The sequence below is a fragment of the Bidens hawaiensis genome, unplaced genomic scaffold (assembly GCF_021521415.1).
Source record: "Bidens hawaiensis isolate Kalapana, Puna unplaced genomic scaffold, B.hawaiensis_p1.1 tig00030520_1, whole genome shotgun sequence".
Classification (NCBI taxonomy): Eukaryota; Viridiplantae; Streptophyta; class Magnoliopsida; order Asterales; family Asteraceae; genus Bidens; species Bidens hawaiensis.
In genome coordinates this window covers 20,484-92,572 of record NW_027495089.1, presented here as the reverse complement: position 1 = coordinate 92,572, position 72,089 = coordinate 20,484, and the positions used below count along the sequence as shown (strand labels likewise).

General features: G+C 35.3%; 2 protein-coding genes and 4 pseudogenes across 3 annotated transcripts; 3 read left to right on the top strand and 3 right to left on the bottom strand.

Annotated features, from left to right (window-relative positions):
* The first annotated feature begins 19,532 nt into the window (after positions 1 to 19,532).
* Positions 19,533 to 24,070, top strand: LOC143580540 (hydroxyproline O-arabinosyltransferase 1-like). The gene is made up of 8 exons (XM_077063532.1): positions 19,533 to 20,043; positions 21,554 to 21,621; positions 21,716 to 21,917; positions 22,473 to 22,570; positions 22,659 to 22,728; positions 22,813 to 22,884; positions 23,640 to 23,753; positions 23,831 to 24,070. Exons 1-8 carry the CDS (start codon positions 19,642 to 19,644, stop codon positions 23,888 to 23,890), a joined length of 1,086 nt encoding a protein of 361 aa, XP_076919647.1. The 5' UTR covers positions 19,533 to 19,641; the 3' UTR covers positions 23,891 to 24,070.
* Positions 24,071 to 25,968: 1,898 nt separating this feature from the next.
* LOC143580543 (flotillin-like protein 4) lies at positions 25,969 to 28,467 on the top strand (annotated as a pseudogene).
* Positions 28,468 to 33,538: 5,071 nt separating this feature from the next.
* LOC143580536 (uncharacterized) lies at positions 33,539 to 34,066 on the top strand. Its single transcript, XM_077063531.1, has one exon. The coding sequence runs from the start codon at positions 33,539 to 33,541 to the stop codon at positions 34,064 to 34,066; it is 528 nt and encodes a 175-aa protein (XP_076919646.1).
* A 1,515-nt stretch (positions 34,067 to 35,581) lies between these two features.
* LOC143580538 (flotillin-like protein 4) lies at positions 35,582 to 37,393 on the bottom strand (annotated as a pseudogene).
* A 16,720-nt stretch (positions 37,394 to 54,113) lies between these two features.
* LOC143580542 (flotillin-like protein 4 pseudogene) lies at positions 54,114 to 55,839 on the bottom strand (annotated as a pseudogene).
* A 1,911-nt stretch (positions 55,840 to 57,750) lies between these two features.
* Positions 57,751 to 59,897, bottom strand: LOC143580537 (flotillin-like protein 4; annotated as a pseudogene). Its single transcript, XR_013143675.1, has 3 exons — positions 59,332 to 59,897; positions 58,518 to 58,886; positions 57,751 to 58,440 (listed from the first exon to the last, which is right to left on the bottom strand). The product of XR_013143675.1 is annotated as a flotillin-like protein 4 (transcript).
* Between the last annotated feature and the right edge of the window lie 12,192 nt (positions 59,898 to 72,089).

The window sequence follows — 72,089 nt, the reverse complement described above, 5'->3', positions numbered from 1 at the left end:
AATCTTTTCTTCACTTATCAACTCACTTGCCTCATATCCATTGATGATACTTTGCTTCCTAAAACACTCACTTTCCAGCTTGCCTACTTTTGTTTTCAATTCATTGATTATTTCATTCAAATCAATAGTAGGAGCAGAGTGTACCTGAGATGATGATTCAGCTCCTTTCTCAATCAATGCCATAAATGCCACATTTGCCTTCTTAATGTCATCTGCAATGTCTTCTTCATGATTGCTCCAATTAAATCTACCCTCATGTTGTGTGGTGACAGCCACATTCCCATGATTTCTGGGTTGATTTTGATTAGTTGGGACTGAGTTGTTTGGAATAATTTGAAGGTGTTGATTGTTGTTTCTTTGAAATCTTTGATTCTGAGGCACAACTTGATAATTATTATTCATTTGAGGCTGTTGAAAGTTGTTGAAGTTGGAATTGTAGTTATTGAAGTTGTTGGGGTTGTTGTTTCTCTGCTGATTCTGTTGATATTGGTGCTGCTGATTTCTTGACTGGTTTTGATACTGGTTCATCTGAAAATTTCTTGGCATGTTACATTCTCTGGCAAAATGACCAGGTTGTTGACAGTTATAGCAAATGGCTTTTGACTTATCAAAGCCAATTCTTTCATTTGGCCCTGATAGAAGTGATCTACCAGTCCTGTTGTATAACCTTTTGCTTCTAAGAGCCAACATGGCTGCTTGCCATTTCAAATCAGATTTTTTTTCAACGAAAGCATTGTATGATTCTGTAAACATGGAGAGCAAAGCATGTGTTTCACTTCCTTGGCTACTTCCTCCACCAGTGTAAGGTACATGTCCACTTGCCATTGAGGCAGAATCAGTGTCATCCATCAGTTGGACATTGAACCTTTGTTGGTTTCCATGGTGACTTTTACTACCACCAACAAGAGATTTAGGTGTATCAACACCATGCTCAACTGGTTCTTCAATGATAGGAATCTGTTGTTGATTTTTGGTTGACAAGTTTCCCATTGGTGCAATGAGAGCATTAGTGACCTGGAAACATGGCTTCTCTTCTTTTATCATTTCATTCTCAATCATTTCTATTTTTGCAGCCTGAAGGAAGCACACTATATCATCCACCTTCAAATAATTGAAATTTGGCTTTTGGAGAATGAATTTGCAAGCAGTGTACCATTCCTTGGGCATTGAGTTAAGCATCTTGGTATTCAAGTCAAAATCAGTCATGACATAGTCAGTGATTCTTAGCTCATTCACAATTGCTAAGAATCTTTCTAGGATTGATTTCAGTCTCTCTTCATCCTTATATTTGAACCTCTCTAGCTGTTGTTTGAGCCTTTGTTTTTTGATGTTCTTCAGTTCAGTGTTTCCCTCAAACATTTCAATGATTGCATCATACATAGCCTTAGCTGTAGTGTGATGTGCAACCTTGGTCAATATTTCCCATGACAGACCTAGCTTTATCATGGCTAAGGCCCTGTCATCCACTTTCCTCATTCTGTCTCTTATAGAAGCAGTTGCATTAGCACCATAATTAGTGTTTTGAGGACCATTCTTGATTGAATTCCACATATCCACATCATTATAGCAAACAGCTGCTTCAAATAAGACCTCCCATTTTGTGAAGTTTTCTTGTCCATAGAGTCTAGGAATCTTATTAGTAAATACCTCTTGTTCTTCGTAACCAGACATTTTGAAAATCAAAATCAGTTGATTTGTAAAAGACAAGTTTTAAAACAATAAGATCTGAAAACCGGTTGTTCAGATCTGATGAATCTGGTGCGAATAGAACAAGAATCAGAGGTAAAGATTTAAACTTTAATTGAAATAAGGAAGAGAAAACACCGGAAAGATGTAGATCTGGACAGAAATGACGAACAGAGCAGCTGATGTCACTCTTTAATGGAACAGTGTTCTGCTTACGTCATTGTTCTTCAAGTCTTCAATTAGCAACAATTTCTTACTAAAATAGCAGTGTTCTGCTTAATGAAACTTTTGAGATTTTTGGTGCCGTTGACTGTTTGACCAAGCTGTTCTCTACGGAAGATATATACCCAGGAGTATTTTGGTAATTTTTCTCCAATCATCAACAAGCTTATGGAATTCAAACCTCATCCAGTTTCACGACTTCATCAAAAGCTTTACAAGAACAAGTGTTGACCAAGCTTAAGGATTTAATCACTTTTAGTGTCAACCAACATATTAATATGTTTATTTTCAGATTTTTACAATCTTGATAAGGATGGTCAAGATTGCATCACCCACACTTGATTTGAAGACACATTCATTAAAGACAATTGCAACAAAATGGGGGGAGTAAAAATCTTTGAATTTCATTGCAAATGGCAAGCTTCAAATTAAGTAAATGACTCAAGTTAAGGAAAAGTTGATCAATAATCCAAGATTTTTCAAAGATGTTTCATCGTTTGTCAGCTTTCAGATTTCCTAGTACGGATGAGAAAATAGAGTCACCTCGAGCGACAATGTTGAAAGGATGATCAGTAGAGTTCAACCTTCTATGAAATAGTCACTTGAACAATCAAGAACGGATATGGTTGACTTGAATGCTATCTTAATTAAGGGAATGATTTGAAGATGATTTGAAGGGGAAGAGACAAATTTGAAGAATTGAAGATTATTTGATAATCACAATGAGTTTATTTCTTTTTGTGATAACCTTGTTACTTGAAGTTGATCTTTGAAGTTCAAAGCCTCGTTCATATGCCCATACAAATATATCCAAAAGTGATATAAGAGGGATGATTCGAAATGAACAACAAGAGAAGCCTAACATGAGGGGGAGAATTTCAACGAAAAGACAACAAGTTTTTGAGGTGATCATGGAAGAAATTCGATGGCATCGGTCTAAGGGGGAGATTGTTGGGACTTATGTTTTAGACCGATGCATAAAATTAATTTGCGGGTGAAAAATATATTTTGGTCTCAACCAAGGGTGGATGGCTTGAAGACCAAGTCATGCTAGACTAGTATAAATAGATGTTTTTATTCATTTGTCTAGTATGAGTGTTTGTATTGTATATGTGTGAGATCTAGGGCTTTATCCCTTTGAGAGAGTCTCCGCCTCCAGGATGAGCTCTCCTGGTGGCGGCTGATATTTCTTAATCGATTGTATGTATGAATGTATGTATGAGTGTTTCATCTTAATGAGAATCATTCGGCTAATATTTCATACTACCATTTCTATCTTTTGTGTTTTGATTACAATTGTTCATCCTATTATTGATTGTTAATCAAATTAGGCTCTCTCCCAATACACCTCATCCGTCCAAACATCTTTCAAAAGTGAATCTGAGTGAGTCGATCCTAACCCTCGACCCGAGCTCCACACCGTTAATACCGATTATTCACGCTTCTGCACCGGGGCTCGGTTCTTTCACATTAAGTGATCAAAAACGCGTCCAAATCATACCTTAATTCATGCATTTTGCTCATTGTAATCAGTATTGCAGAAACCCTAACAATAATTAAGCAATAACATATCGGATTAACGGATTGAATGTTTAGGGTTCTTATGAAATTTTGGGGTTTAGGGCTGATCTATTTATAAATATTTATTCAAACACTTTTACGAAATACCAACCTAGACCAGTTGGCTGCTGAGGTGCGTTTAACTTCTTAAGCCACCCTCTGGCGCGGGTTCGAGTCCCGGCCAGCCCCCTTTTTGGAAACTATTTTTCTTTTAATTGTTTTATTGATTTTAGAAGGTTTATAAATCATTATGGTTAGTAGTAAATTTCAAATAAAACTTATTTTGTTAAACCAACATATAAACCGATCTTTTCTTTCGAACTTCGGCTAAAAGCCATCAATATATTTATGTATGTATGTACATTTTCAATAGATTATTTAAGGTTTTAATATTCGAAAAGGGCTTTAAGTTAATATGTACATTTAAAAAGAAGTTGCAAACTAAAATACATATTTAATGAAATCTCGTTAATCAGCAAGTACTTTATAAAAGTTCATATTTTATATCGGTATTATTATTTATTATCAATTATTCGCAATGTTAATCTTAAAATGAAATCTTTATTAATCATAAGTATATATATAAACATCAAATGTATGTTTAGCTTAAAATAATTATTTAAAACAAATCTCTTTATATGATTTATCCAAAGCGTTATAAATATTTACTTTTTGTGATTTTGTATAATTAAAAAATGTTATTTATGATAAACCGTCGTTAAATAAAAGTAATAAAAATTTATAATATTTAAATCGTGTTTAATTTCCAAAAGAACTCTTCCGATCATAAATCCCGAACCTCTATCTAGTTTAGGATCATGATTGAATTCATATTTGACTTCCGTAATTATTGCTTTATTAGGATATATTATCAGTAATTTCTCGGAGAGCTTGATCTTTCTTTTGTGTCTTGACGTGTCATTTTCTCTTGCTTATTTACTAAGGGGAGTTTACATATCCCCCTTTTCATCTTTTATATTTTGGGGGTGACATGTATACCTATTTACATTACTCGTTTTTAATTCCACATCTATTTCAAACACAATTCAATATATGTTTATGTGTGATCATTGCATGTTCTATGATAATGCTCTATATGCTTAATTGTTTATATTATGTTTGGTGGTTGGTATTTCATCCTCATCTAGTATGATCATAAATTTACCCAAGTACTTTGATTTCGTATCAATAAGAACGGGTCCACATCTATTTAGTTGTTTGCGTTTTCATAAGAATTGTAATACTCATCATTTACATATGAATTGTGATTTATCTATATATATATATATATATTTATAAAACTAAAACATATGTATCCTCACCAACGTTCGTGTTGACAAACTTTATTTTTATACATGTTACATGTACAAGTAGTTGATATTATTCAAGATTGAAGATAATAGTTTGACCTTAGGATATCTATTCAAACAATAAATATGATGTAATTGTTTTGATTATTATAATTTTGTACTTGTTTTAATTTTAATGAATTAAATAATTATTATCACTTTAATTAGTGTCTTCTGAGCTACTGTCCAATCAATACGTTACGCCCCGACGTGTTCCGCCTTTGGTCGGGGTGTGACAGCAAAAGCATAAAGATCAAATTATGATTGTTTGGGATACCAAAGACCTAACTTCGTTTGTCCCTTCAGATATCTTAAAGTACGTTTAACAGCAATTAAATGAGATAGTTTAGGATTAGCCTGGAAAAGAGCACATTGGCATACTGCAAACATGATGTCAGGACGACTGGCTGTGAGGTACATCAGAGACCCGATCATCGATCGATAATATGTATGATCTACGGGATCTCTTCAGGATCAGATGACAGTAGTGGCCTTTCTGACATGGGAGTGTTGGCACTCTTGGAATTTTGAAGTTCAAACTTTGCAAACATATCCTCAACATACTTCCCTTGATGCAGTAGGATTCCTGCCGAACTTTGGCGAACCTGTAACCCAAGAAATGTTGTCATTTCACCCAATGAGCTCATTTCAAATCTTTTCTTCATTACACATTCAAATTCTTTGCACAACTTAGCGCTGGTGGATCCAAAAATAATGTTATCTACATAGATCTGGACTATATCAAATCTTTTCCGACAGTTTTTCGAAACAAGGTTTGATCAATGGTTCTCCGCTTGTATCCACGATCTAGAAGATGTGCAGTCAGAGTCGCATATCACGCCCTAGGAGCCTTATGTAACCCATAAAGTGCCTTGTCTAGCTTGTAAACATGATTTGGTTTCTTAGAATCAACAAAACCTGGTGGCTGATCCACATAAATCTCTTCTTTGACTTCACCATACAGAAAGGCGGTTTTGACATCCATCTGATACACTGTGAATCCCATGACTGAAGCGTACCCCAGAAAGATTATAATGGCCTCAAGTCTAGCCACTGGGGCATAAACTTCAGTGTAATCTAGTCCCTCAACCTGACGAAAACAACGAACTACCAACCGTGCCTTGTTGCGAACAATAACCCCGGTGTCGTCTTGCTCGTTTCGGAAAACCCATCTTGTATCAAGTGCTTTCTTTCCTTTAGGTAACTTAACCAATCTCCAAACCTTCAACTTATCAAACTGATTCAACTCTTCGTGCATAGCATCAACCTAACTGGGTTCTTGAAGTGCCATTTCTACCATCTTTGGCGCAATTTGAGAAATGAAACAGGAAAACAGACAGCTATTTATATGTCCAGTCTGACTTCTGGTGGACACGCCCATTTCAAGAGGACCTATGACGTTTTCAACTGGATGATTTTTCTGAATTCTTGATGGAGTTAAATGATCAGAAACATCACCGGTAGATAGTAAGTTAGACAAGTTCTCATTAGCATCAACTAGAGGATTCTTCCATCCAGATGTTGCTATACTGTGAGAGTACGAGGTGCTGACAACATATTCATTTGGAATGACATCGGGAAACAGTTGTCACACCCCAACCTACGACGGAAATGTCGGGGCGCGAACTGATTGTCACAGCTCTCAAGGTTACTATCATTCACAATATAAGTTTCAATATCTATTTAATAATTTCAGATAATTCAAGTACAAAATACAACTTATTAAACAAACAACAATTATAAATTAAATTCTTGATCTTATCATTTCTAACTTAAATTCTTCACTAACTCTTCACCAACCTGCATTAAATTTCTACGATAACCTGCATACGCGTTTAAAATAGAATTTTGTCAACAACACATGTTGAGTGAGCAACACACCAGCTTAGTTGTACATATAGTATATATAACAAAATACGTAGCTGCAACAGGTCATATGAGAATAAAAATTAACCAAATGAGCAAGTATAATTGAGATGTCGAGAAGCACAAATGCTATAACGATTGGCGTATGATCATACTATTATGAGATTATGTTTTACCTCTCCGAATGCGGTTCACGTAAAGCATGTAAGCACATAAACAAGTAAGGTATAAGTTGTTAACACATAAGACAATAGTTGCAGTTTTGAGTATAAGTATATATGAGAAATATAAGTTTTACACATATGTCCCAAAACAGTATGAAAACGTGTAAAAAGAGGGGAATGTGGTACTCACCTTAGCAGACGAACAAGTGAATAGATAACAATAAGAATGACGAAAGCGGATCACGCGCGTTGACGATAAGGCCTAATAAGGAAAATAGAACGTAGATACGCTAAGTTAATGAACTAGATCGGATAAGCGAGTTCGATAATTATAAAGCTATTAAGTCATATTATATTCTTTTCATATATAATTAATATAATATTTAATTTTGAAGATATTATATGAAAAATTATTAGTTGTTAAATTACAAATAAAGTAGATTATAATACTTTATTATATAAAAATATTGTATAAGTAAAACCCATCTTTAAAAATATCATTAGTTTATTAACCCGTTTAAAAGTATACATTTAGTATAATATATAAAAAATATTATATGAATAAAATACATCTTTAAGAATTATAAATTTGTCAAAGTATATATATATATATATATATATATATATATATATGTATGTATGTATATATATATAATTACCCATATTTGTACATACATGAACGAAAAGATGCGGGACATAGTCGGTTTTTATTAAAAATAATTTTTACTAGTTATTATTATATTTGTTATTTATTAAAATGGGTTTAAAAGTGAAATACAAAAAATAAACATTAAACGGGGTGGCAGGGACTCGAACCCGCGACCTGCCACTCCGTAACCAAGGTATTAACCAGTTGGGCTTACCAGCACAAGCGTTAAGACACTGGAACTCTTAAATAAAAATAAACAGAAGCAGATCTATGAACATCCATTAACCATAAAAAATCCAATTCGATCAATCTGTTAATGCTAATCCATTTTTGAGTTAGGGTTTATGTTAACAGGTTAAGCGCGATATCTAAACATAGTTTAATTACCTCGAATAATGATCTGATATGGATTAATAGCGATGAACACGAGCCAGCCATAACGGGTGATGAATGAACAGATGAACGACCAGATTAATCCAATTAAATAAGGGGTTTAGGTCGGCGATGGTTTGGTGATTATGTCTGCGTGTTTAATTGAATTTATATGAACGTTTTTATGTATAATCAGTTTGTTATAGAGTCGGCTAGGTTAAAAGGAGAAACGAATCAATTTTTGATCTAATTCCCGTAATTAGAATGTTGTTTCAGCTCGTTATAATAATAATAAGAATATGCTTGATTCGATTCCTAAGATTGAGACAAAAATTGTGGTCCAAGTTAAACAATTGGGAAAACGGGTTCAATAAAATGAGTCACGGGTTTGGGTTGGATAATGGGTATCCAGATTTGTTTGATGGGTTAGAATATAAATTTGCATTTTAGACCCTGGGGTATTAAGGATGGGTACAAAAAAGGGTAAAAGGTTTTAGTTTGGGTTAAAAGTGCCAAACTTTGAAAGTTATGATTATATATTAAATAATTAACTATAATATTATAATAATGAATTATACTTTATAAACATGATCAAATTTTTCGAGCATCGAAATGGGTTGGGTTTTTAATAATAATAAAAAATATAGATAACGAAACGTCCGAGTTGTTACAACAGTGTGCTCCCAAAGATCTGACAGATGGAACTCTCCCCCTCAACTGTAGCATCATCTTCAGACAAATTCAGCGAGCCTTCGGCTTCTGGAGTTTCTTTCATCTGAGCGTTGGGTGCGGGTGGGTCATTATTCAGTTCAGTGACATCATCATCCAGAAATGGAGAGATGTGAGATACTGCTTGAGGGTCATCTTTTGCAGTTTCCACGATAGGACCACCTAAAGGTTCTGTGTTTAGGACTGGAAACACATTAAATGGTTTAAAGAGTTCATTATAATCAAATAACCAGTCCGGATCGACACGAGCATCAGTCTCATTTTCTTCCAGCCAGCGAACCTCATAGGACTCTAGAATCTGCTTGGTTGACTTGTTGTAGACCCTGTAAGCTGTATTGCCCGCATAGCCAACAAAATAACACTCGTCAGTTGAGGCCCCAAATTTTGGAGTAGACTCGAGATTCAATAGTGTGCAGGGACACCCAAAAGCTCTGAAATGTGCAACAGTGGGTTTGTGACCATAAACAATCTCATATGGAGTTTTCATCTTAGATTTGTTAATTATCACCCGATTCTGAACATAACAGGCCGTATTAATAGCTTCTACCCAGAAGAACAAAGGTAGTTTAGAATCTCATAACATGGTCCTTGCCTCCTCGATAAGAGTTCTGTTTCTTCGTTCAGCCACACCATTTTGTTGTGGTGTTCTTACGGCGCTGTACTGACGTAGCACCCCCCCCCCCCCTTTCTGAACAGAAATGATTCAATGATGCATTCTTGAACTCCGTTCCATTATCACAACGAATTCCCTTTAGCTTCAGGTTAAGTTGATTCTCCATGAGCACCACAAACTTCTTGATTAAATCTGCAATTTCAATCTTATTTGACAAGAAAAACACCCAAGTGAAACGTGAGTAGTCATCAATAATAACAAGACAGTAAGAGCTACGAGAAAGACTCAAAACATGGACTGGTCCAAAAAGATCTATATGAAGCAATTGAAAAACAAAAGAGATAGTATTGATCAACTTCGGCTTATGAGATTTACGATTATGTTTACCCAAAGCACAAACCACACATTTTTCAATAGTCACAAAATCCTTAATAAGTAGACCATGGACCAAATTATTTTTAGCAAGACGATTATGGTTTTTGGAATTTGCATGACCAAGACGACGATGCCACAACATGGCGTTATGTCCAGACACTCTTGAAAACAAACATGTTATTTCATCAGGAACATTTTTGTTCATGTCGATCACATACGTATTATATTTTCGTTGTGATAGAACAAGAATCCAGTCTTCTGGTATAACTATACCAGGTTTCAAAATCAGACACTCCTTCTTAGTAAAATGAGTTGAAAATTCTTTGTCACAGATTTGTGACAAGCTCAAAAGACTGTGCTTCAATTCTGGAACAAAATTAACATTTTCAAATTTCAGAACACTTACAGTACCCTTCTGAGTGATCTTTCCTTTCTCTCCACCCGCAAAGGACACATACCCACCATTAAATGTCTGAATGTCATGAAGTTGGGTAATGTCCCCTGTCATGTGCCTGGAACAACCACTGTCAACATACCAAGGTCTGATGACATTCCTCCATAGCTGTCCCTGCACAAAACGCGGGATTAGTTAGATTTTGGTACCCAGTCCATAGTTACACTGGGTGACCCTGACTCATCTACAGTTGTCACAGATTTCCATGACATGTCCTTTTGATCGTCAAACATAGATTTTGTATATCCTTTTGCCAGAGGTTTAGGCAACCATTTATGTCTGTATGACTTGGCATTATAAGTACGAATGGTTGTCGTAACCTCCGGTGTTTTGGGTTTGGAAGAGAATGAATTTGTCTTTTCTTCCTGTTTTGGTTTAGACTTAGTGTTTATATTTGAATTTGAAACACCTTTTCTAACCCTTTCACGAAAGATGTTAGGTTTGGTCTGATGAGGACTAAACCTGCCAGATTTGTTTCGATTCCAATCATCGTCAGAGGAACTAGCCTGATTGTGCCTGAATTTTTGCCTGTATGAGTTATAAGGCATATATGGCATATTCCTATGATAAAATCCATAATAAGGAACATATGGACGATTTGGACAAATTCTGGCAATATGACCAGGAGTGCCACAATTAAAACAAGTTTGACGTTTTATGAAAAAATCATTTTGGGCACTCCTCGTCTGGACTAGTTGTGCGGACCAGTTTGCTTAAAACTGCGAGAACCCCTTTTTGCATCCTTGAGCTTATCGCCTTGTTTGTCATTAGAGCATCCCTCTTTGACAAATTTAGGTGCTATGTATTTTTTGGAAATTTTTGAATTTTTATTTTTCTTAGAAACCACATTACTAGAAATCAAAGTTTCAATCGAATCAACCACACAAAAATCCTTGCTCGTTAAAATAGAGCCCACACAAACAGCCGGAATAGCGAATTCAAAACAAGAAGTTTTAAAGAAACATCAGAAACAATGTCATTATCAAATTCAAAACAAGGGTCGTCATCCTCATCAGTCCATTCCTTCACAATTACTTTTTCTGCACATGAAGTAGACACATTAGAATCGTTCATATCTAAAGTGGACAGAACAGTATTCACAGAACTGGTTCCATCACCTTTGTCTTGTTTACCGTACTTCATGTCCTTTACATTTTCCTCGTGCTCTTTGGTAATAGGGGTAGGGACATAATTGTGGTTGTAGGGTGGGGGAACTTAACTGAATCCTATTCCCTCACTTTCATTTTTTTCCACCACAATTGATTTTCAATCATTGAATTAACAACTTTACTGGAACCATCGAATTCCTTGAAGTCTAGTTCAGCCCTTTCAAACTTACTAGTTAGATTCGAAATTTCTAACTTTGAGGCTTCTAGTTTAGCCGTCAATTCAGTGATTTCTTATTTGGCATAAAGATGATGACAAGATTTATACTAAAATCTGACTTAAGCTTAGAGATATCCTTTTGTTGAGCTTCTATTTTATCTTGAAAAGCTTTTTCATTTTTCTTAAGTTTAAAATTCTCAGATTTTATTCTTTTCATATCTCTTATTAAGTTGTTATTATGAAGCTTATACAGTTCTATTTTCTCAACACAATCTAAAGAGCATGGTTGAAAACTTACCTCATATGAGTTTGGAGAAGTGAACGCCATATATGCAAATTGAAGTTCCTTGATCTTCTCCTCAGTAGTATTTTCTTCTCAGTGTCATCAACATTGGCAAAGTTTGCGGTCTGGTTTCCAATATTTGAGTGCAGCCATCTGACCATCCCAAGAGAATTGTTGAGCAACCATTCCTCTTTCACCATTTCCTGAGCTACCTCCAGCCTCACCTCTAGCATTCCCAACTGGAACCAATGCCTTTCTGTGTTTCCATCCTTTGCTGGGTTAGTGCATTCACGAGCATAGTGACCCAGCTCGTGACTGTTGTAGCACCAAGAGTGTCTTTGTTAAAACCCAATTTATGATTGTTAGACATGTACCAATTATTTCTGCCCGTCCTCTTAGTGAACTTCTTCGCCCGAAACACTGCCATGGCGAATTGCCAAGCGGTATCCATTTCTTCAACATCATCAGGATGGATCTGATCAAGTTCATCAGCAATCACAAGTTGAACCAAGTCTCCAGCTAAAAAAAATTATAACAGTTCATGAAACCTGCCATTAGAGCTATATTCTCCTGAGTTTCTTTTGGTATGGAAGGAATCTGACTGAAGTTCTGACTGGGAGTGGCCCCTGAGTGTGTAGGTTTTCCAGTATCATTTGAAGATTGTCCAGACTTATTGAAGAATACTGGAGCTGGTTGGGGTGGGATGGAGGATGATTGGCCTTGAGTAGATGTGAACATCTGGAAATTTCCAGAGGTGGTTGTTGAGTAGCCTTGAACATTGAAAAACTGTCTTAGGAGATGAGAGCATTGTTAGAGCCAACGTTGTACCCAACTGCACTGTAGGAGCTGTCATGATTTATCGCACATTGCTTATCATCCATGTCACATGCCTTGATAGTAGCTATCATCTCAGTGATAGACATTCTGTTGAGATCTTTAGTCTTCTTGATAACAGCAACATTCATATCCCAACTCTTTGGCAATGAGTTCACTAGTTTGTTTTTTATTTCAGAAGTCTGCAGATAAATACTTGCTGATCTCATTTCAGTCACCAGTGATAAGAACCTTTGAATTTGGGTTTCCAACATTTCTCCCAGAACATGATTAAACATGTTGAACTTTTGTCACAGCAAGTCTTGGCAACTTCTTTTCATATCCTCATTTCCCTCATACACCTCAATCAGTGCCTCCCATAACTCTTTAGCAGACTGAAGCTCTCTAAACTGAAGGGCAATCTCGGGTAAGAGTGCCATGGTTAGAGTAGAGAGAGCCTTTTCATCTTCCTCAACTTTAGCAAAGTCACCATCATCATGCAGTGCAACAGGCTTCACAATAACTTCAGTTGAGTTTTCCCTTTGATAGGTGATTATCTAAGGCCCCCTAACAATGCTTCTCCAAACTTTGGCATCTTTCATCTTAACGTATTTTTCGAAACGAAATTTCCATTCACTAAACCCCTCATGAGACAAGAGACGGGGTATACGAGTGGTGGTCCCCATGATGGAATCCAGTTCTTGATGAAGAGATGAGTTGGTGAATTGTTACCATTTGTTAATTGTTCCATCTTAATTGGATTAATTGATTGATTTTAGGTCCAAAGATTACTTAAGTCCAAATATCAAGCCCAAATCAGATTGCTCAGGCCCAAACAGCGATAACAGCCAACTCAGCAGAGAACCAAGTTGACCGAGAACTTCGAGGATATACCAAAAACTCAAATGTTGGCCGAGAACGAGGTAATTTTGACCAAACTTGACCGAGAACGATCAATATTGACCGAAAATCCAAGTTAACCGAGAACTGCCTTAGCCGAGAACTAACAGTGGCCGAGAACTAGTTAATCTTGGCCGAGAACTGATCTTGACCGAAAACCCTGAGTTGACCAGGTTTTAACAGAGAGCTGAGTGAATCGAAAGTCAAAATCAGCCGAGAACTAATTGTGGCCGAGATCAAGTGGCAGCCGAGAACCCTGTTTTTCACACACAGTCAACCTAAATGCAACAAACTTCCGAGAAAAGTGGAATTTGATTTCCTTTCCAAACCAAAACCAATCTTTACCAAAATTTCTCCTATCTCATCTCCGAATAGTGACCCGCCGGAAAAATAAACAAGACAGCAAGGAACACAATTCTTGAATCTTTGATATCACAATAACAAGTTGAATAAGGTCTAAGGCTCTAATACCAATTGTAAGTCCTGAATCTGGATAACTACAATTATGATATCAATAAACAAGTATTGGTGCGGAAATCCAACACTTGGTGACTCAAGAACATACGCAAACACAAACACGTAACACGGGGATTGCTTCAAAACACACGTATATCTATTATACGTCCGGTGCTTAAGCACAACTACAGCCTCGTTTAGTGAATCACGTAGACGACCAAAGCTAACAAGTGAATGAATGAGCCCTTAAACCCTATACAATATATGCTATATATAGGGAACCAACTACACAAGCCCAAACCAACCAAAAGCCCACCGAGATCCTAAGGGATCTCGGTTTACATATGTAGGACGTAGCCCAAGCCCATAATGCATGCTAAACCCAAACACAAATAGACTAAGTACAAACCATACAAAACTAGGCCCAACAGCGAGTCATCTGTACCCATTTATGACTCGCAATGCGAGTCATTAAAAGCCTTTTTTCTAGTAGTGCTTACAAAACGGTTCAACCGATTTTGGCGTGATGATGGAGGCCTGTAAACAATATAGGCCTGAAAGATCACACCCATTTGCGTTGGTAGATGCTTGGAATTTACTTAGGATTTCAACAAAGTAGCATAATGCACCGCCAATGCATGTTGCTCAAGCGTCTAAACGATCCAAGATGAAATCTAGTAAGAAGAACCAAATTCATCTCAAAAAGCACCGATGCTCATTCTCATATAAACTTAGACGAGTATGATGTTGACTAGGACTTTGATGAAGCGGAGGACCTACCTCGTCTGCTAGGTAATGATAAAAACAGGTAGGCGGTGAGAAACCTCATCGTCTAGAACTACATCTACAATGAATCCTGAGATGAAGCCGCATTTTTAAAGCGTAGATGATAAACTTATCTTGTTTAAAAAATCATGAGTGAAAAAAATAATGCACGATAAAGACAACTACAAATGGAACGGCAGATGAAAGAAGATTTTAAATTCCTCCAGAAAAATCTCTCACGTCTATTGTCGGTGATCTGTGCTATGTTTGAAGCACGTAAATAGACCCTGGCCAATTATCGCCAAAATTAATTTTGACTGTAGTAGTTTCCTTTTTTTTTTTTAATTTGGTTTGTATCTTTTTTATTTTAATTTTAATTTAAGCAGTTTTATATATTTATTTACATTTTGTGTTGTCTAGTTTAAAATAAATAAATATAATACAATATTTAAGGGTTAGCCAGTTAAATCATAAGGCTAGTTAAAGGGTGAACTAGTTAGTGCCCCGCTGTTTATGTGACGTTTTAACTAGCACATGCTAGTTAGCCTAAAACACATAGTCTAAATGCAACCTCATAATCCTATTACATCATTAATGAATCACACGGACCAAATTGGTCTAACCCAATCACTTATACGTGACGAGTCTAATTCAATGGTAATTACCAACAATCACTCTCTAATTTCTGACTCAAGGTTGTATTCAATACTGAGCAAACATTGTATTTCATCAAACTTAATTCTCACGAAAGCTTTAGCAGCAATGTCGGTATGTTGTTCTTTTCCACTAATGTGATCCATCGCTAACCCGTTCCATCCCATAGAGTCTCGTAAATAGTGAAACGACAACTTTATATGCTCTCTCTGACTATGAAATACTGAGTTTTAAACCAAAGCAATCATCAATGTGTTATCAATCTTTAGCACTACTTGCAATTTCCCTCCAACACTTCATGTGACCATACAGCTTGGACGTGGCCAAGCACGTTGTCATATACTCGACCTCGCATGATCATTTTTTTTCATAGTTTTAAGAGAATTTAGTTTATATTTTATTTTATTTTATTTATATGTGAATATTGTGAATTCTAGGATAGCAAGATGTCTACATATCATGATTTTTTATAGAAAGTTTAATTTAGTTAGACAAAATTACAGAAATTTTCCTTTATTTTTGTACCAAATTTCACTCGTTGTCCTTTATCTTCAAAATACGTTTATAAATCCAACAGCGTCTTTCCTTTTGTCCTAACCCAGTTAGTTTTTTCCGTTAAATGATGTCATGTGCCTTGCACATGACATCAAATTGGTCATTTGACCTTTTTATTTAAAATCATTTTAATAAATAAACTAAAAGAATATTAATTATATATTAATGTTAATACATGGCTTTCTCTCTCTCCTCTCCCTTCTCTCTATCTTCATCCCGTAGAACACAAGCACAGAGCCACGGATCCATATTTTCATTTTCATCATCTCAAACTTACACATGTAACTAGCTCTCCCATTATTTAACTACTCCATCTGTTTGAACAGATTTTAGATCTAGAAACTGAAATTTTAAGCAAACATTAATCAATAGATTGAATGATTAGCCATGGATTCAACCCAAACCCACCTCCACCGCCCACCCCCACAGTACCATCACCATTAATCCACGATGAATTCCCACCGATTCCGTGCAACTCTCCACCAATCTCTCGGCGGCATCGAAACATCATTCTCTCCTATGCAAGGCACACGACATGATTTAACCGGAAAAACTAACTGGGTTATGACAAAAAGACAGACACTGTTGGATTTGTAAACGTAAAGGATAAAACATAACAATTTTGAAGATAAAGAACAACGAGTGAAATTTGGTACAAACATAAATGACAATTTCTGTAATTCTGTCATTTAGTTATTATATGTTTATATTTATTATCCTTCAATTCCAAAGATAATTTCCTCTAAAATATGTATGTCATACACTATTTATTTTCTTTGTCGACATCGACCCATGAAAGGATTGATCAGTTGTGTGTTAATTGTTAAGTAGAACTCAACTTTTATGATTATTAATATCCCTTTTTACATATATGGTTACACATTCAATATAAATTTGTCTCGACTAGACATTTTGAATACTTCAATCCCACTTTTGATGTTGGAGACACGTCTCCTCGCTGGATTTTTATTTCTTTGTGTATGTTAGGTCGGATATCTTATTCAAGATATCAAGTAGAACACTTTTTGCTAATATCGCGCTCATTTACCCATTAATCTATCTACCCAATAAATAATGTTTTCAATCAAAAGAGCATTGTAGCCCACACGAATTTTAAGGCCTAAGAAGCTTAAAAAGAACTATTCGTTTCTCAATTGATGAACTCACTTTATTTTTACGTTTCAATATATTGTCATAAGTATAAATTCTCTTGTTATTAAACTTAAACACAAATGTTTCACCCAAGAAACGTATTAGATCAAAGAAACAAATTGGAGCATATATAAAACATAAACTGAAACTCAACCATTAACACAATAATCTTACAAAACAAATGAATTTGTTGAGAATCACAAAACTAGACATAAATCATCAGAGTGACGAAATCCTAAATCAAACGAATAACGAAGAACAAATATGATTCAAAGACGTTATGAGATATGGAAAGCATTCCGATATCAGATGAAAGATGATGATGATGTAAACAAATTTTTTGGGCTCTTAACTACATCTCTCCCTTAATTTCTTTCTATAGATCACAACAAGAGATTAGAGTGTCAAGCCTACAAGGAGTCCGGTTCAGCGCACGAGCGCAACACCAGCTTTCACGCCCATCACTAACTTTAACTCAGCTTATGTTTAACCCGAATTGATCTCAACCTAATCTAACATATAAAATAATAAACACAGCTATATTATAAACAAGAAAACCTCATTATATTTCAATACTATTTTCAACTAAATTGAAATATTCATATATTTCAACATATTCAATTATCCAAAGGCTAACATGAGACTAGCTTACTTGGTAGAGACACGTGATTTTTAGAGGGGATGTCTCATGTTCAAATTTGAGCTGGAGATTATTTTTTTTAATCAAAAGTTTTACCCAAATATCAACATTCTCTTTATTTTACTTCATATGCATAGCTACTTAGTTTTCCCAGCTTTCGTTTATCTACCTGATCCTTCTTTTTAATTTTCTCTCTACGTGTAAGGATTATGTTACTATAATTATTCAGTTATTGTTATGAATGCCATTTATTAAACATCACATTTCAACTATTGTATTAAGTATTGTACGTTATGAATATAATCATTCATGAATGTAACCCAATCTTTATTTTACTTCATATATAATAATTATGATCTTTAACAGCTTGTATCTATTAGCCTTTTTTTCTATGGTTTAATATTAAATTACTATAAGTACTCAGTTATTGTTATTTATTAAACATCCACAATTCAACTTTTGTATCAAATTAAATATTGTTATGAATATAATCGTTAATGTTGTCCTTTTAAACGTGGTTTAATGATAAGAAGCTTCGGTGTTTCAATAGAGATACAGGTTTGATTCGTACAAATAATACTTTGAGAAAAATATGGGTGACTCAATAAAGGAATACCGAGATGTTTATGATCTCCGGTTCAATCCTAAAGGTGCCTAGGCTTGACTGCTAATAGGTCTTCTAGCGGGTGGGTTTTCCACGAAAGTGGAGATAACTTGGAGGCGCTTAGGGCTTCGTATGGCTAGGTTGGGCCCGCTGACGGTGGCATTTGTCATTGGTCACCCCGTACGGAGTCCACAGACAATTATCTATTTGTTGACTTGTTGGAAATTCAGTATATATAATCATTAATGCAACTATTAAATGTAATATTCTCAGTTGTGGCACAATGATAAGAGACTTTGGTTCATTAATGGAGACTCAAGATCGATCTCAATTGGTGTCACTTTTGGTTGATTATGTCAATGAATGATATAAGCTAGGCCTTGTGATGCTAGTTCGAATCTCGAGCACACCCAGGTTTTTGTCCCACAATGTGTTATACGCTAAAGAATTCTGTTGATGGCACAACGACTGATAAATGACAGTCGACGATATGCTTTCTCGGAAGAACGCCCAAACCAAACTCTGAAACCAACGTGAGTCCGGTTAAAACAACATAGTCTGACCACAGTGGAGCAATGAGACTCTCCGAATTTAAAAAGTACAGTGCCTAATTCACAAGAAAGTCGCTGTTAAAAAAACTATATATTAAATGTAGTTATTTTTATATATTTAACCTTTTGTTTTCTAAACAATCACCAGAATCATTTTATAAAATCTATTAGCAAGACACTATAAACAATGAAAACAATATTTAACTAACTAATAATATTATGAATGTAATCATCTTTGTTTTTTTAAGACATTACCTATATTAAAATATTACATAATATTAAACTTTCTGCGTTACATAAGAGGGTTTCAACTCTTATGACGACGTAACTGGTGTCAAGTGACATCAAGATTGAAGGTTTTTTTAGGGTGTTGGAAGGACCCAGAGAATCAGGGGTTATGCCCTTCAAGAGAAACTCTCTTAAGGTTCCAAACTGAGATCGTCTGCAAACCTCCAGCGACCACCCAGTCACATAGTAGACCGTCGACGTTATATAAAAAATTATTATTTTTAAAATTACAAACTAATCCATAAAAAAAAGTCTGAAGCTAAAAGATATATCACATTAGACAGACATATCACACGACCCTAGATTTTTTAACGAAAAAATAACTAGTCAAAGCTTAAACAAGAATCCTACCTATAGTTTGGTCTGGTCGGACAACCAGTTTTATATTCTTCAACCACTCTCGCACACCATGGATTACAACCCATATACATATACATATACATATACATATACATATACATATACATATACATATACATATACATATACATATACATATACATATACATATACATATACATATATGACTTTTGTTCTTCAACTTCAACTTCAACTTCAACTTCCCAATAACCCTAATCCCCAAATGTAAAAACCTTCATTCAATATTATTACATCATGGGTTGTGGCAATTTCTTCTTCACATTAATCATAACATTCTCTGTAGCTCTGATCACATACAATATTATCATCTCCGCCAATGCTCCACTTAAGCAAGAACTCCCGGGTTCATCTGGGGTGTTGTCTTTTGACCCGATTATTAAGATGCCTGGTGACAGGAAGTCAACGTTGACTAATAAGAAGAGGTTGTTTCATACTGCGGTTACTGCTTCTGATTCGGTGTATAACACGTGGCAGACGAGGGTGATGTATTATTGGTTCAAGGAGATGAAGAAGAGAGGTGGAGTTGAGTGTGAGATGGGTGGGTTTACTAGGATCTTGCATTCGGGTAAACCCGATAAGTTTATGGATGAGATCCCGACTTTCGTGGCACAGCCGTTGCCCGCGGGGACAGATCGGGTATGGTTTTTGGAATTGTTTTGTGGGTTTGTTTTAAGTTTAGTGAATTGTTGTTGTTTGGGTTTAATTTGTTGAGTTTTGGAGTTTTGATGTTATTTTAGGAAGATTTTGATATTTGAAATTGGTTAGAATGTTAGGTTTAGGGGAAAATTGATGTGTGAGTTGAATACATGATGTTAGATATATTGCAAGAAAGAGTTTTTGGGTGTAAAAACTAAATGTGTTATTGTCATTTTGGGTGACAAAGATATTATATTGACTTTGAGTGTCATTTAGCCAGATTTTGAGATTGAAAATTGACAAGAATGTTAGGCTAAGGGGCAAAATTATGGATAGATGAAGTAAGATATATTGCAGGAAAGAGTTTTTGGGTGTAAAAACTAATGTGTTATTGTCACTTTGGATTATTAAGGTAGTATAGTGTTGATTTTCAAAGTCAAGATAAACCATTTTTTAGGTGTAGAGGTCAGTTAGGATTTGTGTGTATGATAAACCCGGAACTTTGATTAGATGAAACAAGAAATTACAGGGATAGTTGGCCCGATTCGAAATGGCCATTCTGTGATTAGCCGATTCGAAATGTGGGTTTGTTTTGATTTTGGTTAATAGTTGTTGTTTAGGGGAAGGATTGATGTGTGATTTGAATAGATGATGTAAGATATATTGCTGGTAAGGTGTGTGAAAACTAAATGTCTTATTGTGATTTTGGATTATAATGGTATTATAGAGTGTAATTTTGACTTTTAATGTCATTTAGGCAGATTTTGACCTTTAAAATTGACAAGAATGTTAGGTTAAGAGGGAAAAATGATGTGTGATTTGAATAGATGATGTAAGATATATTGCAAGAAATAGTTTTTTGAAAGTAAAAACTAAATGTGTTATTGCCATTTCCGATGATAAAGGTATTATAGTCTAATTTTGACTTTTAATGCCATTTTGGTGGAATTTGACCTTAAAATTGAGAACAATGTTCGGTTACGGGGAAAAAATGATGTGTGATTTGGATAGATGATGTAAAATGTATTTCATGAAAGAGTTTTTGGATGTAAAAAACTAAGAGTGTTATTGCTATTTCAGATCATGAAGGTACTATAGAGTCTAATTTTGACTTTTAGGGTCATTTAGGCAAAATATGACTTTTAAAATTGACAAAAAATGTTATGTTTAGGGGAAATATTGATTTGTAAGTTGAACAGAGGATGCAAGATTTATTGCAAGGAAGTGTTTTTGGGTGTAAAAACTTATGTTTTATTGCCACTTTGGATTATAAAGGTATCATAGTGTTGACTTTCAAAGTCAAAACAAACCGTTGTTTAGAAGAATTGTGTGTGTGATAGTGTTTAGATAGATGGAGATCCACAATTCTAATTTCAAATTGCAAAGGTTTTTCTTATTTGACTAATTGACTTATATAATGAATCAAATTCGTTGAGTATAGAAATTTTGATGATTATTTTCATTAATATCTTTATGTTTCAACTCTTAATTATTTTCTTGTATTTTTCAGGGTTACATAGTCCTAAATAGACCATGGGCATTTGTGCAATGGCTTCAACAAGCAGACATTAAAGAAGAGTATGTATAAACTATAATCGTTAATAGATTCATTTTTTCATCCATAAATATATCTTTTTAATTTATAAATGTCTTGTTCTTATATTGTATGCAGCTATATATTAATGTCCGAGCCCGATCATATTATTGTAAATCCGATACCAAATTTGTCACGAGATGGCCTTGGAGCCGCGTTCCCGTTCTTTTACATCGAACCTAAAAAATATGAGAAGGTTCTTAGAAAGTATTTCCCGGAAAGTAAGGGCCCGATTACCAATATTGACCCTATTGGAAATTCACCCGTTATTGTTGGGAAGGTAAATATAATTATGCACATAAAAATTCATGGGTGCTAAGCGGGTCGTGTTTGTGGGTTCAACCCGAACGCGACTCGAATCTAGAAATCATGTCAGACTCACGAACCCTAACACGAAATACATATTCGCCGGTTGACATGACCCGTTTAACCCAAAAGTTTCTTATTTTTACACATATAGATACTTTAAATTATCGTTTGTACAACACAAAATACAAATTTATATAAAACAATTACATTTTAATTATAAAATCTATGTCAATTTTATTTTTAGTTTTAAATTTGACATAAGATAACTTTAAAACACATTTAAAAAAATAAATAAAATGGTTAAACGGGCCGTGAAGCCGCCGGGTTGGCAGGAATAAGACCCATTTAGCTAAACGGGTTCGCGGTTCGACCTGAAACTGTCCCGTACCTTTTTGTATAAAACCCAAGTTCGCAAATTTTGTATTAGGTTCGTGTTGTGTCGGAAATTCATACCCTTACATGAAAACAGTACTCGCATTATGGTTTCTTTTAAAATTTTATGATCTCTTTATATTTCTGGATTTAGGAATCGCTTAAAAAAATAGCCCCCACATGGATGAACGTGTCGTTGGCGATGAAAAAAGACCCTGAAACTGATAAGGCTTTCGGTTGGGTCCTTGAGATGTAAGAATTTAGATTCTTTTTGAATGGATGTTTAATTACTTAACTTTTTAGTAAAATACAAGTTATTGGGTTCATACTTCATATGCAGGTATGCTTATGCTGTTTCATCGGCGTTGCATGATGTTGGTAACATTTTACACAAGGATTTCATGCTTCAGGTTTTATTCTTTTCGGGTTTTTATTTCCGAACAAAATGTAATAATATTTACTAATATAATAATATTTTTTGTTATAATCAATAGCCTCCATGGGACACAGAAATTGGCAACAAGTACATAATTCACTACACATATGGATGTGACTATGATATGCAGGTACCATATTTCTGCAACCAACTTCTGTTCATATTTTTAAAGTTAAAAAAAAGTTGATCTCCCAACCGGAAAAGATTTAATATTACAGAAACTAGATTATTACGGAGTATAATAATGATTAATTTTTTATATTAAATATAACGATTTAAATGATTATTTGTATTTTAAATATCTTGGGTGATAAGCTGGTAAACGAACCCAATATTCAGTGAACTTTATAGCGAGGAGTTTATTTACGTTGGTTTATTTAATAAATGAACTAACATGAACCAAGACTTTTGTTCATTTAGTTAAGTGAAGGAATATATACACATGTTTCGTTCGTTCATTTACGTTTTTGAACGTTCGTTAATATCCGCTCGTTTATGTTTTTTAAATATAAATAGATAATTTTTATTTATGTTTTGTTTTTTGTATCTTTAATTTACTCTTTGAATTGCAAGCCGATATATGTCTGTTCGTGTATGTTTGTCTGTTAACTTTTGTTTGTATCTGTGAACAATTCGTTTAAATTTTTAATGAACGAACATGAATTAACATGAAATGTTCATTTTCTTATCAAACGAGCATGAACAACAAATTCGTTCGATTAAAGTTAAAAGAACGAACATGAACATGCCTTGTTCATGTTCAATCGGTTTGTTTACATTCCTAACGGGAGATATTTGACCTGTTTAAGATAAAATATATCACAAAATGCCATTTCATAAAACAAATTTTACTTAAAACCTGTTTTGGCGTTGAACTATTTACAGGGAAAGTTAACGTATGGGAAGATCGGCGAGTGGAGATTTGACAAAAGATCGTTTGATAACGTCTACCCTCCTAAAAACCTTCCGCTTCCTCCACCTGGTGTCCCTGAAAGTGTGGTAAGCTTTTGTTTCATCACTTGCACCATTATTTGACTTTGACTTTAAAGGTCAAACTAATTTACAAAATTTGGCAGGTGACACTTGTGAAAATGGTGAATGAAGCCTCAGAGAACATCCCAAACTGGGGACCTTAGACCCTTTGGTTATACATTAGAAGCCTGCGAATGTTCAACTATTTGCAGCACGTGCCAAAAATATGTGTATTTCATCTGTTTCGATACAATTGCGATCGGTTAAAGAGTTTGACGTTGTAACTATTTTCAGGTCTAGCATATGAACACTCTTATATGAAAAGCTGATTTTAAGTCATAACCTTGAAGGTATTACAATTTAAGAGGGTGGTTGGATAGAAGATTCAAGCTATAATAAAAAATATTTTTTTATTTGGTTTTAGTGTTCTGATAAATGATGTTATTCACGGTATTTGGTTCTACACGGCGACAACATTTCGTGCACCACCGTAACTTGCTTCACAGAACCCCATCACTTCCCTCTCTGCCGCCGTTTTTACCAATCCAAAAGCTAATCTTTGGCTGCAACCCACCTTTGCATCTGCTATGAAGATCAAAAGGGGTTCGAGTTGGCTTGGCTTTGCTAGCAACTTACTTGAGATTTTACTTTCTAAGGGTGGATGGAGTGCTCCCGCCACCCCGCTCATCTTTCTTCGGTACTTACATGGGCGGGGTGGTGTTCCTCCTCCATCCTGACCCAACATCCAATCTCCATCCCAATCATTCTTCCCACAAGAGAATTTTCCTCTTTGTTCGTCATGGCATCAGACGTGTATTCCCCTATGCGGCTTCATTTCTATTTGTACCACAGGAGGCGGGGCGGTGTTCCCGCTCGTACCGATGCGGCACCCCATTGTCACCACCCTAAAGGTGGTAGGAGTACATCTCACCTATCATTTTAATTTTTACAGCTCTATTCTTCACAAGAGTCACATTATGTTTTTCATCCCAACTCAACTCCATTAAAACTAATGTACTTTTTGTCACATCCAACCCAAACTATTTTTCAATTATTCAATTTAAATATATATTATATATTAATTTGAATAGTAATAATAAAATATGATAATAACAACCCAAACTATTTTTCAATTATTCAATTTAAATATATATTATATATTAATTTGAATAGTAATAATAAAATATGATAATAACAAAATATTGTAATGATAACTATTAAATGAATGTAAAAGTATTATTATAAAACCAACTTATTATTATTATTATTATTATTATTATTATTATTATTATTATAAAATTCATACCTAATAAATAAATAATTGGTTGCATCATGCATCTTAATTCTACGAGCCCAAGATTCTTTTCGAGCTTCCATTATTTAATCAATGTAGACTATTCGATTTAATCAGTTAATAAGTAATAACATTCACACTGCATTATTGAGTTTCTTATTTAAGGATTTAGAAAAGAAAAGATAAGAAAATTTTTCTTTCTTCATTCTTGAGTTTTGTTTTTAAAAGAAAAGAAATAGAATGGAAAGAAAAGTTATGGTTTTTTTCCTCCAAAACTTTCCTGCCAAATATGGTCTGATTGTGAAAGAAAGTTTATATCTTATTATCATATTATTAATTTACCATATCTTAATTCTCTTTTCCATGTTGCTATGAGGACATAATTGTAAAGTTACAAATTTTTTTCCTATCTTTTTCCTTCTAACATAACTCAAGAATGTAATTAATATTTTTTTAACTCGAGAATGCCTTTTAAGTATATAATTTCTTTTCCTTTCTTCTTCTATCCAATTTTATTATTTTTTTTCTTGTATTTTAAACCCGAGAATGCAGTGTAAATGTTGTAACTAATTGATGATATACAACTTTTTGCATCTTCTTGACTTCATGTAATTGCCCAATTACATCTTTGTTTTTCTACAACTTATGTTGATTACTAAAACATTGTGATTCTACAACTTATGCTTTATTGTATACAACATTCAACTCACACATGTTATTAAATTGCCTTTGCATTAATGCCACATTTAGTATTTCCTTTCCCAATTTTTGTCTAAAAATATTTTTTAATATTCAATTTTTTATGATCATCCACTTACCCTAAAATTCTGATATCTGTGTGTATATAAAATATATATTGCATGCATTTGTTACGTACTCACAAAAACCCCTTCAACCCAAGTACCGCATATTACGCATCCTGTCCCTTGTTATTCTCCTTTGTCGTTTCCTGCCATTAATCATGTATCGAGTAGCAAGTGCCTCCGAGTACTTAGTCATCACCGGCTTCGGGATCGACGACATCAAGATCTCCAAGAAAGCATGGGTATTTCCTGGTCAATCCTACTCGGTTTTCGACATCTCTCCGGTGAATTACACGTTCGAAGTCATGGCCATGAGCGCCGAGAAACTCCCATTCATCCTCCCAGCCGTGTTCACCATCGGTCCACGCGTCGACGACCAAGAAAGTCTCCACAAGTACGCCAAACTCATCTCCTCTCACGATAAAGAATCAAACCACATGAACGAGCTCGTTAAGGGGATCATCGAGGGCGAGACACGTGTACTCGCTGCCTCCATGACCATGGAAGAGATCTTTAAAGGAACTAAAGCGTTTAAGCAGGAGGTTTTTGGGAAAGTTCAGCTGGAACTCAATCAGTTCGGGTTGTGGATCTATAATGCGAATGTTAAAACAGTTGGTGGATGTTCCCGGACACGAGTACTTCTCGTATTTAGGACAGAAAACACAAATGGAAGCCGCGAATCAGGCTAAGATTGATGTCTCTGAAGCCAAGATGAAGGTAAAAATATATCGTTAAAATTTGATATAATGTAAGGGTGTGCATGAAACCGCAAAACAACCATGAAACTGAATTGCTGAAAAAACCGAACAGAAACAAAAATCAATGGTTTGGTGTTACGTCTTTGCAAAACCAAACTTATGGGGTGGCTTTAGTTTCATATATAAAGAAACCAAACCGAACCAAATTTATAGATTTTTATTTTTTACTTTTTATTTCGAATAATTTATAACTTTACTAAGTATGTAATTTATATGTTTTAACCCAAATGTATGTATAATCAATTATTTATTAACTAACGAAATTATTTACGCCCAAATTCTTGATATTGGGAAAAAAATTGAGATCCAAAAGTTTCATGCTCAAATCGCAAAACCAAAAAACCTAAGCCAAACCGAATCCATTTGACAACTGAAAACCAAAACCGAAAGTTCCAAAATTCAAAAACTGAAGTTTTGGTTTTTGGTTTAGTTTAGCCTAAAACCGACCCAAACCAAACCATGCACACCCCATTATTATATACGTTTAAACTTACATTGGTTAAAATTTTGAATTTTGTGATATAGGGTGAAATCGGAGCGAAGCTGCGAGATGGACAAACACTGCAGAACGCTGCTAAGATTGACGCAGAAACAAAGATCGTATCGACACGGAGGCAGGGAGAGGGGAAGAAGGAAGAGATAAAGGTGATGACGGAGGTTAAGGTGTTTGAGAATGAGAGGGAGGCTGAGTTGGCTGAAGCAGATGCTGAGCTGGCAGTGAAGAAGGCCAAGTGGGCCAGGGATTCACAGGTGGCTGAGGTGGAGGCGACCAAGGCGGTGGCCCTCAGGGAGGCGGAACTACAGAAGGAGGTTGAAATCATGAACGCGTTCACTCAGACTGAGAAACTCAAGTCCGAGTTCTTGAGCAAAGCTAGCGTTGAGTATGAAACCAAGGTAACAACATTTTATTCACACATGTATCTTTTGAATGGTGCATGCTATAGCTGTACCACCCCTATTTGATTTCACATTATGAAATGGCCGTTCATAAAACACTTAGAAGACCGTTTTGGCCAAAAAAGAAAAAAAATTGAAATTTATTGTTGTTCTAACCATAAGTGGTCACATTTTGATAATTGTTGGTCAAATAGCCGTTTGTCCAATATCCAGACGGCTATCCTAAACCGTAGACAGTCAAACTTTGATCTTTTTTGTTAAAACGGCCATCTGAACAGAAATGGTTTGTGTGAACATGTTTAATTTATAATCATAAATTGGATATAATCAAAGGTACAAGAGGCGAACTGGTTGCTTTATAAGCAACAAAAGGCTGCAGAAGCAATTTTGTATGAGAGAAAAAGAAGCAGAGGCTCAAAAGGCGATGGCGGATGCGACGTTCTACTCTAGGCAACAAGTAGCAGATGGTGAACTATATGCAAAACAAAAAGAGGCTGAAGGTCTAGTTTCCCTTGCACAGGCCCAAGGGACCTACTTAAGGACACTTTTGGGTGCATTGGGAGGTAACTATGGGGCTTTAAGAGATTATTTAATGATCAATGGCGGAATGTATCAAGAAATCGCCAAGATTAATGGGGAGGCGGTTAAGGGGCTGCAGCCAAAGATTAGTATTTGGACGGGTGCAGGCGGTGGTGAGAATCAGAGTGGTGCTATGGAGGAAGTGGCCGGGGTGTACAAGATGTTACCGCCTTTGTTTAGCACGGTTCATGAACAAACCGGAATGTTGCCACCGAATTGGATGGGGAAGATCACTGAATCCTAAATGGTAGGATCAATATTCTCATATGGAATCATGATTTCAAGTCCTTAGTTAATTAGTAATCTAATAATGGTGTTAATAAGATCCACAATCCGTAAGTTATAAGAATGTAACGCTAGTCATTATTAATGTTTTATATGAGTTCACTGTTTGCCCGTTTGGTTTCTAGGCTTTAGCGGTTCATAAACACATTTAGTATTTCTCTTTAATCATATATAGTTTGTGGCATATCCATGTGCTACTATTTATATACAAATAGTTTTTGTAACCGCATGTTGCAACAATAACATTGACGTTTATTACCTAGAAGGATGAAGTAACTTCTTTTATACATTTGAATAGATCAGAAACATTAAGCAAACGATGAGCATACAATAAATTCATGGTCATTCTTGCGAGTTTAGTGATGGTGGAGTGAGGTGGGTATGAATGATCATAGAAGATGATGAGTAAAATCATAATTTTCATTCATGGATAACCTTTACATATATAGTGATATACGTTATAGTGGCGGACTCGTGTACTACACAGACCGGGAATGTAGTATAATGCAAATATGAAAATATGATTTTGGAATGAAATTGAACTGAAAGCATGAAAGTCAAGGGCTGACGTCCAATAGTGTTAAAGTAATCAATATACCATATTACCATTCAATAGTGAATTGATTAGTATGTGGATATAAGTTTATGAATGAGTTTTGATTTATATTAATTAAAGTTTAGAATAGAAATTGAAGTAATTTTGTTTTGTTATATTATTTCAAGAAGCTCTTCAAAAGTGCTATGCCCACATGCAAATGTGCAATCAAATGACATCAGTAAATTTCTTGCTAACAGTAATTTAATCAAAATCATCTTTCAACATACTAAATAATAAAATTATTATGACATTCTTGGGTACATATATTGATATTCTTCATCTAAAATACATCAGAGAACATCTCTATAAATACAAGAGAGCTAAAAAGAAAGACCTTAAATAAAGGCAAACTAACAAGAGAAGATGAAGGCAAGAAAATAAAAGAAATAAATCATCCAAAAATAAGAAAATCATCTTCCGTAAATAAGCCACAATTTCCATTACTCCCCCTCAAGTTGGAGCGTGAAGATCGTGAACGCCCTACTTGACAAGTAATCCCTGAAGTAATTGTGTTCCCAAAGGCTTTGTGAGGATATCCGCAACCTGCATGTTTGTAGCAATTTCCATGGTTTGGATCTCCTTTGACTCTACCCGTTCCCTAACAAAATAACAGTCTATTTCGACATGCTTTGTTCGTTCATGATACACCAGATTGTTAGCTATATGTCGTGCCCCTTGGTTGTCACAAAACACATGTGTGGTCCGATCTGGTGGAGTGCCAAATTCTTTTAAGAGCCATCTCATCCAAAGTGTCTCACTAACAGCGGCTGCCATAGCCTGGTATTCGGCTTCGGCCGATGTCCATGAGACAACTGACTACTTTTTTTGATTTCCATGACGCGGGAACCTCACCCAATAGGAGCACATAAATGGTCCTTGACCTTCTCGTGAACGGGCACCCTAACCAATCCGAATTACTGTAAATAGTAAGGTTAGTTCCACCTGCCTTAGGAAGAAGAATACCTTGTTCCGGAGTAGTTTTGAGGTAATGAAGAACACAATTAGCAGCCTCCATGTGGCTTTCTCTTGGGTCACTTACAAACTGACTTAAGACATTCACGAAGAAGGTGATGTCGGGTCTCGTGGCCTGTAGATAAAGTAATCTTCCAGCTAGTCTCCGACATTGTTGGCTATTAACCCGTTGTTCTTCCTCACACCTATCCAACTTTAGGTTTTGTTCCATTGGAAACGGGCTTGGACGCATCATACATGTGTCTTCGAGGATATCGAGGATGTATTTTCGTTGACTTAGTATCAAACCTTCAAATGTTCAAGCCAATTCGATGCTAAGAAAGTATTTTAGTGGCCCAAGGTCCTTGATACCGAATTTGTTATCAAGGAAAATCTTTGTGTTTTCAATTTGTTTGAGTTGTTACTCATGATTATTACATCATCCACGTAAATAAGCGCAACAACACATCTTGTTCTTAAAAAATAAACAAAGAATGATTAGCTCCAGTTTGTTTAAAACCAATTTCAAGGATTGTTGGTTTCCTTAGCCTTTTTTTAGGCCCGATTTATTATTTTAAGTCCAAATGACAGATGGGTGTAGGGTGGCCAGACCGAAGCCCGGCCCGGTTTGGATTTCTTGTTCAATAAGATGCAAACCCTAGATTAATCTTATATATTTGACGTTATGTACTTGTAATCTCTTGTCACTCAATAAAGAATATCTAGTTGCCACCTGTGGACGTACGTCAGTTTAGACACAACCACGTTAAATCCCTATGTCTGTTTGTTGCTTTCGTGTTTGTGTTCGGTTCGTGTGTGTGTTTAATCCTAACAAGTGGTATCAGAGCTTAGGTTCATTACACCCGAAGAATACATTGAACCAGTCCGCTCGTAGCCGCCCATAAAATCGGAGCTAGGTTCCGCCGCGTTACCTCTAACTGCTGCCAAGGTTTCGTCGCCGCTACCAGTAACCACCGGTCGTTTTATTGCGCCGCCACAGGTGTAGAAAGTGATCGCCGTCTAGGGTTTCCATCCAGCCGCCGACGATCTGAGTTGAGGTTCTGTTTGGAAAGCAATTAATTTTCAACCACCAGTTTTCATATTGTGAGTAATGATCATATAAAATTGCATTTGTGTATTCTCTTTTTATTTCTCGTGTGCCATTCAAGAAGGAAAAATGAAGCAACTTTATTTGTGGTTTTGTCTTATTATGAGTGTCATAAATCAAAACAAAAACAAAAAGGGTGGAGTTATATTTGGTTTTTTCTTTAGTTAACACAGAAGGCATAAATTGTTATAGTGGGCTAAGAAAATCATTTATTGTCTCTTTTGGGCTGTTATTTATTTGGGCGGTGATTACGAGGGCATGAGCCCACTTTGTGTGGGCCAGAATCTATGGATGCAAGTTTTTTGTACAGTTTGTTAATTGTACGAGTCGAGAACGTTAAATCAAGATCTTATTTTGAAGAACCGTTGTCAAGTCATAAAATATCGTTTAAAAAAACAGAGAACCAGTGCCAACCGCGTTTGTCAGGTTTTATTGTATCACTTGAAAGTTTCAGTTTTCTGATTTACAGTTCTTTATTCCGCTACGGTTTAAAACAAGTTGATTATTTGACAGAGTTCAGTAGGACAACCGTTAAGTTCGGGCTCGCGCCATTATTGTGTTTGTCTATGTTTTTATCCAGTTTTTCATTTTAGTCATTGTCATGGCAGAAGACGAAAATGTTTCGATACAGAAGTTTGACGGACAAAAGTTTGGTTGGTGGAAGATGCAGATTGTAACAACTCCGTTTTTCCAATTTATATTACCCGACCCGCTCTGAAATTTTAAATCAATAAAACATCGCGTCATTCGAATTAATATTATTTTATAAATATTAGATTAATTATTTATTTATGTATAAAATAAATTTCTATATTATAAACTTTTAACCCAAAATCCAAACTATAGCATTTTACCTTTTGTGTACCCATTCTTAAAACCCCAAGAGTTAAAAATGAACTTTTTGTTATAACTCATATTACCCATGAATAGCTAGAATGAATGAGATGAGAGATTATGAATTAAAAGAGTTGTAGGCTTGACACCTAAACTTCAATATTTTTTTTATTAGTATTGTAAGATATATATTGTTTATTCAGATGATGACTTAATAACATTCAATCTCTCATTTAAATATTTCATAATTTTGAACAACTATTTCTTCTTCTAAAAGATCGTTAATATAAACCAAAATATTTTATGTTATATTTCGTAGCGACATATATCTTATTTTCTTATACCAACTTCTAATGTCGGTTAATTACACTTTGCCCTCTTCAACTTTTTTTTTTAAAAAAAGTAGATATATAGATATGAAATTTTGACAGGTGTTATATGGTTCAACTTCACCAACACTAAGAAAATAAATCATGTATGTATAAAACAACCAAAGATGTACCACAATATAAAAGTAAATAAGTAACCCCGAAAGCCATACCTTGTAATCTAGATAAATAAGAAATGCCAATATGAAAACCTTCATCCTTTCAATAAAAAGGTCACAACCTTAATTTTTTGAAAAATAGAAATGTTACTGGTTTAGTTTATTAAATTAGGAATAAGTTTTAGTTATTATTATTAATTTATTTAGTTTCCTAGTTTGAGTCTAATTAGGTTTCTTGGTGAGAAAGTTAAGGTTTTAGTATAAACAAATGGTTTAGGGTTATTGTATTTTGTGTGGTTTTCGTTCTTAATAATATTGAAAGAGTCGTGAGGAGTTCTCACAAAATTATCGGTGTTGTTCGTGTTGCTCGATCCAATTAAGTCCAATAATTAGTATCAGAGCTTGGCTAGCTTTGAGAAGGAAAGAAGCCACGATAGAGTTGATCTAATTAGAGAGACACCAAGTGGGTCGATCGAGAAGAAAAAAAAAAGAAGGCAAGAGAGTTGGCGCCTATAGAAGGACCGAGAAGGAATATTAATGAAAAGAGGCAGGTAACTTATTTAGTGGAATAACAAGCATACACCAGAATTTATATAAGCTTGGAATTATTGAAAAGTAAGACACGTGGGTGGTAGGAAAAAATATGAACCAAAAGGAGAATTAATTAGATAAAACTGTGAGTTTGGATATATTAATATGGCGTCTCGTATGTCTCGTGATTTGGAGTTTTGTTTATAAATCCCGAATCATCACTAGAGTGATCAACAACCAGAAGTCAAGTTTCTTTTAATTGGATTTGCTTGCAAATTGATTAAGAAGTCGTGTAAAGATCGAGCAATCATAAGATTTAAGCAACCGAACCGAAGACCAGAACAACTGGGAAGAAACCAAACCCACCTGAGAAGACGGATTGCAATAGTGTAGCAATCAAACAGTGAAGAAGACGATCGTATTTGTGTGAACGATCAAGAAGACAAAGACGGTCGTATCTGTGTGAACAATCGAGAAGAAAAATCAACGTCAATATGTGTGATTCGTTGAAAGAAGAAGCAACGTCAATCTCTGTGATTCGTTGAAAGAAGAAGAAACAACGTTAATATGTGTGATTCGTTGAAAGAAGAAGAAGCGGCGTAAATCTGTGTGATTCGCTGTAATCGTATCTGTGTGAGCGATCAAAGAGGACGATTTGTGTGACGTTAAGAAAGATTAGAAGAAAAGATGGGTGATAATGAAAACAATGCAGGGAATGTCGCAGTTCGAGAAAACAACAACACCTCGTTTCAAGTACCAAAGTTGACAACAACGAACTACAACACTTGGACCATTCTAATGGAGTCAGTTTTGGATGCACAAGGGTTATGGGAGACAATTAAGCCGGTAACCGGTGGGGCCGTTGATGAAAAGAAGAACAAGATTGCAAGAGAAATTCTCTATCAAGCTTTACCAGAGTATATACTCCTTCAAGTTGCTAGGAACCGAAGTGCGAAAGACATATGGGAAGCTTTACGTGTAAGGTTTCTTGGTGCTGACAGGGTCCAAAGGGCACGTTTAGCAAGTTTAAGAAGAGAATTTGAGCAACTCCGAATGAAGGAGACAGATACGATTGAAGAGTTTGCTGGAAAGTTAGCCGGATTTGTTTCAAGATATACTAGTCTTGGTTCAAATCTCGAAGATGAAGTGTTAGTGCGAAAGCTGTTAGATTCGGTGCCAAAGAAGTATCTTCAGATTGTTGCTTCTATTGAATAGTATTCAGATCTTGACACCATGCCATTCGAAGAAGCAATAGGCAGGTTGAAGGCCTATGAGGAACGAATCAGAGAGCAAGATGAGACAGGTGATAACGGTCAAAGTAAGTTGTTGCTAACTAAAACTGATGGATAAGAAAGTTAAAAGAATGAAGAGGATGTTTGTGAATGTTGTGGACGAGGGAAAAGTGACCATGGACGTGGCCGAGGTAGAGGGCGTGGCGTTGGACGAGGTAGAGGAGGTCGATTCCAATCCAATGAAAATCAAAAGGAGAAAGGTATGGGTCGAGGTAAAGCTCATATCAGATGCTATAATTGTCTCGAGTATGGTCATTTTGCATATGAGTGTCCCGGGCCAAAACCGAAAGAAGAAGCTACTAATTTGGTTCGTGAAGATTTGGATCCAACGCTATTTTGAAGAGTAACGAGTCCATATCAAGATTAAGGGGGTGAATGAATGATTAATCTTGATAAAAGTTTAAAGTTTAAAGAGTTTGAGTTTGAGTCGGTTTAGTTTATTAAATTAGGAATAAGTTTTGGTTATTATTATTAATTTATTTAGTTTCCTAGTTTGAGTCTAATTAGGTTTCTTGGTGAGAAAGTTAAGGTTTTAGTATAATAGATGGTTTAGGGTTATTGTATTTTGTGTGGTTTTCGTTCTTAATAATATTAAAAGAGTCGTGAGGAGTTCTCACAAAGTTATCGGTGTTGTTCGTGTTGCTCGATACAATTAAGTTCAACAAATTAAGACGTTGTCACGCATCTTCTGTGATAATAGATATAGAAATATGTATTTTTGAGAGTTATACCTTTTAAAAAGTTTTAACTACTTTTAGTAATGTTAACTTTCCTAGTAGTTTCCAGCTGCAATCTATTATTATGATTATAAGTGTAAATGTCCATTTTCTTTCTTTTACCTTTTTAAGAGTTTGACTATACATAATACATAGCAAATGTAAATTTCCTAGAAGTAACCTAAAAAAATTAATTTAATTTAAGTGTTATAAATGAAAGATATGATATAACTAGCTTTTATTATAGTTATATCCTTATTGTATACAACTATATAAAAAAGTAGCCATAAAATACTTAATACTATAACGGTACATACAACTTGAAACATGAAACCAGTCATGTAAACAACCGATTACCTTTTATTTATTTTTGAAATGTATAGTTAGTGATTCAAACTAACCACTTAAAAAACTTATCAAACTGCTGCTTTATCCATCCAATACCAAACTCGGTTGGCTTGGTATATAATATTCTAAAACCGCAATTAGTGACTTGGGTTAAAATCTTCATCAAAACTGGTAGGATAAATTAGCTTAGCAAACAAGTAAATTTACTAGTAAATTTGCATAACATAATAAAACAGTTTCAAACAAATATTTAGCCTTCACAACTTCACCAGTGTCCAATCACCATATAAAGCATTCAACAAAACACAACCTAATTAAGTTCATAATTAAAATGATCCAACTAACAGCTCTAAAAGTTAAATAAAACTTAAAACAAAGAACTTTAATTCATGACTCCATATGCAACTATGAAATATGTTACCTTTAGTTTTCAGTGATCTTCCCCATCCAAGCAGGCGGCAGCATACCGGTTTGTTCATGAACCGTGCTAAACAACGGAGGCAACATCTTGTACACTCCAGCCACTTCCTTCATCGCACCACCAGCACCATGACCATCACCACCGTCCCCAAAACCACTTCCACCCGCACCAGTCCAAATACTTATCTTGGGCTGCAATCCTTTAACCGCCTCCCCGTTAATCCTAGCAATGTCTTGATACATTCCATTCTCTTAAGGCTACATAGTTACCTCCTAGTGCACCCAACAGAGTCCTTAAGTAGGTCCCCTGGGCCTGTGCAAGGGCAACCAGACCTTCAGCCTCTTTCTTTTTCGCATATAGCTCACCGTCAGCAACTTGTTGACGAGAGTAGAATGTGGCATCCGCAATAGCCTTTTGAGCCTCGGCTTCTTTTTCTTTCGCATAAAGAATTGCTTCTGCGGATTTTTGTTTCTTGTAAAGCTCCCAATTCGCCTCTTGCACCTTTAAGTATAATATTGTACCCGATTTAATAACTATTAATTAAACATGTGTATTCAAGAAGTTAATACAAGATTGATTCATAATTTGTGTATATTACCTTGGTTTCATATTCGACACTAGCTTTGCTTAAGAAATCAGCTTTGAGTTTCTCCGTCTGAGTCAACGCGTTCATAATCTCAACCTCCTTCTGCAGCTCTGCCTCCCTGAGCGCCACCGCCTTGGTCGCCTCCACCTCCGCCACCTGCGAATCCTTGGCCCACTTTGCCTTCTTCATCGCCAGCTCAGCATTTGCTTTTGCCACATCAGCCTCCCTTTCATTCTCAAACACCTTTACCTCAGTCCTCACCTTTATCTCTTCCTTCTTCCCTTGCCCTTGCCTATGCGTCGATACGATCTTTGTTTCCGCTTCAATTTTAGCAGCATTTTGCAGCGTTTGTCCTTGTCGAAGCTTCTCTCCGATTTCACCCTAGATCACACAAATATAAAATTCTTAAAGTACCTATCAAAATATAAAATTAAACGTAGATTATATCAAATATCAAATTACCTTCATCTTGGCTTCAGAGACATCGATTTTCGCCTGATTCGCAGCTTCCATTTGCGTCTTCTGTCCTAAATACGAGAAATACTCGTGTCCAGGAACATCCACCAACTGTTTTACATTCGCATTATATATCCACAGCCCGAACTGATTAAGTTCCAGCTGAACTTTCCCAAACACCTCCTGCTTAAACGCTTTAGTTCCTTTAAAGATCTCTTCCATGGTCATGGAGGCAGCGAGTACACGTGTCTCGCCCTCGATGATCCCCTTAACGAGCTCGTTCATGTGGTTGGATTCTTTATCGTGAGAGGAGATGAGTTTGGCGTACTTGTGGAGACTTTCTTGGTCGTCGACGCGTGGACCGATGGTGAACACGGCTGGGAGGATGAATGGGAGTTTCTCGGCGCTCATGGCCATGACTTCGAACGTGTAATTCACCGGAGAGATGTCGAAAACCGAGTAGGAATGACCAGGAAACACCCATGCTTTCTTGGAGATCTTGATGTCGTCGATCCCGAAGCCGGTGATGACTAAGTACTCGGAGGCACTTGCTACTCGATACATGATTAATGGCAGGAAATGAAAATGAAAATGGAGAAAAACAAAGGTGATGGTATGTTGGCTTTACTTTGGGTTGAAGGTTTAAACTAAAGTTTTGAGACCCATGTGGTTGGCAGAGTGCATATATATTTAGATGTAGAGTTTGAAAGTAACAAGTTTGTGGTTTTAAATTTGTAATTAGTTTGATCTCTAAGGCTAACATTTGTTAAATCAGACTAGCAAATATGAGCCTGAAAAAATTGTTTCTCCAATGAATGCAACTTTTTCTTTAATGGACTAGCACTAGATATGCTTTTCTTTTGTATTTATGGCGTGTATATGCCCATAGCAACTAAACGCTTTGTAAATATAAAACTACTAACAACTAATTGCATTCTATATAGTATATACACGATTTTATGCGGGTGTCTAAATACTACTTCTTAGACAGATTATGATTAATAAAATATTAAAGGGTTACAATTGTTAAATGGTTACCTTGGGGACTAGGCTATACTTTTTGATGACCAATTAAAAACCTCCTGTTAAATATTGGCATTGTTGCAAACTCAATTAAAAACCTAGACATCCTAGATGAAAACGTCCGACTCTTTAGGAATTACATAGCATGTGTGAGTTAGTGTGTAAGAAGAAATGATTCGCATAGATTATGCTACAAAATACTCCCTCCGTCCCATTATAAGTGTCATAGTTTGATTTTTCAAGTCTTTGTTGTTTAACTTTGACCGACAATATTTTTGTTTGTGTTATATGATACTTGATGTAATATATATGAATGGATTGAGTTTTAAATGTATTTTATATTGATATAATTTTCATCAAGTATTATATGACACGAACAAATATATTTACGGTAAAAGTTGCAAAAAAAAGACTTGAAAAATCAAACTATGACACTTATAATGGGACGGAGGGAGTATATTCTTTTGGGGCTGTGATTTCATACAACACTTTTAGGAATCACTTTATTTTATACAAAGGTAAGCAATCATTTACAATACATTGTTTCTTTTTCACAGATGATGTATGAACACCAAATTCTTCTATTTTTTAAAGATGACTTTAAATACAAGCTAGAGATCAATAAACGAATACAAACACTAATCTGTCCACTTTAAATTATTTATCAACGATTAATTATGTTATATCCATAAAACTCGAGTGCAATGAGATCAATAAGCGAATTCTTGAAGTTGATTTTTTCCTTAATGGCTAGATACTCAAAACAAATCTTTACAAACATGTGACTATAGGATGAGTCCTGCCACATTGACTCAAACCATTCATAACTACACAAAAAATGTAACATGATGTGAATAGATCAATGTCGTCTTTTTCACTTGTCCAAAAAAACATATGTTGTCGGATCCACAAACACCTCCCTCTTTACCAAATCCAACTTAGTTGGAAGTCTTTTTGATATCGTTCTCCACCCGAGAATGTTTTGGTGGCATGCCGGAGTATATGACGTGCCTATAATGAGTTCATCTTCTCTAATTATTCTTTCAAGATTGAAAAGATTATCAGCGAGATCAAATCAATGGTGTTTCTTTGGATCAAAAGTAGGTCAAAGAATTGGAGTACAAAGTAGGATAAGTGGACAAAGTTTGACTTGTAATTATGTTTTGTTAGTGTTGTGTTGGTGTTCGTTTGTAGTGCCTCTCCTGCTAGTTTCTTGCTAGCGGGCAGTTTAGCCTTTCAATGTGGTTAATTAATAAGTTTGTTGTTAGAATTTTTTTTATCTTACGTGATTATAGATGATAATGTTTACTTATAATAAATGCTAAACTTCTGCGTATTTTCCTTGTAATCAATTACTGTATTATAGATGAAAATGTGTATTTTGTGATCTTTTATCTTTTAATTGCTTTTACTATATATAGCAATTGTAAATTTCTCAGCAGTTTCTCGTATTCAATAATTGTAAAACGACATATAATATTGCCGTTTGCTTCTGTTTCTCAAAGAGCAAAAATGTAACAAACATATTAGAGGATAGGATACATAATGTTTTCTGTTAAATCTTAATATAACAAAACACATTAACTAAACTTTATGCTATACTAGTTAGATGTTTATATGCGTTATAAAAATTAATTTTAGCGTATCATCCATGTGCAGCGGAAAATAAATAAACTTAAATAAAATTCATAACATGCTATGAGTTTGCAAAATACAAAGGTACAACTAAAGCAAACGGGTCAACTTTGACCCTTAAATTGTCTTAGGTGCATATCACCATTAATTAGTCTAGGATTACATCTTTATTTATCAAGTAGTCTTCCATGACCACATTACTTTATTCTTGGAAATCATGGCTTCTACGGTTTACTAAGGCGACTAGTGCATAACATGATTCCTTTCCCCAATGGCTAAGTTACCTGAAAAGTACATACTAAAATACGTCAACATAATGTTGGTGAGCTCGTGAGTTTAAGATACATAATAGTAAAGTTGACACATCTTGGTATATCACATATCAAGTCCACAATCAAACCTGCAACTAGCACAAGTATTCCCAACTCGTACTAGAATTAAGTTATACCGTCTCGGACTATCGACTTGCTAAAAGAAATAATCAGACAAGTAGGTTATATGCCGCAACAATCCGCAGATCTCAGTGTGGTATACCCAACATAGGGTCACTGAGTGTGGGGGTCTCCCAAATAGTACTACCCATACAAGCCTCCGACCCATTCTCTCAGGCTAATGATTGTGTAAAAGTTGGTACCAAAATTTAGCAGTAAAACACCCCCGATAATTCCATACCATATAAAAAGTTTAGGAGTATGTAATAGTTCCCAAAAATTTAAGTAAAAAGGGATTACATGTGAGACTCACTAAATGCTCCAAGTAATTCAACAACCGACTTCCCGAAAGTGGTGGTTCCTATGTTAAATAATGAATTATAAATACTTAACTAGTTTCAACCTTAATAAAGGTTCAATGGTGAAACGGGCATTTAATTCTAAGCGTTGGACCAAGTGTTAAGTTCTTGGTGGATAAAGTTTACTTTTATGGAAAGTTTACACTTATACTGTTATACAATATATAGTGTTGATGATGTGTGTTCAAGTATTTAGTTTAACTTCTAAATGTGTTAGTTATCTCTACTTACTTGAGCGGGCTTTAATAAAGTTTCTATATTTAAAAAGTTCGGGCCTTAGGTTTGATTATGGGTCATAGAAGCTATATGATTTATATATATCAGTAACATAATTTGTATGGTTGAAAAAATCAAGCCTTGGGTTTTCAAAAGATAACAATACCAGTTGTTACCGGTGTTATCGTTTTTAACGATAAGCCTAAAAATATAGTTTGCATAAACAACTTCCCTTGTAATTAAAACTCTTAGTTTTCTAGAAATATAAAGTATACAAAAACATATTATTTCCAGGTCCGAGAATTCAGTAACTTTGGTGTTGTACATTTTTAGCCCTTGTACGATTCGATTAACGCTTGGTTCAGCAAAGATCGAGTTAAACACTTAGTTAATTATTGGAAAATGAGTAATCACTAAAATTATGACTTTAATAAAGTATAGTTACTGTAAAAATTCAGAATGTTCATATCTTTGTATTTTTGAAAGTTGAAACTGCCCGCTCGGTTTATGTCGCTTCGCCGCAACTAGTAGTTAAATGTCAAATCTTGACCAAAGATGTGTTGTTTTTCCATAAAATGTTTTATACATTTATAATAAAATATTTTAAACAAAAGTTTCTGGAAAAATGTGAATCTTACCTCTTTGAAGCGTTTTAGTCTTAAAAACCAGCCCGTTCTGTTTTAAACGAAACAACACTTTAAAGTTTTTAAACGGGTCCGTTTGTAAATCCAAATTCCCTAAAACATTTCATAGTTTATATTTTCCTATTTAAAATTATAATCTTATCTAAGTTAACGGGCTTATTTCTTAGTTAAACGAATTACAAAATGCGGGTTCAAAAGGTTTTTTAATATAAGGTTTAGTATTAGTTTTCGGGGCTCGTCTTGTGCTGTTTCTAGGCTTAACTTAACTATTTTAACTTCTGGAAATTATGTTAACATCCAGAAGTTAAAATGGTCACTTATCGCTTTGGTTTTCAAATTAGTTTGTCTTTTAAAAGAGTTACTGTATGACCATGGTTTCGGTGCTACAGGAAAAGCGATTTTTGATGTTCCAAACCAGTTGTATTTTCTGTAAGTTATGTTTATTTAAGCAAGGTTTTATGGTTTAGTTTTGTGGCCTTTTAGTTGGTTAAAAGAAAAAGCATAATCTTTAGTTAAGAACAAAATGTTAATATTTTGTGTCACTGTTATTTTAACTTTGACCTTTAATTCGTTTATTATTAAGGCTGTGACAGTTTTGGCTTTAAATATTCGCAGGTATTTAGGTATTAGATGGTTCAAAACGAGTTTAACACATAATCAAAGCTTAGACTCATATACGAACAAAAACGAGTATGGGTTGTGGTACCTTATGCACACCAAGGATTTCATGAGATATAATATATTTTGAGATATAATATATTTTGTTATAATATATTTTGTTATATTTATAGTTTTATATAATTAGTTTTTGATTAAAGTAACAGAGTAATCTGACTTTTTTATTCTTATATAAAAACATAGGTTATGGTGATTTTAGTAATATCTAATGTGTCTCAAATCTCATGTTTGGGTTTTTGTTTTGTTTTGTTTGATTCGGTGACCGGACATAATATAGAATGTTGTTTGATGTTTGAGTTATATATTTTGGATACACAATAAGATTAATAATTGTTGGAATGTTTCTTAAAATTTTCGAGTTATCGGGTTCGGGTTCGTATGGGTTAAACAAGTTTCGGTTCGTTTTGTTTCTATTTGGGCCAAGCCTATCGACATACGTTTCGCTTTGACCAACACTATTTTCGGTATCTGATGATTAGTTCTAAAAAAATTTAGCCCTGCATTTGGGGTTGTCACAACCGCCTCACAGGTGGGCATTGAGTGATTATCTTTACATACTATTAAAGCAATACAATTTGTACACATGTCATTCTACTAGCCTCTCCACATCAATTGTCCACATGTCATTCAACTAGCTTTTCCACATCAATGTCACATCATTGCCAAGTCATCAAACATTTTTTTAATAAATCAAAAATTAGTTGCGTGGACTAGGATTCGAACATGGGCTTTGAACGAGATGAAAGTCTTAATACATAGCACACAAACCATCCAACTAAGCTATCTTGATGTCTTTAAGAATGAATAATATATCCTATATATTAAAAAAACACATTGTATTAGAAATGGACAATGGAAAATAACTCAAAAATGGAATAAATCCTATGTATATTAGAGCACGTCCAACAGAATCTTCACAAAATATTAAACAATGAAAATTTACTAAAAAAAATCTTTAGATTATATATATATATTTAAATTATATATTATATATGTCATCCGGGTCAAACACCGGGTTCCCTCCCGGGTCGGACCGACCTTTGACCCGGCAAGGCTTCCGGGTCGACGTTCGGGCCGAGTCTGAAAACATTGCCTATTATTGTCAAATCATCTCACACACTATATTTAAACCTTAAGATTTTCCACCTTAATCATTTTAATCTCTCTCTCTCTCCCCCTCCCTCTCTCTCTCTCTCTCTCGGCTTACTAACTCCACCATCCACCATCTTTTATATTCTGGTAATGTAGATCGGGATTAATCGTTTTTCGGTAAGGATATATACTATACTCTAATGGCCAACAATGCTATATGATTTTCCGGCAAGGTTATATCTTTTTCCGGTAAGGTTTTCCGATATGGTTTTATATTTATTTTAATTGTTATATGATTTTGTAATAATCTCTTAGTATATCAAAATCCAAGATTGAATTGATATTTTTGAAGTTATTACGGTTTTCTGGTAAAGTTAACGGTAAGATTTTTGTTTGTATTTATATTAATTATTATAGGAATATTGGATTTTAATAATCCCTATTAAATGGTATTGGCCGATAATAATCCCTATTCATTTTATCGCCACTGGCGGTCCCAAATTCAAAAAAGTTGGCCTCCAATGGTCCCCCGTTAAATATGACTTAACGGCGTTATACTTTTTTCTGAATTTCAAACCAATGTTTTAGGGCTTTTGATCGTTAGGAGAATACGAGTCGAATGATATAAAACTTAGCTCCAAACAATGATCTACACGACTTGATTTTGGTTAATTGTAAGTTCAAGCACCCGAATTAAAGTATTGCTTCATGATATTGAAGCACTGTTTCAAACTAAGTTTTACACCAATTGACTCGTATCCTCCTAACAATCAAAAGCCCTAAAACATTGGTTTGAAATTCAGAAAAAACTATAACGCTATTAAGTCATATTTAACGGGGGACCATTGAGGGCCAACTTTTTAGAATTTGGGACCGCCTGTGGGGATAAAATGAAAAGGGATTATTATCGGCCAATACCATTCAATAGGGATTATTAAAATCCAATATTCCATTATTATATGATTTTCTTATAATCTCTTTAGGTTATATATCAAAATCGAAAATACAAAGGAGATTATCCCTATTTCGTTTTTTCGGTAATGCAATTCAAATATTCTGGTTATCAATTAGAACATCATTTTATATTTGTTTACATAATTCAAATCTTCCATAATTGGTAATTTGTTTATTATGTGATATTAATATTAATTTTTAATTTTCTCATTTCAGGTTATGCTCCTAACTTGATATAGCTAATTTTGTGGGTTGAGGATTTGTTGATAAGATATCTTATTTTTTGTTTGATATTGGTGTATATTTTTGTTATTATTCATGTATTTATTTATTTTTCGCAATTCATGTAATTTATTTGATTTTTATATAATCATCCATATATTGTTGTTGGTCAAAGTCCATTTAATATATTCTAATCAGAACCAGTGTGTTAAAGAAAAATTTATTTGTATCTTATATATATATATGTATTTATTAATGATAATCTCTATAATTTATAATAATTATTATAAGTTTATTAATTTTGTTATTATTAATTTATTATCTTTTCTAATTAGTTGTTACATCTTATTTTGACAGAAATAATAACATTTACACCTTACTATTTTTATATTTCAATATCTTTGACTTAAACATTATTTTGTTATTATATTGTAATATACATTATATTTTCTATATATAACCAATTACGTTATATGTGAAAAACCCAATAAATAAGTTATAAAGTTTCCATGATTTTAATTACAAGATTTGCAATATAATAATTTATTGCAAATAAGCATTTACATTATATTTTCTATATTCAATGTATTTTCATGATTTTAATTACATAAATACAATAATTAAGTTTCCATGATTTTCACTTATTTTCACATTTCCATGATTTTGATTATTGGGAAGTTTTATTTAAAAATTTCTTCAAAAGTTACTTGTATTAAGTGAATTTCATTTGGTGATTCACAATTTTGTATTATCTATATATTATTTCTGATTAATATTAAATGTATTTTATTCATATAATCTTTTATTAAAAATTAGTTTTTGTTTGGTAAGTTTTTTGGCATGGTAACCATTATAAAATAAAAAATATAATTACCAACATTTAAGTTCACGTAAATAATTGCAAATTAATTATCTTTAATTCAATTTATGACAATTGATTTTTGTTTAAAGATATTTAAGGTAATTAATTAATTTACAATTTGATTTCCATTTACTTAATTGTGGAAGTCAAATTAAATTACTTAATTTTAGAAGTCAAATTATTAACGCTTTCCAAAAGACCCGAGTAATTATGGAAGTCAAATTAAATTATTTAAACTCAAATTTAGAGAAATCTGCAATTTGCGTCCCTGGTTTATATCGTCGCTGTATGGGTAAACCACTGAAAAAGATTTTGCGAATGTTCTGTCACTGTGAAATTTTGGCGGAGCAGTCCGTGCCATTGCCGTCAGTTGACCGTGAGTTGACTGACAAAAAAACGTTAAAATGACCATTTTACCCTTGAGTTTTTAATTAATTGTAAAACCAAATTTCGGTAGAGGGTGGGGTTCGAACCCCCGACCCCTGGTTTAACAACATACAAACCCAACCATTTAAACTGAACTAAAATTTGAAAAATCTATACAATATGTAATATATATTCAACATTTGAACTGAACCTTTGAATTGAACCAAAAATTGAACTAAAAAAGGTTTTTTCTAAACCTTTTTTTTAAAACCAATTTTTTGTAAAAAACTTTAACGAACTAGTTTTTTAGTAAAATTTTCGCCCGAAAACGACGAAACGACTCGTTTTTTAGTAAACTTTTCGCCCGAAAAAGACGAAACGACTCGTTTTTTAGTAAACTTTTTGCCCGAAAACGACGAAACGGTCCGTTTTTTAGTAATACTTTTCGTCCGGAAATGACTCGTTTTTAAGTAAACTTTTCGTCCGAAAACGACGAAAAGTGTCGTTTTTTAGTAAATTTTTCGTCCGAAAACGACGAAACGGACCGTTTTTTAGTAAACTTTTTGTCCGAAAACGACGAAAAGTGTCGTTTTTTAGTAAAATTTTCGTCCGAAACCGACGAAACGGGCCGTTTTTCAGTAAACTTTTCGTCCGAAAACGACGAAAAGTGTTGTTTTTTAGTAAACTTTTGGTCCGAAAACGACGAAACGGGCCGTTTTTCAGTAAAATTTTCGTCCGAAAACGACGAAAAGTGTCGTTTTTTAGTAAACTTTTCTTCCGAAAACGACGAAACGGACCGTTTTTTAGTAAACTTTTCGTCCGAAAACGACGAAAAGTGTCGTTTGTTAGTAAACTTTTCGTTCGAAAACGACGAAAAGTGTCGTTTTTTTGTAAACTTTTCATCCGAAAACGACGAACCCAACCACCCGAACCCAATCACCCGAACACCCGAACTCGAACACAATGAACACAAACATTTTTTTATATATATATAACACGAACACAAAGTACATATAACAAAACACCCGAATTATAAACTTCGAGATTTCACATACATAACATACTTATAATTATTCACCCAGTTTATAAACTTCGGGATTTTATAACGGTAGCATCCGGAGACGCGACCCAAGATTCCACGTACGGTGGAAGTTGACTTGGTTTTGGCCGGCTAAGTTGACCAAAAACCAAGCCGTAATCGCTCGGATCCGGAGCTCTAACCGGTGATTGATGTCAATCGGGACTCCATATAGAGCCCGATTGAAGTTGACAGAGATTATTAGAACCATCTTGAAGTTTACAGGGAGACGGAAGGCGGAGACGGTGGGAGACGGGAGGCCGGAGACGGGGACACGGGAGGCCGAAGACGGGGAGCCGGGAGGCCGGAGAAGGGGAGACAGGAGGCCGGAGACGGGGAACCGGGATCTGGAGGAAATGGGAGCCGGAGATGGTGGGTTCGGGTATTGGATGTATATGAAGATGGAGGATGAAGATGAAGTGTTGTGTTGAGGATGAAGATGGCTACGGCTACGATGGTTGTAACACCCTTGGCAAACACAACATCGTCCCACTCTTAGGTAAATCCCACATCGGTCGTGGACAAGAGAGATCCTTGGTTCATAAGTAAATGTCCTGCCTCTTCAATCACCAACGCGTTTCGGGCTTAGTTGGCTGTGGAGCACATGAAAACTTCACGGTTAAGCGTGTTGTAAGGCCCCGTTACCGGTGCCCTACTTTGGACGTTGGATTTACTCATAAACACAGTTCATAATATCAGAATTAATAAAAACATTCGCGGAATATTAAAACATTCAAACCATTATGTTACATAACCATTATTTCTTGTCTTAACCAGCATTCAAATTATTTAAACATAAACATTGTCTTTAAAATAACATAACATTCCTTGAGATGCCAGCTTCTTCAAGTTCATGCCATGTGCTTCCTTTTATGCAAGCTGCCTCAATCTACTCACATGCGTGCATACTAAAAGTCAGCTACGCTGAGTGAGTTCTAGTTAATCATACAACATACAATCTGTTCTCATACTTGCACACGTGCCCGAAGGGGTGTACATTAATCATACTTACTTTTCATATATAACTATCCATCCTATTTAAAGAGTCTTCCGCCCTATAACCTCACAGATATTATAAGGGTCTGGTCCCTAACATCACAGATATTATAAAGGGTCTGGTCCCAACATCACAGATATTATTAGGGTCTGGTCCCTACCATCACAGATATTATTAGGGTCTGGTCCTTTTGTTTCGTGCAACTGTACCATACCTGTTCTTACTTACTTTCCTTGACAATGCGTGCAATCTCCGAAGAGCGTTCACGTACCATCAACATATCATACATACATTATTCATACATCACATATATTCATACATACCTCAATCATACATCATACATATCAATCATATCATTAACTACCTCCTGGCGGCACATGCAATATCCGAAGATCGTTCATGCACCGTCAAGCAATCATCAATCATAAATCATCCAAGGCATACACTTACCACTTAAGGTAAGTGTATTAACTATCACGTCGAGTATGCACACAGCCCCGAAAACATAACAAGGAAGTGGGGCTAGAAACTCACCTGAAGTCGGTTACGTTCACCGTTAATAGTTATTCCTTTCTTCAGTTGGGCACGACTAACTGTATAATAATTACATGCGTCAATTAACTATCACTACTCATCTCGCGTTTCTAATCTAATTATCACTCTCAACGGACGGGGGTCCGGGGGCAGCGCCCCTGGCAACGGGGTCTAGGGGCGGCAGCCCCTAGCAGGGTCCAAGGGGCAGAGCCCCTGGCTGGGGTCGAGCTCCTAAAATTTTATTTCCATTAACTGTCTTAACATATTTTCCATTAGAATTTTGAATCATTATAAATTTGCTAACTTAAAATGTTCAAGGGCTTCTTTGTAATTAAATCATTCTTTTTCTAAGTTCGGGGACCATTATGTCATTATACTAAACTTCTAGTTCGTTATCGGGTTCATAACGAATGACCCATTCGTTACTTTTATAATGAATCAAACCGGTCCATGTAGCGAATTGGACCCCATAGCGAATGAGTTCTTTGACGAATTGAACCCTATAGCGAATGACCCCTCAGTAACGAATTGAACCTTCTAGTTCGTTACCTTCTTTTAACGAATGAATATAACGAAATGAGGTTAATTCGCTGTCTTTTCTATAACGAATCAGGATACGAACTAGGGCTAGTTCGTTAAGCTTTCATTAGCGAATTCTCTTGACGAATCACCCCTAGTTCGTTAGTCTCCGTTAACGAATTAGGGTTAGGGTTTGTCAGAGAATGTCAGAAACATTCTCTGACATCCATAAATACCCAGCCGCCTTTCCGGCGCCGTCTTTCCGACGGCCCCGTGCCGGAAAACTGGGCGGTGGCCGGAAAAACGTGTTTCAACACCGTTTTCATCGTTTGTCGTCCCGTTTGATCCAGATCTGAGCTAGGGTGATCCCTAGGCTCATCTTTTGCTCGGTTAATACCCGATTCCACCCGGATCTCATGACTTTAACGGTTTAAAGGTGTCGGCTCGTCGTTTCGCGACTAAATCTAACAAGTTTGAGCTCATACAATATCATACTAGTATTACCTCGGGTCGGGATCGATTCCTCTTTCTTGGTTCGGCTAAACAAGGAGAGAACTAGAGAGAGATCTTAAGTGTGTGTTTTGGTGGTGTAAGGGATATGTGTAAATGAGGGATTAAATGGTGATTATGGTTTATATATTTATGGATCATGGGCTTAAGCCCATGGTCTTTCCTTCTTTCTTTCATAACCCAAGTCCATGACCCATATCCATTTAACCCAACACTAGCCCAACTCATTTTCTATCTATCTAAACCGATAACGACCCACTATAAATTAGGCGAAATTTATTTTATCATAATAACCAAAAGTAGGATGTTACACATGCTTAGGTGGAAGTAGTACTAGGATGGGTGACCTCCTGGGAAGTCTCCATCTGGGCAACCAAAAACAAATCCTTGAGCTTTTCGTGGGCAGAGCGGACAATATTGGTGGTGCGAGGAGCCGGATGTTACTGTAACAACTCGTATTTTCTTATAACATATTAAATACCAATACCCGACCTGTTTTCGTTATCGGGTAATTATAATCACCAAAGCATCGTATTTATCGATACATTAATATTTTATTTATTACTTACTTTATTTTTCAAAATAACTTTGATTTATATACATATTTCACCTAAACTAAGTTCAAACTCATTATGTATCCACACATGAACTTTAGGGGCCAAATCTGCATATATTATATTTTGTATTCAGGACCCAAAGCATAACCAGATCCATAACCCAAACCCGTATTTGAAATCAACCCGTGTACCCGTTATATTTCTTGTACCTTAATCCTCGGATTATATTTGGAATGTACTCGTAAAATTGTTTATACTGCCTAAAATCGGCTCACCGACGCTTGGAATTAGGAAAATATGATCTCTAATATACGAATTCACAAATTTACCAACCCGTCAATATCAAAAGTGGTATTATACCATTACTGATCATAAGAACACAATTAAATCTGCAATCACCATATTCGTGACCTCGCAAAACTTAACCCTAACATGAATTGTTGTTTATCAGCCTGCTTGTATGAGTTCCAGATCGCGATACAGCCGGTTTCAATTCGTTCAATTTAACCTCTGATTTGTCAACGTATCAGGTAATTAATCTTTGTAGCATTGTCTTCTTGATCTGTTCTACCTTATCCCTAACATTAATTAAACTAACAACGAACTAATTGAGCAATTGGAGATTTTAGGGTTTAGAGCGAGTTGGGGGGTTTTACCTGTATATTTTTTAAAAAGTTGTTCTTGTTCCTGAATTAATTGACACCACAGCACAGCTGGTCTGGGGTGGTCTGGGGTGTGCGTGTTAAACATTGCAACCGGCTAAGGCGCAGGTTCGAGCCTCAGCTAGTCTGTTTTGTTATTTACTTAATTTTTGTTAAGTGTTTAAAGATTTTAACGAATTTATAATTAATATTAATATCTAGTAAACATTATTTTATCAAAACCGACACCATTATTGGAGTTTTCTTGTCGTTGATTATTTTTAATTACTATATACATGTATATATGCATGCGTGTATGTATATATAATATATCTATGTGTTCTTTTTAACAAAACTATAACAAATATAATTTTAATTAAAGATGTCAACTACATGTTTACAATAAAGTTTCGTTAAAAGGTTCAATCAAAACATTTATCTATATCCTACTACATATTATATTTAAATGATTACCCATTATTATTATGATTATCTATTTATTTATATATTAGTATTTTATTTATTTAATTAATTAAAAGTATCTCTCATTTTATACCTAATTAAATTATTTTATTTAATATTTAATTATTTATTTATTTAGATTTTATCGATTGAAGCATATCTTATATCTTAATTATTTAAATTATTCAAGTATTTAATTATATATTGATGAATCTACAATTAATAAGACTAATGATTTTAACTTTATAAATCAATCGTTCAAATCCATAATATTATAATCTCATCATAACTCAAATCACATCGAAATCTTAATTCATCAAATTATGTCATATCTCTTCTGATTAATTTAACATTATATTATTAATTAGGAATCCTTGTCGGTGCATCCCGAAGGGTTCATCCTTCTTGCACATCATTTTAATTTCGTTCCTCTTATCTGGTGAGTAGTCACTTCCCCTTTTTACTTATTTTTAACCTTTTTGGGGACATATGCGTATCGTATCATATTTATCTATTATCTAGTATTCAAAATCGCAACTGTTTAATCCTTGTGTGTATATCAGTTTATGTCTAACTTGCTATTTGCTTACTTGCTTTATTCGAACCGCATTCGGAGAGGTCCAACATATTCTCAGTCTAGTATGATCATACGACCGTCGTAGTGGCCGGCGTCCGACGCATTGACAATGGTTTCACCGACACCTCATTTTTTTTGTAACCAATGCCCATTTGCATGGCAACGGTTTAGCCCTTTCTCTATGTTTGATTGTTTGTGTATGTGCTATGGTTTAACTGTTTATCTCACAGGAACAGTTTGCATCTTTCTTTATATATTATATATACTATTACTGTTGTGTCTTAAACTGGTGTTTTACTCAATCAACATGTGTTGTTGACAAAAATATATATTTTATACGCATTTGCAGGTTATCAGCTTGGTTTTTTAGCAAGATGAAGATCACGTAGAGATGCTTTTTAGGATACAAACTTAATTAATCCTTGTTGTAATTTCGTTACACTTGATGTACTTAACTGTAATTGTTTTATTTGAAATTATTAAATAGATATTGAAACTTATAATGTTGCATGATAGTAACCTTTGAAAAGCTGTGAGCAATCAGTTCGCCCCGGCATTTCCGCCGTAGGTTGGGGTGTGACAGTGGTGGTGTATATATATATGAAAAAGGAGTGTTGAGGAAGAAGGAGAAGTTGAGAGGGGTAAGGAAAAGAGGTGGAAGGAAAAGAAGAGGAAGTATGGAGGAGGGTTTCTTACCGGGGAAGCAGTGAAGAAAATAATACCCGGTGGTCGGACTGCCATTTTTCCTGTCAAGTTTGTTTTTCCAAGCTTTTAAAAAATTTAACAAACAGAATGGCACAGACTGTGACCCGCCAAATTTCTATTTGTAAAAAGTCTAAAACACCCTCCATCTCAACGGTCACTAACGAAAATATTTAACGGAATGGCACAGACTGCTCCACCAAAATTTCACAGTGGCAGAACATTCGCAAAATCTTTTTCAGTGGTTTGCCCATACAACGACGATATAAACCAGGGAGTCAAATTGCAGATTTCTCTTATTTTAATTACACTAATAACATTGTTACAAAGATTTATGTATTTTAAGAATGATTTCAAATATTGTGATAACTAACTATCATTTGACCAAAATGATATAACTATAATTAATGATATTATATTTTGCCAACTTCAAAACAATATATACTTTTTATACATGTAATTTGTTTTGAATATAAGTTTTTGCAACATATGTTGACAACTAATTAATTAATTAGTTATGGCGTCTTTGACCATAACACTTTCTCTGTTTTACAAATACAATTATTTGATAAATATATATGAACATTAGCTCCATGTGATAGCTAAAAATTAATCAAATAGAAAAGAGTTTAATACCAAGTTTATAACCAATAATGTCTATATAAACGTATGAATAAATGAATGTATACCAATTAATTACGTTGTATAGTTAGATAAATTTATAAATGTTACTTTTATGTTTACTTGCATATTATATATGTAGATTATAAAAAATGACAAGGTTTTGTTGTCAAACTCATAGTATAGGTATATATGTATGTTTATTTAAACTTTTGTAATTGTTTATAACATATGAATCCATTTTGTTTATAACATATTAATTGTATTAGAGTTGTACTTTAATTTCAAATGATGCAATTATCATTTAATTAATATTTGAATAATTTTTAATTACGTATAAATATCAAGATTAATGTATACAACTAAAAAAATTATATAATGAAATTGATTTTAAATAAAGTAATGATGTTAACAATTACTTTATGTTTTTTTCTTCCTATACATTTTTATTAATATTTTTGAATATGTTACTTTTATTTAATAGCAATATTTGTCATTTGTAATATGTTTGGATTGCTAAATGACAATGTCATTTGTAGTATGTTGGTTTTATTTTTTAAAGTTTCTTATTGATCTCTTAAACCCTATTGTATTAAGATTAATAATTAGTTTATTATTTTTGTCAGCCGAAAAGTATCATCTTGCTCGAAACATATTTGTGTTGGTTGAATATGTTGTCTATATTTATATGATTTGTTGATATGTTTTTCCACCCGTGTGTAACACGGGCTATACCCTAGTTGACTCATATACTTTCGCATACCCATAAACACGGTATTCCGGTAGTCGGATGGTGGACACCGACCCACCGTACAAAAGCTTTAAATCCGCCCCTAGATGTAACTAGGTTTTATTTGTAACTATCTTAATTTTAAAAAAGGTAGCTATAAAATACTTGACACTTTAACGGTGAATATAACTTGAAACATGAAATTAGCTGAGCAAACAAGTGAATTTGAATAACTTAAATAAAACAGTTTCAACTTTCGATCAAATATATAGCCTTCACCAGTCACCACACAACACATTCAACAAAACACCAAGTTCAAATAATTAAAACTTTAAAATACTGCAACCAACAGTTTTAAAAGTTATATAATCCTACTGACACTAGTAAATATAAAACTAAGAACTTCAATTCATGCATGACTCCATATGCAACTATGTTACCATTAGTTTTTAGCACGCCGTCTCCGAAAATACTAGTGCCCAAGACAAGTACGTATGAAAATTGGGCCTTGTATAATTGTATAAAATTAATTTTTAATTATTTTTTTTACATATGTAAAAGAATAGGAAATAATAAGCCACGAACTAAGTAAAAGAATAAATCCAAAAAAGTACAAGGATAAATAAACAAATGAAAAGTTAAATAAAACACAATAAAAAGTTTTATACAATTAAACTAGCTAGGTAATAGAAAAATAACACTCCCTCCGTCCCATTATAAGTGTCTTAGTTTGAATTTTCAAGTCTTTCTTTTACAACGTTGACCGTAAATATTTTTGTTCGTGTCATATAATACTTGATGAAAATTATTATATCAATATAAAATACGTTTAAAACCTAATCCATTCATATATTTTACATCAAGTATTATATAACACAAACAAAAATATTGTCGGTCAAAGTTAAACAAGAAAGACTAGAAAAATCAAACTAGGACATTTATAATAGAACGGAGGGAGTAACTAATTTTAAGCACTACCAAATGTTATGTATGTCAACTTTCAAATGTTATGTATGTCAATCTTGAATAAAAGTCATGTCATCTTCTTGCATGTATCAGTCATGTCATCTTCTTGCATGTATCTACTCACATCTCCATCTTCGTCCCCCTCGCCGGAAACATGCCCTAGACGCTTGCGGAGCCCCGATTGGGGTCTAGGCAGGGCCTGGTTTTCAGTGATCTTCCACATCGAAGGAGGCGGCAACATACCCGTTTGTTCATGAACGGTGCTCAACAAAGGCGGTAACATCTTGTACACCTCAGCGACCTCCTTTATAGCACCACCCGAACCACAACCATCACCACCGTCCCCAACACCACTTGCACCCGCAGTAGTCCAAATACTTATCTTGGGCTGCAACCCCTTAACCGCATCCCTGTTAATCTTAGCAATGTCTTGATACATTCGACCATTGATCATCAAATAATCTCTCAAAGCTCCATAATTACCTCCCAATGCACCCAAAAGTGTCTTTAAGTAGGTCCCTTGAGCCTGTGCAAGGTCAACTAGACCTTCAGCCTCTTTCTGTTTTGCATATAGTTCACCGTCCGCAATTTGTTGGCTAGAGTAGAATGTGGCCTCTGCCATCGCCTTTTGAGCCTCGGCTTCTTTTTCTTTCTCGTAAAGAATTGCTTCTGCGGATTTTTGTTTCCTGTATAGCTCCCAATTCGCCTCTTGTACCTTTTATTACATTCAAATTAATCAATATTAACTAAACATGCATATGTATTTAATTAAATACAAGTTTGAATTTATTACCTTGGTTTCATACTCAACACTAGCTTTACTCAAGAACTCAGCCTTCAGTTTCTCGGTCTGAGTCAATGCGTTCATGATCTCAACCTCCTTCTGTAGCTCCGCCTCCCTGAGGGCCACTGCCTTGGTCGCCTCCACCTCGGCCACTTGTGAATCCTTGGCCCACTTGGCCTTCTTCATCGCCAAATCAGCATTCGCTTCTGCCACCTCGGCCTCCCTTTCGTTCTCAAACACCATCACCTCCGTCCTCACCTTTATCTCTTCCTTCTTCCCCTCTCCTTGCCTCTGCGTCGATATGATCCTTGTTTCCGCATCAATCTTAGCAGCATTCTGCAATGTTTGCCCTTTTCGAAGCTTCGCTCCGATTTCACCCTAATATCACAAAATCACGTTATTAATCTATTCACAATTAAACAATTTATAATTTATATCAAATTATAATGTTATAATATTACCTTCATCTTGGCTTCAGAGACATCAATCTTAGCCGGATTCGCGGCTTCCATTTGTGTTTTCTGTCCTAAATACGAGAAGTACTCGTGTCCAGGAACATCCACCAACTGTTTAACATTCGCATTATAGATCCACAACCCGAACTGATTGAGTTCCAGCTGAACTTTCCCAAAAACCTCCTGCTTAAACGCTTTAGTACCTCGAAAAATCTCCTCCATAGTCATCGAGGCAGCGAGTACACGCGTCTCTCCCTCGATGATCCCCTTCACGAGCTCATGTATGTGGTTGGATTTTTTATCATGAGGCGAGACTAGTTTAGCGTACTTGTGGAGACTTTCTTGGTCGTCTGCGCGTGGACCGATGGTGAATACAGCCGGGAGGACGAATGGGAGTTTCTCAGCGCTCATGGCCTGGACTTCGAACGTGTAATTGACCGGAGAGATGTCGAACCTGGTGTAGGATTGGCCTGGAAGCAGAAATGCTTTCTTGGCGATCTTGATGTCATCGATCCCGAAGCCAAATACTCAGACGCAGTTGCTACACGGTACATGATTTAATTTGTAGAGGAGAAACAATGTATGCGATCTCTACTATGGATTGAATCAAGGTTTTAATTTAACTCTATATGCAACAATTGGAATATATATATATATATATATATATATATATAGACACGGTTTGAGATTTTAAAGGTTAGGAGATTACTATGAAATTTAAAAGAGTGCAATTAGTATTCAAATATAATTCTTCAACATTTTCTATTCTTTTATGGCTTCCGTAATTTAATTAACTAGTTATAATATAAATTATCTTAAATGTATGCTTGGGGACGACTAAGCTATCTATGATGACTAAATTATGTGGCATTCAATTGAAAACCAAGACATCCTATATGTGAGTTTTATCCCTATGATTTTGATAGTCGGGAGATAATCGCTCATTCACATCAACTTGGCTTGTACATTGATAGTGTGCGAAATGATGAAAGATATGCTAACTTGAATGGTATTGCCGATCTTGCTAGAGTTATGGTGGAAACAAGAAAACATATTTCATTTCCTTTGGTGTATCAATTATTAGCGCTTACATTAGTTTTACCTGTTGCAACCGCAACGGTTGAAAGATGTTTTTCGGGGGTGAAGAACGTAAAGACAAAGTTGCGTAATCGAATCGGTCCGGATTTTTTGAATGCTTGTGTAGTTTGTAGCATCGAAAAAGAAGCGTTTGAAAGTGTTACGAATGAAGCTGTAATTAACCGTTTCCAAAAGATGAAATTTGGTAGGGGACAATTGTAATATGTGTTTTGTTTTGTTATATTTAATGAAGTCTGTTTTTACTTTTTCGTGTCATATATTTTTAATGGTTATATTTTACCCCCATTGAGTTAAATGTCTGGATCCGCTACCGTTTTTAACAAAACCCAATTTTTGGTTGTCAAGCATTTTAGGACCTATTGTAATACATTAAAATAAGTTGCTTTAACATTTTATAGGTTTTAAAATTGTATTCAGGGCTGCTCTTGCGAGTACTGCCCCAGTTTTGGCCCGTTCGGACTCTAGTTCGGTTTTAAAGCGATGTTTCACTTGAAAGTAGTTTTGGGTCAGATGATATATCATTAAAACAATATATTTGAGACTACAAAATATGTTATAATATTCTTTTGGTTGCAGGGATCGTTTCTTAGTTAAATGAGTTACCAAAGTGTCGGTTCAGATGGTTTTTAATACACGGTGTAGGTTAAATGTACAGAAATTAATAAGGTCACTTGTCCGGTTCGTTTTCAAGCTAGTTTACACTGATAAGAGTTATCGATTGGTCATAAATCCAGCCACGGATTTGGGGCTTCTCTCGATATGATTTTTTTTTATAGTTTCACTGCATGTTCTGGAAATATTTACAAAGTTAAATGGTTTGGTTCACTACCAGTTGGTTTGGTTTAAAAACTGAGTTTTCTGGGTAGGAATTATAATTATTAAAATTTAGTTTCCTGGTGAGGTTCTCAATCATCTAAATCAGTTTGTAGCTGGTCATTATGTAGGGTCTTTGGACGAGTTTCAAGGCCTGCACATACGATATTACAAGTTTAAACGAAGGAATGATGAACGTATGGTTACCTTGAACGAATTGGAAATTTCATAAAACTGCAGGTTAGGCCAATTTTTGATATACAGGATTTGAAGGTCTAATGGTCTAACCAACGCTTTAGAACTCAGTGTTGGTCGTGTAAACCAAACCAGTTTCATACTGAAATACATAGTTACATTAATGAACCATCTTCAATATTAACTTTTGTTTTCGAATGAAAAATAAAGTATACTAGCCAGTTTAACCAACTCACCCCAACATGGTTGGTTTGGTCTGCCGTATTCTAAAACCGCAGTTAACGTCTACACCTATTCAACCGAGCCATGAACAAAAAGTTCACCAACAAGAAGTGAGCAATCACCAGTATGTTAACTTACCAATAATCGTTCCAACCAAAATATGTAAATGTAGCATTCATCACACATAACGCTATAACAGTAAAAAACACTCGTCAAACACCAAGTAAATTTAGTTCCACAAAATTATAATACTCAAACTCATTGTCTAATGATAATAAAAACAAAGGACTTGAATTCATCATTCCGTATGTGAAAATTTAGGATTCAGGGACTTTCCCCATCCAACCTGGCGACAAAAAACCGGTTAAATCATTAACCGTGCTAAGCAACGGAGGCAACATCTTGTACACCCCGGCCATTTCCCTCATAGCACCACCTGGACCACAACCATCACCGCTGGTTCCATCACCACCTGCACCCGTCCAAATACTAATCTTTGGCTGCAATCCTTTAATCGCCTCCCCATTAATCTTAGCAATCTCTTGATACATCCCACCATTGATCATCAAATAATCTCTCAAAGCTCCATAGTTACCTCCCAATGCACCCAAAAGTGTCTTTAAGTAGATCCCTTGAGCCTGTGCAAGGGCAACTAGACCTTCAGCCTCTTTCTGTTTTGCATATAGTTCACCATCTGCTACTTGTTTCCTAGAGTAGAATGTGGCCTCAGCAATAGCTTTCTGAGCCTCCGCTTCTTTTTCTTTCTCGTAAAGAATTGCTTCTGCGGATTTTTGTTTCCTGTACAGCTCCCAATTCGCCTCTTGTACCTTTTATTACATTCAAATTAATCAATATTTACTAAACATGCATATGTATCTAATAAAAACAACTTTGAATTTATTACCTTGGTTTCATATTCAACACTAGCTTTACTCAAGAACTCAGCCTTCAGTTTCTCCGTCTGAGTCAACGCGTTCATGATCTCAACCTCCTTCTGTAGCTCCGACTCCCTGAGCGCTACCGCCTTGGTCGCCTCCACCTCCGCCACCTGTGAATCCTTGGCCCACTTTGCCTTCTTCATTGCCAGCTCAGCATTTGCTTCTGCCACCTCAGCCTCCCTCTCATTCTCAAACACCTTCACCTCTGTCCTCACCTTTATCTCTTCCTTCTTCCCCTGCCCTTGCCTCTGCGTCGATATTATCCTTGTTTCCGCATCAATTTTAGCTGCGTTCTGCAGCGTTTGTCCTTCTCGAAGCTTCGCTCCAGTTTCACCCTATATCATAAAATAACAAAACTTTAGTTTAAATTTTAGAATGCCCTATATATATTTTTACATAAAAAAAAAATAACAAGCGGAGTACAAGCTGCGCTGCTAGTAGGGGTGTCCTTAAGGCCCAATCCCAATTAACCCGGCCCTACCCCAACCCAAATAAGCTAAATAGGGTCAAAAAGTCTTAATCGGGTTATTCTGGTTAATCCGCCAAACCTGTATTATAATTAGAGTAGGGTTATAGGTTTATTAATTTTTGAAAAAAAATCATGTTTCTGGTTAACCCGAATAACCCGAACTTGTTTAAGTTAACCAGCCCAAATGCCCAAACTTTCTGTAATAAAAAAAAAGAACTAACCTAACCCGATTAACCCAGAACCCGAATACATTACTCCTTCTTGGATTGCAACTTGTATATTATATCAAAATTATAACAATATATTATTACCTTCATCTTGGCTTCAGAGACATCGATTTTCGCCTGATTCGCAGCTTCCATTTGCGTCTTCTGTCCTAAATACGAGAAATACGGGAACATCCACCAACAGTTTAACATTCGCATTATATATCCACAACCCGAACTGATTGAGTTCCAGTTGAACTTTCCCGAACACCTCCTGCTTAAACTCTTTGGTTCCTTTAAAGATCTCTTCCATGGTCATGGAAGCCGCAAGGACACGCGTCTCGCCCTCGATGATCCCCTTGACGAGCTCATTCATGTGGTTGGATTCTTTATCGTGAGAGGAGATGAGTTTGGCGTACTTGTGGAGGCTGTCATCGTCGTCTGCGATGGTGAATACGGCCGGAAGGATGAATGGGAGCTTCTCGGCGCTCATCGCCTGGACTTCGAACGTGTAATTCACCGGAGAGATGTCGAAAACCGAGTAGGATTGACCAGGAAACACCCATGCTTTCTTGGAGATCTTGATGTCGTCGATATTGTATCCGGTGATGACTAAATACTCAGAGGCTTTTGCTACTCTATACATGATTAAAAACATGCTAAGCAGATGAAGGAATTTATACTTTTAACTTTAGATTGAAGTTTTAAAGTTCATAGGCAACAATTGGAATATATATATATATATATATATATATATATATATATATATATATATATATATATATATAACACGTACACGGTATGAGGTTATCTATGGAGAGAATTTTGAAGTTTAAATTAGAAGATTGAAATGAGAGCTAATTATAGATATGCTAATATTCTTTACGTGTTTATTTCATCCTTGGTTAAGTAAACGAGTTCAAATAGGATTCTTTAAAACATTTAATTGAAATATATATAGGTCCGTTCCGTTAATATATGTATAACAATATATAATATATTAATTGTTACTAAAAATGTTTAATTAATTATATCTTAGCTAGAGGGTTACAACTTACAAGTATCTGTGCATTCTTGGTGGATTTCTTGAAAATAAGGTTTTTTAAAGTAGTTCTTGTTAGCTTGAGATGATAATATTTAGTGATTGAATGTTGTTTGCTTTGTTCAAATCCATTGTTATGAATAATCATAAAGTTGAGGTATTGAGTTCATTTTCAAGAAATTAAAGGGTTTTTTAATCTAGTAACGTTTGACATTCATGATCATCTTTAATTAGTTATTACAAGGGTTAGGTTTGTTGAAATCTAATTGTTTTGAAAAATCATACAATTGGTGTTTTGAGTTCTTGTTGGGTTAAAACTCAAATTGTGATTTTAATTTGTTGGTATTTAAGATTTTTAAATGTAGTTATTAATTGAGAGAATGTGTGTACAAATTACTTTTTAATTCAAACCTGTATTAAAATTAGGGGCTAACTTCGTAATGATTTCTTGGTTACTGAGTCCCGCATTATACTTATTATGAACAAAACAAGCAAGTATAGGTAAACAATATATTTAAAATCTTTTAATTTTTACATGTATCACGCATAAGTCGGTGGTAGATTTACAGAAGGCATGACAAAGGTGGGTAAAGTTAAAATACAAAGGACAACAAAAATGAGAAGGGTGAGAAGGAATCCAGTCAATTGATCTTATATTTGAAAGGCTGAGATTAATTTAATAAATAAAAATTGATGGAAAGGACATGAAGGTAATAACTCACATTTGTTAACTTTCTCTCTCCACATGCAATGCACATGTCATTCCCCCATCAATTTAAAATGTCCATAACTTTTTCATGCGACATTATTTTTTTAAAAAAAATTCACCATAATAATAAGCGTTTTTTTATCTTTAATATGAGTATCATATTGTTATATAAAAATAAAAAAAATAATGGGTTTTTTAATTGTGTTTTTTTGTTGTTCATTGTGTCATTTTGTAATATGTTGTTTCCATTGTGTTTTACGTTTCAAGTCTTTGTGTTATATATATTCACCAATGTGTCTTACGTTTTAGGCCATTGTGTTATACGTATTCACCATTGTGTCTTACGTTTTAAGTCATTGTGTTATACTTATTCACCATTGTGTTTTACGTTTAAAGTTATTGTGTAACATGTATTAATCATTGTGTTTTATGTATTAGATAATTTGTTGTTATTTTATCATTATTTTTACATATTATTATTACACAATGGTGTTATTAGTATTTAAAAAAAAAATAATGATGAGTTGAAAGACACCATGACGAAAAAACACAATGACGAAAAAGACACAATGATAAGTGAAAAGACACAATGGTGTGCGAAAAAAGACACAATGGTGTGCGAAAAGACACAATGGCGAAAAAAAACACAATGGTGTGCAAAAAGACACAATGGTGTACGAAAAGACACAATGGCGAAAAAAGACACAATGATAAGCGAAAAGACACAATGGTGTACGAAAAGACACAATGACGAAAAAAGACACAATGATAAGCGAAAAGAAAAAATGGTGTGCGAAAAGACAAAATGTTATGTGAAAAGACACAATGACGGAAAAAGACTCAATTATAAGCGGAAAGACACAATGGTGTGCGAAAAGACACAATGGTGTGCGAAAAGACACAATGGTTTGTGAAAAGACACAATGACGAAAAAGACAAAATTATAAGCGAAAAGACACAATGGTGTGCGAAAAGACACAATAAGGAAAAAACACAATGGTGTGCGAAAAGACATAATGACGAAAAAAGACACAACGATAAGCGAAAACACACAATGGTGTGCGAAAAGACACAATGACAAAAAAAGACACAATTATAAGCGAAAAGACACAATGGTGTACGAAAAGACACAATGATAAAAAAAGACACAATCATAAGCGAAAAGACACAATGGTGTGCGAAAAGACACAATTACGTGATTTTTGTTTTAAATTTTATATAACAAAATCATACTCATATTAAAGATAAAAAAATGCTTGTTATTATGATGATTTTTTTTTTAAAATATCATACGAAAAAGTTATAAACGTTCTAAAATGATGGGGATATTAGCATGTGCCTTGCATGTGGAGAGAGAAAATGTGTCAATTACCTTTATACCCTTTTTCCTTTGGTCCCCACTTGACACATGTCAATTATTTATGGCTTCTCACACTTCTCATTTTTATTACCATTTGTAGAATAACTTGACCCTCACAAAGGCTAAGTTTTATAGATATTAATATACTAGCTTTTAGCCATCATTAACGAACTTGTGTTAAACGATTGAAGCCATAAAGGGATGAATCTAGAGGCGAATATATATTATGTAGTTATTTTATTATAATTTTATATGTAACAACTTTTATTAAGGAAATATATCAATCAATCAATCATACCCAGTGAAATCCCACAAACAGCAAAGCTATAAGTAGGGTCTGGGGAGGGTGGGATGTAGGCACACCGTATCTCTATCCAAATGGATAAAGAGTTGGCTTTCAGAGAGACCCTCAGCTCTAATATGTATGGCGCAATATAAGGAAATCAAAATTCAACAGTAAATAGTAATAATAATAATAATAATAATAATAATAATAATAATAGTAATAATAATAGTAATAATAATAATACTATATATATGGGAAGAAAATACCATTATTGTGTGTGACCAGAATAAGGTTAATAGACGCGCAAAAGTGTTCATTTCTCCATAAATATCGTTAACTTTAATTCTACTTCTCCAAGAATTTCTATCCTCAACCATGTCCTCTAAGAGGTTTATGTTTATCAGATCATGTCTAATCCTCTCATCCCAAGTCAATTTAGGTCGTCCTCTACCCCTCCTCCCCTCTATAGTAATGTTTTCTACGGATCTAACAAGATTCGTCGTCTGTCTTCTCTTCACATGTCCAAACCATCTCAATCTCCACTCTCTTATCTTGTCTTGTATGTTCGCTACCCCTAATCTTTCCCGAAACACAATGTTTCTTATTTTGTCTAACCTTGTGTGCCCACACATTCAGCGTAGCATTCTCATTTATGCTACCTCCATCTTCCGCACCCGTGCCTTCTTGATGGCCCAGCAATCTGTTCCATATAGCATTACAGGTCTAACTGCGACCCTATAAAATTTTTCCTTTAGTTTAGTTGGGAAACTCTTGTCGCACAATATACCTGTGGCTGCTTTCCATCTACACCATCCTACCTGAACTCGATGGGTCACATGTGACATTCGTCAATTTCGGGTCACTTTTGTTATGTAAACCCGACCCGTTTGGAACCCGAACATTTCAAATATATAAAATATTGGATCTTGTAATTTAAAATATATAAAATATTGTTTTTTTTAATATTATGCATTGTTTGACCATTTAAACATACCCATTTTTATGCAAACCATAAAAGAATCTTTATACCCAACCCTTCACTCCTTCCCTATATATACATACCCATCTTCTTCATTTTACTCTTGCTACATCTCCAAAAACTCTCTCAAAACTCCATAGATTCAAGGTTGTTATTTCTTATGTATTCTTGAAGTTTTGACTTCTCAAGTCAAAACTAACTATAGTCTTTCATTCTAACTTGTTCATCTAATATAACTAACTCTTGAATATGGTGGTACAACATATATATAATACACACCCCTTGTTTCCTTTATTTGTTACTTCACCGACTTTGGTTGGTTAAGTTTCGAATGTCATAAGGCAAGGCTTCATGGAGGACTTCGTGTTCTTGATATATATTTACACACACATAACTTATTATACATATCACTTATGACTAACTTCTAACCCTTTAGTTTGTTCATCTTATTTACAAGTTCCATGGTGTGGGTTTGTATAAGACTAACCTCGGTTTAACCGAAACTAGTCCAAACCGGAAACCGAACTTTTGTTTACTAGTTTTGTTAAAATAGTTGTTTAAACATGTTTATTGCTAGATTTGAGTTTCAAAAATCATTTTTACAAGTTCTTTGATATTAAGCATATGGAATCCATCTATGAACTCGTTGGGAGATGGAAACCGAACTAAACCGAAACTTTTGCTTAAAAGACTTGTAGTTAACTTTTTTTGTTGTAAAATTTAAGTTTTCTTCATTTATAAACCAATATACAAGTTCTATGATATTTGGGCATGTAGAAACCATCTATGAACTATTTGTGAGACGGAGACCGAACCAAATCGAACTATACCGACTTTTACTCGCTTAAGACACACAAGTGTGTTTTTAGCTATCAAGACTTGTATATTTCTTTAAAAAATAGTTTACAAACTGATTTTAATTATTTTCTTAAGTACTTGGAATAGTTGGATCCAACTTGATCTCATAACATAGTATGGACCGACAAAACCGAACACTCGCTTAACGTGCGTTGTTAGTTCTAAACAATAGATCTACATACTTGGTTAAGTGTTAGTATGTTTTAATGAGTTATATCATAACAATTAATATTTTGGAAAGTTGACTTTGGGTTTGACCATTTGTCAAGACCCGAACCGACAACCCGAACACTCGTTAAAAACCCGTTTTAGTATCTTTAGCCTAATGGAACTTACATTTTAGCATTTTCCCCACCTTATTACTTAACATTGGTTAAGTAAATATTAAGGTTAGATACTTTAACCCGGTTTTGAGCAAACTTACATTTTTTAAAAGGGTTATTATTATAAATTCTTAAATAGTTACATTTTAAACCTTGAACTTTAATTGATTAGTTTTTGCAACAATTATTTTATTTAAAGATCTTCAAGACAACCTTTCTAAATCCAAGACTTTCTTTTATTCAGGCTTCATACGTTAAACTCGTCGTTCCGGCAAATCTCCAAATAATCAATCTTTCAAGTTTATTACTTGAACGTGAGTAACTTCATACCTCGTTTTCTATCTTTCATTTTGGGGGTGACATTTCAACTTATCTAAACTAAATGTTTTATACTTGGGTCTTAAACCACAAACGTTGTTGTATACCTTACTTGAATAATTGCTCGATTTGGTGTTCTATGCTTATTTGACTATGTGTTTATCGCTTTTGGATGGTGGAACTATAAATCCTAGACCATTTGGCAACCCCTCATGGCAAGGTGTCGTTAACGTAATGCAATTAACGATAACTATAAAATCCTAAACTATTTGGCAACCCCTTATAGTTGGGTGTCGCTAACTTGTTAGCGATAACTATTTATCCAAGTTTATAGCTATTATTTATGGTTTTGTATACTAGTTTTGTGGCTTTTCATACTATATATCTATTGTTCAAACTTATGAATTGCTCACCAACCTTTGTGTTGATAAACTTTATTTTATGAAATGTTACAGGTTTGCATCTAGGTTGATTATGGAGTTCGGTGAAGAAAACGTCACAAATACCGTTAGGATATTAGCAAAAATGAACAATATTTGATTTGCTATATTTTGTTGTATTTGAGTTATGAATATTTGGTTATGTGACATTTTCGATGTTGTGAAATGAAATGAGTTTGTTAAATATTGTCGCTTTAAATAGTGTCATGCGCTTATGAGCAATCGTTGCACCCCGGCATGTTCCGCCGCCTTTGGTCGGGGTGTGACATCATATCACTGTCTAATTCCCCATTTCTCTGAACAAATGATCCTAGATACTTGAACTTCATTACCTTCGGAACCAGCCGCCCTTCAATGGTGATCTGTGCGTCTTCATTGTCATTTACCCCACAAAAATCACAGTGTAGGTACTCCATCTTAGAGTGACTAACTCTTAAACCTTTTTTCTCTAAGGTTGTTCGCCACTCCTCTAGCCTCATGTTTAGATCTTGTTTTCCCTCAGCAATTAAGACAATATCGTCTGCGAACATCATGCACCACGGAAGCGCCCCCCTGAATCGACTTTGACAACTCATTCAAGACTACTGCAAAAAGAAACAGACTCAACGCTGACCCCTGATGAAGACTTACCTCTACGGGGAAGAAATCAGTATCCCCCACGGGCGCACGGACACTTGTTGCACTCCTGGTATACATATCCATAATTATCTCTATATATTTCCTCGGTATTCCTCTACCCTCCAAGCATTCCCAAAGAAACTGTCGTGGCACACTGTCGTATGCCTTTTCTAGGTCAATAAAGACCATATGCAGGTCACGCTTCTTCTCCCTATACTTTTCCATTAATCTTCTTATAAGGTGTATTGCCTCTGTGGTGGAACGCCCCGGCATGAAGCCAAATTGGTTCACCGTAACCTGAGTTTCCCGTCTAAGTCTAACCTCAATCACTCTTTCCCATAGCTTCATAGTATGGCTTAGTAGTTTGATTCCTCAATAGTTACCACAACATTAGGCGTCTCCTTTGTTCTTATAGATAGGAACTACAACGCTGCTCCTCCACTAGTCTGGCATCTTTACCAGATTTGAGGATAATATTGAATAGAGTAGTTAACCACCAGACTCCTTCCTTTACCAGACATTTCCACGTCTCTATGGGTATGTTTTCTGGACCAACCGCCTTAGCCCTTCCCATCCTCTTAAGTGCAGTTTGCACCTCTCCTGGTGTGATCCGTCTACAGTAGCAGTTATTCGGTTGTTGTCGTTGGAAGGTTGTGTTGTCATATTCTTCTTGGTGAGCTCTCCCATTGTTAAAAATATTGTGGAAGTAGGTTTGCCATCTTAGCTTGATGTCTTGTTCCTTGACCAGTGCATGCCCATCGGTATCCTTTATGAACTTCACAGGTCCTAGATCTTGCCTTCTACGCTCCATAGCTTTGGCAATCTTAAACATAGCATGTTCCCCCTCTTTTGTTTCTAAACGTTCATACATCCGTTTATATACCGCGTTCTTTGCTTCCGCCACTGCCTTCTTCGCCTCTCTCTTGACCGTTTTGTAGGTCTCCCTCAACTCCACTCGCTCCTCCTCATTCGTGCATCTCATAAGCTCCCTAAAACATCCTTGTTTGTTCCTTATCTTGTCTTGTACTACTTCATTCCACCACCAAGACTCCTTATGCCCACCTGTCTTTCCTGTTGTGACCCCTAGAGTCTCCTTTGCTACTTGAATGATCTTTGTCGCTATAGCTTCCCATATATGAGTTGAGTCCCCATTTAGTCTAGCATGTGTCTGCAGTATGAGTTTATCCTTAAACAGTTGGAGGTTTTCGTCCTTCAAATTTCCCCATCGAATTCTAGGTGTACCTTTCTTCTCTCGAACAGTCAAATTATTTCTAAAGCCTATATCTGTCACCAGCAGTCGATGTTGAGCAACAGCTGTCTCACCAGGTATGACTTTGCAGTCCTTCCACCAACGTCGGTCTCCTTGCCTCATCAAAAGGTAGTCAATTTGCGTTTCTCGTCCACCACTGCTAAAAGTGATCAAATGAGAATCTTTTTTCTTAAATTAAGAATTTATAATACCTAGGTCGTGGGCCACCGCAAACTCTAGGAGATCTGTTCTGGTCTCATTCCTATCACCAAAACCGAAACCCCATGTACAGCTTTAAAACCATCGTTAACCTTACCAATGTGTCCATTAAAATCACCTCCTATATAGATCCTCTCACCCCTAGGTATGCCCCCTACCACTGCGTCTAGGCAATCCCAAAATTCTCTCTTTTCCTGATCCCCTAAGTCTACATGAGGCGCGCAGGCGCAGACTACTGTCACTACTTCCTCTCCTAGTACTAATCTCAATACCATAATCCTGTCATTATATCTTATCACCTCCACCACACTAGTGTGTAGTTCCTTAGCCACTAGAAACCCCACTCCATTCCTAGCTCCATCAGACCCCGAGTACCACAACTTATACCCATTATATATATAAGGAAATATATATTAAATAAAATTTATAATATAAAAAATAGCCTTCGGCTCGAGCTCGTTTAAGCTCAACTCAATCCAAAGTTTTTTCAAGCTGGCCTCGAGCTTGTGAGCGGCATAGCTCGTTTTTCACGACTACTAACAAATCATATAACATTTATATCATTAAAAAATGCAATGGATTTTATTATTTGATTGTCAACAAAGTGGTAAATTAATTAGTTTAGAAAACTTTAGAATGATGGCGTACAGAAGCAATTTAAATAAAAGGTGATTGTTTGACATCAAAAACTAAATCAAAATCAAATTTATAATCAAACATCAACAACCAATATGACAAGACTTTATTGAAGCTGCATATCATAAAACGACGCTTTTTAATTTCATTCAAGCTACTTATAACAATAATTTATATACCTACAATTTTGGGAGGACTTGGCAACAAAAGTTGTACCTTATGAAGAGTGACTTGTACGTATTCATCATATAGGTGGCTTCGTCAACTGGTCTTGTCCGCTGCTACGTGTCTCAGTTCTGTCTATTTTTGTTTTCTTTTTCTGAAAGACTCTCCTTTTCACATATTATTTGTTCTATGGCTCCGTTTGATGGGGTTCCGTTTAGGTGGCCGCACGATGATCTTTTTGGCGGTGTCGGAGTTGCCAAAGTTGTTGCCGGGTTTCATTTAGGAACCCTATCTATGGGGGCGGTGTAAGCAAGATCGTGGTAGTTTATGGTCACGAACCGGGTTCCATTTGGTTCAGTGTTGCTGCCGGGGCTCCATTTCGTTTGGTCTCTACATTTGAGTTTGGTTTTGCGTCCCTGACTTTTATGATGGTGATTTTGTTTTTCTTTCTGTCTTGACTTGATGGGCTTTCAAGTTTTCTTACTGGATTTTTTAAATCCCTAATTTCTATGCCTTTAATTGATGTTTGGGAGTGACATTATGCTTCATGTTGTTTGTGTTGTGCATGACAAGTTGAGCATCGAGGACTATGGTCCCTCTGATGTGAAAACCTCTTGGTTTATGGTTGAAAGTGTTGTACCCATTTCTTAGCAAAGCCCGTATTGTTATGTTAGGTCGGTTGTACCCACTTCAATATTGATGCGATGATGCGTAGCTGAGCATTCAGGGCTATGATGGGCTTTGATGTTTTCTTACTGTGAAACCTTTTATTGTGAAACCTCTAATATACTTTAGATCTAATTTTCACCATAATTTGATATCTTAGACGGATTGTTCAGGCTCCGTGTTGTTGTTGTTGTTGTACCGATGATGCTTTCTTGAGCTTCAACCGATATCCGTGAAGGCTTTGTGAAACCACGTCCGGTGTTGTTCCTTTGACTTTATGTGGTTTTTGTCATAGAGGCTATGATGATAACGTCTGAGACGTATCTGAGATGGCTTCAAAGAAGCAACCAGGTTGCGTCGTTTACTCTGAGCCTAAAGCAGTGTCGTTCTTGCCTATAATAACTGCCTAGACATGGTTGTCCTTTAACTTATTCCCAACATCAGTTTGCCTAGACATGGTTATGCTTCACTTATCACCATTAACAGTTGTTTGAGTTTTACCCGGTGTTTAGGTGGTTTATTGGTTAAAGTCTAAATATGATAAGTGTTTTTGTTGCGTTGTTTAGGTGGTTTATTGGTTAAAGTCTAAATATGACCAAGTGTTTTTGTTGCGTTGTTGTCGGAGGCTTTGACGACTTTTAAGTTGTTTGGATGATAAAGGATAGGGTGAGGACGTAATGGTAAAGACTATGATGATGACATATATACGGGTTTTCATTCTTCGTTGGTTCTCAACCGTTTTTAAATTTTCACTACGTTCGTTAAATGTTGATGATGAAGACTTGCCAGTCGCAATGTGGGCTTTAATCTTCATCTAAACACCGCCCACCGCCGCATCGCGGCGGGGCAACCTACTAGTTATAAATAACTATAGGTTCTTGTTGTTGATGTGGCCAATAACCAAATAACATTATCGTTGTATAAACTATTTAATTTAAACATGGGATCTAACATACTTGGAATCATAAACTCTTTCAAGACATTTACCATGAATATTTATATATGTATAATTAATAAGAACATGTAATTATCTTAAGTATGATGAATTCCAAATTTATAATATACACTAATGCAAAAGGAAAAAAAAAACAACACAGAACACTCGCAATTTAAAAACAGGAGAAAAAGCAAAGCCCCAATTGAAGACCCAATAAGATTCTGCAAAAAATCCTTTGTTCCGTGCAAATCTATCAAATAGTACTTCCGTTTGTTAGCAAATTCAATATTAATTCGGCGATAGCAAAATACATAACAGTTAAGTGAAATAGACCAAACATGCATGTTACTACTGAGTAAAAGTATCTTATAAGTAAAAAATTCACAATATAGATAATAGACATATACCGTATTGATTAGTCATGTAAAGTAAATGAAGAAAAAGAGCTCACCAGTAAGTATTGTCCAAGAGTCAAAACATCAACATCGATTAAGGGTAAATCAGCCATGGCTTGCTTCAACTATTCATTAGTCTCCAAATCCCCACATTATTGATGTTTTAGTAATCTTCCCTTTCTTACCTAGCATGCTTTAGCACCGACAAACCCTCTTCATATCTACACCCACAAAATATTATTTAATAATATAACTCATTGTTTCATATTTATAGCTAAGATGTTGATTTACTCTCCCAGCTCATGGGTCTCTTACGCACTATTCGTTGTAGTCGTTTAACTGTTTCAATATTATGGGCATAAGCATCCAACCATGAGTTTGCCAACTTGGATACTGATTCTAAGTCACCCTGGAAACCAAAATTCAAACACTCCACCATTATCTTCGGCTTGATTTTCTACCATGCATTTACTTTAAATCTTTAATTATACATGCTGACCTTTTTGTATTTTAAAACGTTACAAAAGAAGATGGTTTGTATTATTTATGTACATTCATTGCTTTGACAGTTTTAGCAAAGTGACAACTTTTTTTTAGTGTTTCACATTGTAGTGTGGATTACATAGTTTTTAACAAGTGTGGACTGTTTGCTGAAATATATAGAGATAATTTTGGATAGTTTGTGCCACGTCAAGTGCTCTGGGAATGCCTGGAGAGTAGAGGGGTCCCGAGAAAATATATAGAGATAATTATGGCTATGTATACCATGAGTGCAACAGGTGTACGTGTGCCCGTGGGAGATACTGGTTTCTTCCCTGTGAAGGTAGGCCTTCACCAGGGTCAGTGCTGAGTCCGTTTCTTTTTGCAATGGTCTTGGATGAGTTGTCAAAGTCGATTCAGGAGACACTCCCCTGGTGCATGATGTTCGCAGACGATATTGTGTTAGTTGCTGATAGAAACAAGATCTAAACATGAGGCTAGAGGAGTGGTGAACAACCCTAGAGACAAGAGGTTTAAGGATTAGTCGCTCTAAGACGGAGTACCTCCACTGTGACTTTGGTGGAGTAATTGACAATGAGGACGTCTAGGTCGCCATTGAAGGGCAAGTGGTTACGCAGGTAACGAAGTTCAGGTATCTAGGATCATTTGTTCAGAGCGATGGGGAATTAGAGAGTGATGTGGCCCATCGAGTTCAAATAGGATGGTGTAGATGGAGAGCAGCCACATGCATATTGTGCGACAAGAGATTCCCAACTAAATGATGTAGCGTACAATGAGAATCCAAAGGCTAAACACGTTAATTCTTGGAATACCGGTGAAAATCCTTCCCAAACCCCAAATTCGACCCAAAAGTCAAGAACTTGAAAAGTCAAAAGTGTTTTTATTAATTCGGATAAATGATCAGTCACATTACATTTATAACATATTAATAGAGAAGCCAAAATAGGTTTGGGCCGAAATAAACAACTAAAGGCCTAACACCAGCCCAAAACAAAACACAAAAAGTAGACGAACATAAAAGTGGCCCAAAAGTGTATCTAGAGGCCTTATTTCTGAAAAATAAACGGGGTAACCCGCCTATGGCCGGTTACCACAACGTGGCCCACGTTCCAACGGTCGTTTTGACGGGTAGAACGCCAGAAACGGAGGCCCGTAGCCCAAG

Coding starts and splice junctions, on each gene's coding strand:
- LOC143580540 (XM_077063532.1), top strand. CDS start 19,642: ATGGGTTGTGGCAATTTCTTCTTCACATTAATCATAACATTCTCTGTA. Junction 22,571..22,658: donor TTCGGTTGGGTCCTTGAGAT/GTAAGAATTTAG, acceptor CTTCATATGCAG/GTATGCTTATGCTGTTTCAT. Junction 22,885..23,639: donor GATGTGACTATGATATGCAG/GTACCATATTTC, acceptor AACTATTTACAG/GGAAAGTTAACGTATGGGAA.
- LOC143580536 (XM_077063531.1), top strand. CDS start 33,539: ATGGGTGATAATGAAAACAATGCAGGGAATGTCGCAGTTCGAGAAAAC.